The 60,948-nt window shown below is 39.2% G+C and overlaps 3 protein-coding genes across 3 annotated transcripts in view; 1 reads left to right on the top strand and 2 right to left on the bottom strand.

The window, feature by feature from the left end:
- The first annotated feature begins 810 nt into the window (after positions 1-810).
- On the top strand, positions 811-18,576 carry LOC133621361 (uncharacterized). Its single transcript, XM_061983395.2, has 6 exons — positions 811-1,214; positions 4,563-4,885; positions 7,869-8,978; positions 13,261-13,408; positions 13,523-13,614; positions 16,704-18,576. Exons 2-6 carry the CDS (start codon positions 4,594-4,596, stop codon positions 17,861-17,863), a joined length of 2,802 nt encoding a protein of 933 aa, XP_061839379.2. The 5' UTR covers positions 811-1,214; positions 4,563-4,593; the 3' UTR covers positions 17,864-18,576.
- A 7,818-nt stretch (positions 18,577-26,394) lies between these two features.
- On the bottom strand, positions 26,395-37,018 carry LOC133620977 (uncharacterized). Its single transcript, XM_061982703.2, has 2 exons — positions 36,495-37,018; positions 26,395-27,778 (listed from the first exon to the last, which is right to left on the bottom strand). Exons 1-2 carry the CDS (start codon positions 36,619-36,621, stop codon positions 26,700-26,702), a joined length of 1,206 nt encoding a protein of 401 aa, XP_061838687.1. The 5' UTR covers positions 36,622-37,018; the 3' UTR covers positions 26,395-26,699.
- Positions 37,019-51,116: 14,098 nt separating this feature from the next.
- LOC133621362 (uncharacterized) overlaps positions 51,117-60,948 on the bottom strand; it is a 12,759-nt gene continuing 2,927 nt past the window's right edge. Inside the window, exon 2 of the mRNA XM_061983397.2 lies at positions 51,117-53,150. Coding sequence (XP_061839381.1) covers positions 51,730-53,100 — 1,371 coding nt within the window. The 5' untranslated portion in view covers positions 53,101-53,150 and the 3' untranslated portion in view covers positions 51,117-51,729. The remainder of the gene's footprint in view (positions 53,151-60,948) is intronic.

The following is a 60,948-nucleotide window of genomic DNA, read 5'->3' as shown; positions in this document are numbered from 1 at the left end:
CGATAACAATTAGTAGCGAGTAGCGAGCTGAATGTAGATAAAAGTAGCGGAGTAAAAGTAGTGTTTCTTCTCTATAAATATACTCAAGTAAAAGTAAAAGTATGTTGCATTAAAACTACTCTTAGAAGTACAATTTATCCCAAAAGTTACTCAAGTAGATGTAACGGAGTAAATGTAGCGCGTTACTACCCACCTCTGCATATAGCTAGCCTAAATAGCATGTTAGCATCGTTTAGCTTGCAGTCATGCAGTGGCCAAATATGTCTGATTAGCACTCCACACAAGTCAATAACATCAACAAAACTCACCTTTCATGCACAACGTTAAAAGTCGGAGAAAGTTATACATGTAAACAAACTACGGTGAGTTCAAGGACCACCAAAATTAGTAGGACAAAGCGGCGCTCGCCAAATACTCGAATCAGCGAAGCATGTTTAATATAAACAGTGTGCTTTGTAACAATTAAGGTGGCTTGTGTCATGTTTGTCCTCCTACAGAAACCATATTAAAACAAAAAATTAAAAAAAATTCCCCCTCATCTTTTGCCATTTTTCATACATTTTTAAAAAAGCTCCAGAGAGCCACTAGGGCGGCGCTAAAAAGCCGCATGCGGCTCTAGAGCCGCGGGTTGCCGACCCCTGGTATATACCAACATAGTCTGTAACCTAAATACTCACCCTGAGAATTCACACTCCAGTACAGTAGGTGGCGTAATGCACCTATAACGTTAGTTGCGACCCGCCATAAAATGAAGAAGAAGAAGAAGAAGAAGAAGAAGAAGAAGAAGAAGAAAAAGTAGGACGAAAAAAAACCAAGATGGCGTTTGTCGTGGAAGGCGTCATTGTGGTCATTACAGTTAATTTATCTAAATCAGTACAAACATGTACACATATATGTCGTTTGATAGATTAAACGCCATTATTGATTTTTTGTGTACGAATACATTAGTTTGAGTGCACTTTGACGCTTCTCGTGCTAGTTTAGCCTGCTAGCTAGCTTAGTGGGTTAGCTGTTAACAAATAGACGCGGAAGTTATCAACACATTGCTAAGCAGAGATCAAGTGTGAGTGTAAAGTGTTGTGATTGTGTGAAAATGTGCGAAAGAACGAAGGCAGAGTACGAGCAGGAACTTTTTCTAACAAAAGTGAAGAAGAGACAACCTCAATTACTGGACGCTGTTTTCAAGAAACATCAAGTAGTGTTACAAACAGCAGGTATGTTTATGTTTTACCCTCACATGTTTACTAACTTTATATTTGATTATTAACACTATTCTTAAGTGTTTATTAAGTATAATCTTTTAAAACAATAACAGCACATGGATTAGTTCAAGGGGGGACTGCACTAATTTGGGAATGTTACCTACTTACCATTCACAATCATTATGAATGGACTTGAATGTGCATGTAGTGTTATATAATTGTTTCCTATTCAATAAAGAACTGTCCGAAAAAAGGATGAAAGAGTGAGAGAGAGACAGACGAGGAAAACTCCCAACTTTGATCTTCGCTCAGCAATGCATGGGGAAGGGTTGGAGATAGTGCACTTTTCTGCAGAGATAAGGAATCGTTGATGGTGATACTCCATAAAAAACAACAAGATGATAAAACATGTTTTTTTTTTTGGCCTAACAAAATGACCATAAAGAAAATTATTTGATATGATGGCAAAAATGTTATGAATGTTTTTATGTCGTTTTGTAAAGAGAATATTTTCTTATTTCTATGATAATTAAAGGGGCTGTTTGCATTTTTATTAGTTCCATTTTTCAAACCAAAAAAATATAACAAGAACACCAATGGCTAGCTTATGCCACCATTAGTGGTTTAACAAAACAGATTGATCAAAAAAGGTCTATATTTTTTTACAACTACTAATTACATTGAATAAAAGAAAATGTCACTAAATGCTGTCTTGTCTACACGTACACACAGGGAGTGTGTGCACGTACACAAAAACAATCCCAGAGAAACAACGAACAATTTTGCAGTCATTTTGTTATGATAGAATATACATTCAGTGATGGCTAATGTTAGTAGCAATCTTAATTAAAAAAATAGAACGGTTTGGCATCAGAGGGCTGGTTTTGAACTGGGTAGGAAGTTACTTAACCAACAGGAAGCAATACATGAAGCTACTGTTCGTCAACAGTTCTAAATGTGTCTTGTGGCGTACCCCAAGGATCAATACCGGGACCGAATTGTTTAATCTTTGTGTAAAAGTTACAAAGGACTTAAAGTTAGTAATATTTGCGGACGTTACGACCACATTTTGATTACAAAGTTCAAGGATGTAAATAATCGTATTCATCTCACTATGGGAATCTCATGTCACGAGTGACATGTGAAAAGCAGGAAGAGGCCGTGATATAATGCTTATAACATTTGGGAAAGTTAGCGCCCTCTCGGCAGCCGCATAAATGTGGCAAACAGACCCTTTTTGTGGTTAGCAAGAGTTGAATGAGAAGTGTGTGTGCATAGCTCGCCAGTGTTGTTTTTACAGATGTAAAAAAAAAAGAAAAAAAAAAAAAAGAAAAAAAAAAAGTACCGTATTTTTCTGACTATAATTCGCAGTTTTTTTTCATAGTTTGGCCGGGGGTGCGACTTATACTCAGGAGCGATTTATGTGTGAAATTATTAACACATTACCGTAAAATATCAAATAATATTATTTACCGTATTTTCCGCACTATAAGGCGCACCGGATTATTAGCCGCACCTTCTATGAATTACATATTTCATAATTTTGTCCACCAATAAGCCGCCCCGGACTAAAAGCCGCGCCTACGCTGCGCTAAAGTGAATGTCAAAAAAACGCTGCGCTAAAGTGAATGTCAAAAAAACAGTCAGATAGTTCAGTCAAACTTTAATAATATATTGAAAACCAGCGTTCTAACAACTCTGTCCCAAAATGTACGCAAATGTGCAATCACAAACATAGTAAAATTCAAAATGGTGTAGAACAATAGCAACATAATGTTGCTTTAACGTTAATGTCACAACACACAAAATAAACATAGCGCTCACCTTCTGAAGTTATTCTTCATTCGTAAATCCTTCGAATTCTTCGTCTTCGGTGTCCGAATTGAAAAGTTGGGCGAATACGGGATCCAAAATGGCCGGTTCCGTCTCGTAGAAGTCATCGGGAGTCAGTGTCGCTGTTGTTCTGTGAATCCTGCCTTCCGGAAAGCTCGGACCACAGTTGTGACCGAAATATCTGCCCAAGCATTTACGATCCACTGGCAAATGTTGGCGTATGTCGTCCGAGGCTGTCTGCCCGTCTTAGTGAAGGTGTGTTCGCCTTCGGAGCTGTGTGAAAAAAGCCACCCGGCCTCTTCGCGTAAACTTCCCTTAACCACTCGCTCATCTTTTCTTCATCCATCCATCCCTTCGAGTTAGCTTTTATGATGACGCCGGCTGGAAAGGTCTCTTTTGGCAAGGTCTTCCTTTTGAATATCACCATGAGTGGAAGTTAGCATGGCAAGCTAGAACCACAGTGAAGGATGACTTCATTCCCTGTGGTGCGAATATTCACCGTACGTGCTCCCGTTCCACAGTGCGGTTCACAGGAATATCAGTTGCTGTGAAATACGGTAGTAATCCGTGTGCGGATGGAGAGATTGCGTCTTTTTATGAACCGGATCGCTTATTAGGAGCCATTTTGTGGTCTTTACAGATGTAAACAGGAAATGAAACGTACGGTGATATCCGCGCGTTTTTTCTTCTTCTTCCGGGGGCGGGTGAAGCGCTTCCTTTTCTATGGGGGCGGGTGAAGCGCTTCCTGTTCTATGGGGGCGGGTGCTTTCCTTGGCGGTTGCTTGCGTAGAAGAAGAAGCGCTTCCTGTTCTACCGGGAAAAAAGATGGCGGCTGTTTACCGAAGTTGCGAGACCGAAACTTTATGAAAATGAATCGTAATAAAGCGCACCGGGTTATTAGGCGCACTGTCAGCTTTTGAGAAAAATTGTGGTTTTTAGGTGCGCCTTATAGTGCGGAAAATACGGTAGCTCATTCACGTCAGACTAGACGTATAAGATTTCATGGGATTTAGCAATTAGGAGTGACAGATTGTTTGGTAAACGTATAGCATGTTCTATATGTTATAGTTATTTAAATGACTCTTACCATAATATGTTACGTTAACATACCAGGCACGTTCTCAGTTGGTTATTTATGCGTCTTATAACGTACACTTATTCAGCCTGTTGTTCACTATTCTTTATTTATTTTAAATTGCCTTTCAAATGTCTATTCTTGGTGTTGGGTTTTATCAAATAAATTTCCCCAAAAAATGCGACTTATACTCCAGTGCGACTTATATATGTTTTTTTTCCTTCTTTATTATGCATTTTCGGCCGGTGCGACTTATACTCCGAAAAATACAGTAGTCGTTTTTCAAGGCAAAACAGTCGTCTTCTCCACAAAATATTTTATAACTTACAAGAGGACATAAGTCATACATTTTCCCACCACACTGTCCACTTGTTAGACATTTGCATTAAATGTACTTTATAATATTTGACATGTTTTAGTGAAAATGAATTTGTTTTGTTTTTGTCCTGCAGATGTCCAGCAGCTGATTAGATATCAAGAAGAATGTCTCTGTCATACGCACAGAGGAAGCGTCACTTGGAAGCAGAGGATCCACAGCCCCCCCATGCTAAAGAGGGAGAGGAGGACTCACCCCCTCACATTGAAGAAGGAGAAGAGGAGGAGCCAGAGCCATCCCACATTAAAGAGGGAGATCTCTGGATCAGCCAGGAGGGAGAGTGTCTTCTAGTGCAGGAGGAGGCTGATCTCACCAAGTTTCCACTGACTGTTGTCTCCGTGAAGACTGAAAACCATGAAGACAAACCACCTGAGTCCTCACAGCTTCACCACAGTCCAAGTAAGCACAACATCCACATATCATCTAATACAATGTTTGTAACAGATGTTCATCCAGGGTCCAACGTTCTCAGGGTGGAGATATACAGTACTTGCTTGTTAACACGACCATTTCCAGTAAAAGTATACTTTGTTAGAGGGGAACTGCATTTAAAAAACAATCCTCATGTAAAACAACAACACATACCGGTAGGTTTTTCCATTTTTTATGCATTCTAATTTTAAAATACGGCAAGTACAAGGTGGCTAACAATGAAGTTAAAGGGGAACATTATCACAATTTCAGAAGGGTTAAAACCATTAAAAATCTGTTCCCAGTGGCTTATTTTATTTTTCGAAGTTTTTTTCTAAATTTTACCCATCACGCAATATCCCTAAAAAAAACTTCAAAGTGCCTGATTTTAACCATCGTTATATACACCCGTCCATTTTCCTGTGACGTCACATAGTGATGCCAACACAAACAAACATGGTGCATAGAACAGCAAGCCATAGCGACATTAGCTCGGATTCAGACTCGGATTTCAGCGGCTTAAGCGATTCAACAGATTACGCATGTATTGAAACGGATGGTTGTAGTGTGGAGGCAGGTAGCGAAAACGAAATTGAAGAAGAAACTGAAGCTATTGAGCCATATCGGTTTGAACCGTATGCAAGCGAAACCGACGAAAACGACACGACAGCCAGCGACACGGGAGAAAGCGAGGACGAATTCGGCGATCGCCTTCTAACCAACGATTGGTATGTGTTTGTTTGGCATTAAAGGAAACTAACAACTATGAACTAGGTTTACAGCATATGAAATACATTTGGCAACAACATGCACTTTGAGAGTGCAGACAGCCCAATTTTCATCAATTAATATATTCTGTAGACATACCCTCATCCACTATCTTTTCCTGAAAGCTGAGCTGTCCAGTTTTGGAGTTGATGTCAGCAGGCCAGGGAAGCTAGGGTCAATATTCTTCTCTTGATCATCTTCGGTGGCATAAGGGACGTGTGAGCCAAGACATCCAGGGGGTTTAGCTCGCTCGTCTGCGGGAACAAACTGCTGCCATTGCTTGCCGTGCTACCGAGGTCTTTTGTCCCTGGATTGCTCACACACTCCGGCAGATTCAATGGGGGTCTGGCGTCAGATTTCTTTGACTTTATCGTTGGAAATGCATCTGCTTTGAGTGTCGCAGGATATCCACACATTCTTGCCATCTCTGTCGTAGCATAGCTTCCGTCGGTAAAGTGTGCGGAACAAACGTCCAATTTCTTGCCACTTTCGCATCTTTGGGCCACTGGTGCAACTTGAATCCGTCCCTGTTCGTGTTGTTACACCCTGCGACAACACACCGACGAGGCATGATGTCTCCGAGGTACGGAAAACAGTCGAAAAAACGGAAAATAACAGAGCTGATTTGACTCGGTGTTTGTAATGTGTTTGAGAAAATGGCGGATTGCTTCCCGATGTGTACGTCATCGCTCCGAGAGCGAATAATAGAAAGGCGTTTAATTCGCCAAAATTCACCCATTTAGAGTTCGGAAATCGGTTAAAAAAATATATGGTCTTTTTTCTGCAACATCAAGGTATATATTGACGCTTACATAGGTCTGGTAATAATGTTCCCCTTTAATACGAGTCCTCTATCGTGCCCTCTAAAAAAACATCCAAAACCCACCAACAGTACTTCATTTACATGTCATGACCTGTTGGAGCCATCTAAAAATAAATTATAAATGACGCATTTTCGTTGGTTTTGAGTCGTGACGCAATCAATGCAGGCTGTCTCCTTGATAAATCAACCTGACACAGGTGCGCGAGCTGCGCACACAAGAGACGCCAGCAGAAATGGTTTTCGATCGGTACCGCTCAGTATTGAACCTTAGTTTGAAATCAAAAGAAAGTACAAAGCGTTTAAGTGACGATGTTTTGGTTTTGTTTATTGATTTGGGTTTGTTTATTTACTTTTACATAGCATACACTCGCAACACGTATTTCATTAGTTGCTCATTCAAACACTCACCTGGACATCTTCAAGCAAAACGACAGCAAGTAAGTGATACCACAGTGTGTTAAGAATTCCATCCCGAGGCGTCATTAAGGCTTATATTTGTTTGAAAGCCGAGCCAACATGACCTAAATATTAACAAGTATTAGAGATAATGTTATTATAAGCACTAACACAGACAAACTATTTTAGCGGCGTCGTGATCACAGAGAGCTAACTAGCTTATGCTGCTATATTGACATAATGAGCTGCTGCATCGCCTCAGAGTTGGTGAAAGTTAATTTGAGATTATAAATCATGCCTCTCACCTGGATAGTAGGAGGTTGCGGACATAAACCCACAAGTTGGTCAACTTTGACCTCCAACTTAGACCTGAAGATGGTCAGAAAGACATGAAAAAAACACTTTTTTAACCCATTGTGATTATTATGATGAATTGTTGATGTAAAAGGGGAAGATATAAACATCCCATCAGTCTCTATCCCAGTGATAGCAGACATTGTACAGTAAGTGATTGTTTTATTATGTTTGTATATCTTGAATTGCACTCAGCAATACTGCTAGACGATGCTTAGTGTTTCTCTACAGCTGCATCTGTTTAGCTTCTAAACCTTGTAGATCATCCTCCTTATATTCAGGATCAAAAATAGAAGTTTTTGGATCATCATTTGTCCCAAAGTAGTCTTTGGTGTCTTTCATCAAGTCTGCCATGATTAGTAGTGTTGTTGGTGTTGAAGGGAAAGTGAACAATGTTATGCGTCTGTGAAATTAATACACCGCCTTATGCTTAAAAATACCGTAATGCGTAAATATTACATGGTATTATGAATGTTACTACATGTCATATATACTTAGTGTGTATATAAAACCGTGATGTAGGTTTTTGGATGTTTTTTTTAGAGCGCTTTATAGGCGGAATAGAGCGACTCCCATTGGCTTCATTGTTAGCTGACTCTTGTTAGCGTTTATTTATTTACTTGCCTACAGATGTCCAGCAGCTGATTGGTTGTCAAGAAAAATGTCTTCTACAGCCACAAGGTGGTAGCGTCACTTTAAAGCAGGAGGATCCACAGTCCCGCCTTATTAAAGAGGAAGAGGAGGAAGTGTGGATCAGTCAGGAGGGAGAGTGTCTTCTAGGGCAGGAGGAGGCTGATCTCACCAAGTTTCCACTGACTGTTGTCTCTGTGAAGACTGAAGACCATGAAGACAAACCACCTGAGTCCTCACAGCTTCATCACAGTCCAAGTGATGAAAACATAGAGGTGGAGCCTCCAAGCAGCAGCTCAACTCAACACATGACAACAGAAGCTGATGGAGACCACTGTGGACGATCACAAGCAGACAAGCTCTTAGCTCCACTATCAGATAGTGACGACATAACGTCAGACATTGATGTAAATATGGAATCACACATGAGAACACACACAGGAGAAAAACTCTTTAGTTGTTCAGTTTGCACAAAGGGCTTTGTTAGAAAATGGCAGTTGACACGACATATGACAATACACACAGGAGAAAGACCTTATAGGTGTTCCGTTTGTACAAAAGGCTTTGTTAGAAACTCTCATTTGTCTCGTCACATGAGAACACACACAGGAGAAAAACCTTTCAGTTGTTCAGTGTGTGGCGAAAGATTCGCTTTCAAATGTAACATGCAAATACACATGAGAACACACACAGGAGAAACCCCCGACAGTTGTTCTGTTTGTGCAAAAGTCTTTGATAGAAAAGCTCATTTGTCTCGTCACATGAGATTACACACAGGAGAAAAACCTTTCAGTTGCTCAGAATGCGGCATCAGATTCTCTTACAAATGTAATATGCAAATACATATGAGAACACACACGGGAGAAAAACCTTTCAGTTGTTCAGAATGCGGGCTCAGATTCTCTAACAAATGTAATATGCAAATACACATGAGAACTCACACGGGGGAAAAACCTTTCATTTGTTCAGTGTGTAATAAAACATTCTCTCGCAAACCTAATATGCTGTTACACATGAGAACACACACAGGAGAAAAACCTTTAAGTTGTTCAGTGTGCGGCGAAAGATTCTCGCGCAAACGTACTATGCAATTACACTTAAAAACACACAGATGAGAATAACGTTTACTTTTTGAAAGTCCTCTTTCACTAATAATCTACTGCAGGGCTACTCGAGAGTCTGAAAATAAGTTTGGGTCTGGACTACGAGTCAGCCTGGGCACAATCTGGACCCAGCCACCCAACTTTGTTATAAATATTAAAATATTGTTGAGTTTGTCGGTTAGAAATTAAATAAAAACATGGTTTAGAGTATTTAAATATGATCCACAACAATCTGTTAAAGATAACTGTTTCAATGTGTCACTTAAAATCAAAATTGGTATAGTATCACATTCACATAAAAGTGTTTAAATACTTCCACAGGAATACATCACACCCTGACCTTTGACAGTTATCCTGACCAGGGTTTCCGTGGGTCATTAAAAAGCATTAAAAGTAATTAAATGAATTTTGCAAAATTTTAGGCCTGAAATGACATTAAAAATCATTTTGTCACCATGATGTCAGGGGCATTAAAAAAAATCCTTAATTGTTATCGATAGTCAATAAATCGATTATTTGAACAATACATTAGAATTAACTTGATAACTTTGCCATAAATTCATCCATAAATTATAAGTTGTGAAGTGAAGTGAAGTGAATTATATTTATATAGCGCTTTTCTCTAGTGACTCAAAGTGCTTTACATAGTGAAACCCAATATCTAAGTTACATTTAAACCAGTGTGGGTGGCACTGGGAGCAGGTGGGTAAAAAGTGTCTTGCCCAAGGACACAACGGCAGTGACTAGGATGGCGGAAGCGGGAATCGAACCTGCAACCCTCAAGTTGCTGGCACGGCTGCTCTACCAACCGAGCTATGTCGCCCCAAGTTTCCTTTTTTTTTTTAATCATCCGCAATCTTTGTTTCGGTGAGCAGGCAGGCCGCTAGCCTACACAAAATACAAGAAGCACTGCTAAGTAAGAAACGTTAGGCGCAAACATGATCATAAAGCCAAATGTTCCTGTTTGGGAATATTTCATCTTCAAACTGAATGAGCAATATGAGCCCATCAGCACAGCCCAACTAGCAAGTCGGCAACAAAACAAGACAACAAAACAAACCGCCCAACCCAGTTTTTCCAATTGGGGAACAAACTGCACTTTAAGATGTTCAATATTTATTGAAGTACACATTTTGCTAACAGACATTAAGAGTCTATTTTATTATTGTGTTTGTTTACCTATTTTGGATAATGAAGTTACTGACTTTACAATAGTAAAAATATACTACAGTAATGAAAATACTGTATGTTTATTGTGTTTAATGGGATGACTTATTACTATTATTATGTATATAATTAGTACTTAATTCGGTCACAGTTAGTGGATACTATTCAGCTATTCAATATTATTATTGTCAATTATTATTGTCAAATGCTTACAATTTTGTCTTTATGGACAATTGCATGCTTCTGACTACATATGATAACGACCTGAATTTGTTAAAAAGCATTAAATTGGTTTTGCTAAAGCCTACAGAAACTGCAGTCACAAAGGCTTGGAATGTGGCGCTCGCCTAGTCTGGAACCTGCTTCGACTCTTTTCTGTTTTTCTTTGGTTTACTGGATATCATTTAACCATCTTACTAACATTTGTATTCTTAGTATTATGAAGATTTCTGACTCCAGGAGAATACAAAGGTGACCAACTCCTGTAACAATAAAATAGAACTTGTGTTTCGTTTTAGTTTATTTTGTTCATGTTAGTACCTTCTTTGTACAGCACGTGTGTCTCTTGCGTCAGTCAAGTACATGTTGTACATTGTAAGTAATGTAAATAATTCAATGTATATACTCTGATGATTAACTTGTGTGATGACTGTATTATGCTGATAGTATATATTTGTACCATGAATTGATTAACGTGGAACCCGACTTAAACAAGTTGAAAAACGTATTCAGGTGTTACCATTTAGTGGTCAATTGTACGGAATAGGTACTGCACTGTGCAATCTACTAATAAAAGTTTCAATCAATCAATCAATGTTGGGTTTATTTGGGTCAGGTAGATTCCAAAGCCAACCACTGGAAGGCGTGCTTAATGTCAGGTACATTGGAGAGGGTGCCAAACACTTTTACGTTTCATAAAACCAATTACAATGACAAAAAACGAATTAACAAAAGACAAATTAATGATTACTTACGCAAAACAAATCAAAAACTGAAGAAACAATTTATAATTTCAGAAAACACAAATAAAACTTTTCTGAGAGCAGAAAGTGAATGCTCCAAATCACAGACTGACAGCTAAATCAACCAATTATTTTGTCCTTGAGTCTTTACGTCGTCTGTCTATTGCCATGCATCCATCCATTTCTACTGCTTGTCCCTTTCGGGTCGCCAAATGATTGAATAAACTCAATAAAATATGCCAAGATTACACGCCTGGCCTAAATTACTAAAAACGTTGCAAACAAAAGTGGGAACTTGCTACCGGCGAACATCAATTAAATGTGACACCTGACGTATACACATACTTGCCAACCCTCCCGATTTTCCCTGGAGGCTCCCGGATTTCAGTGCCCCTCCCGAAAATCTCCCTGGGCAACCATTCTCCGGAATTCCACCCGATTAACAATTTTGGGGCCGTGCCTTAAAGGCACTGCCTTTAACGTCCTCTACAACCTGTCGTCACGTCCGCTTTTCCTCCATACAAACAGCGTGCCGGCATGGTCACATAATATATGCGGCCTTTACACCCACATAAGTGAAAGCAAGGCATACTTGATCAACAGCCATACAGGTCACACTGAGGGTGGCCGTATAAACAACTTTAACACTGTTACAAATATGCGCCACACTGTGAACCCACACCAAACAAGAATGACAAACACATTTCGGGAGAACATCCGCACCATAACACGAAATAAACACAACATAACAAATACCCAGAACACCTTGCAGCACTAACTCTTCCAGGACGCTACAATATACCCGCTACCACCAAACCCCGACCACCTCAAACCCTCCCCCACCCCTCAACCACGCCCCCGCCTCCGCCCCCCCATCTCCCGAATTCGGAGGTCTCACGGTTGGCAAGTATGCGTATACAGCACAGCTAACATACTCAGAAATGTATTCATGCACAATGATTTGGTGTCAATACACTCATTGATTATGTAACGTATATTATTATAACGTATATTATTACAATAATTGATTGTATAATTGGGTTGCAATCACGTGACCTAAAGGCACTTCCGGGTTTCAGGCGATGGTCTAAGTCCCATGAGGCTACTGTTTATTTATTATTATTAAATGCTGTCGTATTTTAAAAGGGTTAAAGGCAAATATGAAAGCGATCATAAAATAATATTTAAAATGGGATGGAGTGTTTTTACACTCTTAAGAAATTTTTTTTTTTTTTTAATTCAAACTGTTTATCATCACCGAGACGTTACTGCTACGTCACTTCCTTTGACACATGATGTCTTTACACCTGAGGGGTCCACAAATTAAGCATTAATACATGAGAGACAAAGTTGGAATTATTTGCGCGTCCCTAAGTAACGTATTTGATTGACACAACGAGTGCTCTGCTGCTGATCTGCTAACTTTGTTTGCAGTTGATTTCCTGCTACAAATTCGTCTCATCTACAATTCATGTCTGCAGTTGTTTTTTATACTGTGATGTTCATATGTTGTCTCATTATTTAGCTATAGATGCCCCTGTTGTTCAGTGGTGTTTGCTAGCGATATCAAGATTCAGTTTTGTATTTTTGATATTATTATATATTTTCTTGATGCTAACAAATATCACCAAAGACGCCATAATGTGGTCATCTGTGTCCAATAAAGCACAATAAACTAAGTTTTAGTTTTTGTAAAGAAAATGGACAATGAAAATACGGTAGATTGGACCAACAATCACAATATTTTTTTTTACTAGGACTTAACTTTATTTGCACAAGCTATATTTAGGTATAGCAACCACAGAAGAACAAACTAATGTGATCTCTTGTCCTTTCTTTACGTTTACCTCTGCTCTCAAACAATACTAATATAGGAGAGAATAAACTGGATTGCATCACAGAACGTTTCTCAAACAAATCAAATGTTCAAATAAACATTTTACTTGCTTGACCATTGTGTCAATCAAGCCGCGAGGAACAAAAACGGATGTGACGTCATATGCAACCCAGCAATTCTGGTATGTATACGTTTATATTGCTGCAATTTTTGCACAGTCATTTCACGTATTTATTACGAATTGTAATTCTTTGAATGCAAATAAAGATATGTAAAAATAAACAAAAGTCGACAGGAAGTGACACATTGCGCGTGCGCCGACTGACCGCGTCGTCTCATAACAAACCAATACCAACATTCTGGTCTTAGTCTGCGTTATTCCGACATTTCTACGTTTGTGTTTGGTTGTCTATCGTATGACAAACAGCATTTCTTTAATTCTTCGTGTCAGTATAAACTCGACTCGTCTCGGTAAGCGTTGAAGCTTCAATGCTAGCTGGGCTTGCTAGTTAGCTTAGCTTGCTAGCTGCTAACAAAGAACTGCGGCTGTTGAAGAAATATTTTGTATTTTGTGAAACTTGAAAGAAATAAAGCAGGGTACGAGGAGGAACTTTGTCCAGCAGAAGAGAAGGAGCGACAACATTTCAAGAAATATCAAGTTGTGTTACACAAAACAGGTTTGTTTACTTCTTACTCTCACATGTTTACCTACTTTATATTGGATTATTAACATGAAGAAATACTCGGAATGTCCATATTGAGTGGGCGCATTGTGAATAACTTCATGCTTAGTTGGCTATGGAAATGTAATACAACATTTATTTGCACACACAAACATTGCAGTGTAATAATAATATACAATGTTTAAAAAAACTAACTTGGGTGTTTCCCACAGAACTGCAATCTATTAATGGCGGTGGGAGCAAGCCTAGGCGGTTTTAAGATGATGTCATCTTACAATTTGCATAATTGGCACAAATGACGCATACATTTTAGAACAGTCAAGGCCATTTGTATTCGTATCCAGTCGTACCTCAACTTACGAGTACCTTAATTTACAAGTAACTTGAGATACGAGCTATCTCTCAGCTTTATGTTATGCTATAAATTGCGAGCATACCTTGATAATATTTAATATTATATTTAGGGCTGCAACAACTAATCGATTAAATCGACTATAAAAATAGTTGGCGATTAATTTAGTCATCAATTCATTGGATCTATGCTATGCGCATGCGCAGAGGCTACTTTTATTTTTTTTATAAACCTTTTTTTATAAACTGCAACATTTACAAACAGCTGAGAAACAATAATCAAAATAAGTATGGTGCCAGTATGCTGTTTTTCCCCCCAATAAAATACTGGAAAGGATAGAAATGTAGTTTGTCTCTTTTATCCGATTATTAATCGATTAATCGAAGTAATAATCGACAGATTAATCAATTAGCAAATTAGTTGTTAGTTGCAGCTCTAATTATATTATTATTAATATTTGTCACAGGGTTGTGTTGTTTGGGCAGTAAAGAGTTATTATATTATTGCACATTGCCGTTTCTGCTTCGTTTACATGACAAATAAAACTGAATGACCAAGAGTTAATATGATGTTTGTATACATGTAATGTAGTTACAAGCATATTCATACCAACATGTCATATTTACCGTATTTTGGTAATTTCCAGCATTACTGCTTCACATTAATATTACAATGTTCGCTATTTCCTTAATAACAACAACTACTGCTACTTCTAATCACGGCAGACTTGCTGAGAGACAACAAAGACTATTTTGGGAGAAATTATGATGCAGAAACTTCTATATTTGACCCTGAATATAAGGAGGATGATCTGCAAGTTTTAGAAGCTGTGTGCTAAACAGATGCAGCTTTAGTGAAACACTGACCATCATGTAGCAGTATTGTTAAGTGCTAGACAAGATATACAAACTATCGACATAATAAAACTATCACTTACTGTACAATGTCTGCTCTCACTGGGATGCCAAGACTTGTGTTTCCCAATTTGATGAGGAATTCAGCATAATCCTCACTCAAGACGGGGAAAAACAAGCGTCTTTTCATGTGTTACTTGCCATCTCCAGGTCTAAGTTGGATGTCAAAGTTGACCAACTTGTGGGTTTATGTCCACAACCTTCTACTATCCCAGTGAGAGACATGATTTATAATCAACATTTTATATACACACACACTGCAATATATATATATATACACAAGTAAGAGTACTGTTACTTTAGAGATTTATTACTCAAGTAAAAGTAAGGAGTAGTCACCCAAATATTTACTTGAGTAAAAGTAAAAAGTATGTTGTGAAAAAACTACTCAAGTACTGAGTAACTGATGAGTAACATACACACACACACACACACACACACACACACACACACACACACACACACACACACACACACACACACATATATATATATACATACACACACACACATTTATATATATATATATATATATATATATATATATAACATAGTAACAGACACGTTCATACCAATATGTAATATGTTTTATATACACACTGCAAGTATATATATAACAGACACCTTCATAACGATATGTAATGTTTTGTATATATATATATATATATATATATATATATATATAATGTAGTTAACAGACACCTTCATAACAATGTATGTTTTATATACACACTGCAAGTATACATATAATGTACACGCTCACAGTACAGAGAGCCTCGCGACTCTGCTGTAAAGTAACACAAATTAGGAGGAAAAATATGAGATTACAAAGCCAATTGTCCCGTTGTGGATAATGTCATTTTTAAATTAGATGGGCAATATGAGCCCATCAACACGGACGAACGAGCGAAAATGCCGTGATCATGTGATGGCAACAAACAAAAAGACAACATCTGACCTGATTTTTCCAAAAGGAAAAAACAATCACTTTAAGATGTTCAATATCTATTTAGGTTAAATTTTTGCTTACAGAATTGAGTCCATTTTATTTTTGGTTTCTTTTATTTATGTAAGATGACAAAAGGTATTACCTTCTAATTACAGTACAATGGTAAACAATTTACCCGTAATAAGAAATAAAAGTTGATATCCTTTTAAATGGTTACTTGCATTATTATATATTATGATTACATTACATTATAAACACTATTTTTTTTAATCGATTATTTCTTCAGTTTAAGAGGATTATGTAGACAAAAGCTCAGAGTCTGTCTGCATAAGAACAAATATTTTTTAAGAAAAGTATTGCATATTGTTTTAATGTGTGGCACCTTGAGATTAGAATATATTGATTGACAGTCTAAAATCAACATGTCTTTATTAAAATTAAATTTTTGCAGTTACACTGCAGCCCTAGTTGCAATACAAGTATACTTTCACTTTCAATTCCTCTCTTATTTAAAAGTTAAACTTTTAGGACTTTTGATTAAATTCAAACTGGTCAAAGTTGTTTACGGGAAAACTAGAAACTTGTATATTTAAAACAGTTTATATTTAAGTGTACATCTACTTGAATCAAATTTAAACAAAACAACGGTATTTATCAATTAAAAACCTTTTGAATCTAAATCAAATCTATTCGGGAGATTGGCCATGAAACCCAACCTGAATTATGAACATCTTGAAAGTCAACATGGTGACTGCTGAAATCCTGAGAGACATTATCAGAACATACGCTGGTGCAGGACAATGTGTCATGTGACTGAGCAAAGCTAGATTTTTCTAAAGCAAGTGTGTTATTTTATTTTGTCCTCCAGACGTCTGTGAAGAACATAGTCTCCCTGGGCAGCAGGAGTGGACCTCCACGATGGAGCAAGGGGAGCCGCAGCCCTTTCACCTTAACGAGGAAGAGTCACAGCCCCCTCACATTAAAGAAGAAAATGAGGAACATCGCATCAGTCAGAAGGGAGAGCTGGAGGAGTTCCCATTTACTGTTGTCATTGTGAAAAGTGAAGATGATGAGGTCCAAGGTGAAAGTGAGGTGGAGCCTTCAAGCAGCAGCTCAACTCAACACATGACAACAGAAGCTGATGGAGACCACTGTGGAGGATCACAAACAGACAAGATCTTTGCTCCTCTATCAACGTCACACCCTCCTGACACTGATGATGAAGACTCTAAAGCTGATAAGACATGTCACACTGACCACACACTCTTTACATGCTCTTACTGTGACAAAACCTTTAACGACCGTCGTAATATGAAAAAACACACCAAAATACACACTGGAGAAAAACCTTTTTCCTGTACAATCTGCAGCAAAGATTTTACACAAAGGCACCATTTGCGAAGACACATGAGAACACACACTGGAGAAAAACCTTTTTCTTGTTCAATATGTGGGAAAGGTTTTACACAAAGTCAGTGTTTGAAAAGACATACACGATTACACACTGGAGAAAACCCCTTTACCTGTTCAATCTGTGAGAAAGATTTTGTACAAAGTCATAATTTGAAAGTACACATGAGAATACACGCTGGAGAAAAAACCTTTTCGTGTTCAATCTGTGGTAAAGGTTTTGTGCAAAGTCAAAACTTGAAAGGCCACATGAGAATACACACTGGTGAAAAACCTTTTTCCTGCTCAGAATGTGGTAAAGGTTTTGGACAAAAAACGGTGCTGAAAGAACACATGAAGATACACACTGGGGAAAAACCTTTTTCTTGTTCAATCTGCGGTAAAGATTTTGTACGAAGGCGGTATTTTCAAATACACACAAGAACACACACCGGAGAAAAACTACTCTCCTGTTCAATCTGTGGTAAAGATTTTGTTCAAAGTCAACATTTGAAAGTACACATGAGAACACACACAGGTGAGAAAGTGTTGAGTTGCAGTGTGTGTGGTGAAAGATTCTCTTATAAGTACCAGTGTAAGAAACACAAGTGTGCTGGTGAGAACAGCAGCAGCAAATGAAGCTGTAGGATTTTCATTCAATTGTCAAGACTTGATTAACTTTGAATTTCTAACATCATCACATATAACGTGTGTTACAGTGTTGTGTGTGTAACACTATCTTGCTTCTATGTTTCTACCATTTATAAATGAGATATTTTAGATTGGTGCTTCTTTGCAGTCAAGTACATGCATTAATATACTACATTGTGTACTTGTATTTAAAAACAAAACAATTTGACTGAAAAAGTGAGACTAAACAATAAAATACATATGTTATATACAATAAACATTGTATGTGCATATGGATATTCATAATTCACTTTTATACTTATTCATAGTTGTGTGTTTATATAGTTTTGTAATAATGAACTGGTAGATGTTTTCATTTATAATTGTAATTGATTCCATAGATAAACTCCTTTATATGATATGCATATTGGTTTTACATGTGTTCATACCTTTGCTTTTGTGTACACATACATCCTCCTTAGTTCATATTTACTGGTTCACATCTGAAACATCTTCTGGACCACAAGCATATTATTATTAATTCTATACATCATTTGAGCAGTTGTGTTTTATACAAGATCATTTACTTTTAATATGTGTGACTTTACGAATCATTTAAGTCTTGATAATCCAATCTATTACCTTTATTACTCTTTGTGATTATTTTATATGTATGTCCCCAGACCTTTATACAACATGCAATGCGTGCTTCAACTAAATAATGCTGTGGAATAAATGTAGTTATTTGTTGAGTATGTATTTTGTTCTATTTAATATGGCAGTCATTTTTGATATTGTTATTTATATGATTTTTTTAAATACAATTATAAAGGAAATATATTTATATAGCACTTTTCCACAATTTTCTCAAAGCCACATTAGTTGAACCTGGTTCATGTTAATGAGCCAGTCAATAGATTATGTTTGCTCGTCAATGTCACAACCCTCCAGTCTTTTGATCAAATGTGATGTACTAACATTTAACAAGGCTGAGCAAATTGGTTTAAATTTAAAGAAAAAAAAATCAACAGAAGTGTCTAATCATATTTAGATTTGTTTAAAGTCCCTTGTGACATTATTCCTCTCTCCTACAGCGTCCATTGCAATGCATTATGTAAATGAGACAATGACGTCTTCTATGAACTTTTAGGACAGCCAATAGCTGCTTTCCTTACTGAGGAGTTGGCAACTCTGATCTTACTATATATATATGCTGTGTAAAATTGTGAATGTGTTTTAAAGTCAACTGGTCCTAAAGATACCTTGCATGCCAGCATGGAGGAAGACCACTTTGACAGGGTCATTCAGGTCCACCTCAATGTATGTATGATGTCACCATGGAGACGTGGTGGACGTACTCCTGGTGTTATCAATGCTCTTGTGTTGCTGCAGGGTTTTTTTCTTGCTCACTAAGGCTCTGGAGGCCTGTGGAGCCGTCAAAGAGTCCATCATTACTATTGGCAGCATTGTGGACGAGGGTTTCCTAAATTATTATTACAATACATAATTATTGAAATATAGGGGCAGATATGAGCAGCAGTACTAATAAGGAGAGATTTAATGCCAAAGAATGTTCAGTCGTCTGCAGCTGACATTTTAAAATCAGACGACTTTGACCGGCCTGAATAGTCAACTAGTTTGAATGAAGAATTTTTTTTTTTCCTGACCATGTTTAAAGGGTTAGTAGCATGAAAGAAGAAAACAAATGGTGGCCACCTTACTAAATTATGACAAGTTAAAGATCCATTTTTTCACTATACATCGTAAAAAAGCGCAATTAAAATTTAGGATAAACAGACGAGATTTTAGGAAAACATACTAAAAACTAGTGAGCTTAATTAGCTACATGGATAGATAATTTTACTCTGTAAGACATCATAACTTTGTATATCTAGTAATTAGCAGGACTGTTAATATAAAAATAGTATTCTATTCTGAGAACAAGCACTATTCAACTTGTAATACTTAAACATCCTTAAGGTATTGCAGAATATTTAGAGGTTTTCAATGTGGGGGAAAACCAAAATATTTTAGTTAGTTATTTTAGTTAGTATAGTTATTTTCTCACTTTTAACATTTTTAAACTACAATACAAAAATAAAATGATTCATGCTTAAGTCAAGATTAGTTAGACTAAAAATAGGTAAACAGCTTTTTAAAACAAAAAAAAATATTTAGAGAAAACGTTTTAAATCTTGGCAAGTGACAAATAATTTGTACATGTGTCAACTGATCATGATTATACTTGATTTTTTAAATTATATTAAACTGTTAACAATGCAGAGCAATGGCAGACTGACTGACAATCTTATTTGTTTTAGTAGCAAAGCTATGCTGTGTTTGTTAATTCACACAGCATTACTAACAATCGTGCAGAGAGATTTGGTAACAATACAGTTATTACATGAGAAATTAAGTATTAGGTCTGTGAAAATAACCTCTCAATTAGTTTCTCTCCTTGAGGACAAAGACAGAAGAAAAATGGAAAGAAGTTGCATACTGCCCACGCGAAGCGTTTAACAATTTAAAAGGTGCTAATAATGGTATGTCAACACAAACAAACAAATTATTATGATAATGTTGATGTGTCTTTAAATACGTGCCTGGGTCCTTGACCCAGGAGAGCGATCAAATGGTCAAGGTCCACAAATTTGATTCAACAAGTTGCTACCTCGTTGGCAAGGCCTTTTTCAAGTTGTAGAAGCAACATTACATTGCCTAAAATTACAGTGGACATCTGACAAGGTTAGAAATATTTTAAACTCACTGTATTATTCCAACAATGTGCGTGAACTTAACAACAAGTTGAAGTCTGAAGATCGACAACAAACCTGTGATATCTACGACAACGCCAACGCCCAGGTTAAAATAGTCGTAGAGCCACGTAAGTCCTTTTTTGACAAAATACGACATGAAATTAGAAGTGATCTTATTTTTGTAGAGTACAGGGACTAACGTTTATTGATAATTGGCCCTCTTTCCAGGGCAAACCAGGCTTGCTGAAGAGGGATGGCCTCCATCCCAACCGAGAAGGTGCCATCACGCTTACTAGAAACAGATTACTGGTTGAGTCACACTTGACTAACTACCCGAGAGCAAGCTCGGACACAGGAAATTACAGTGTCTGTTAGTCCGGGTGAGGAGTCAGTTAAGATAGAACTAACCAGCGCCAGGCTTAAAAATTCCTGCATCCATAGCATTTTCTCGTAGAATAATACATGACTCACATAATGATTTTTCTGTAGTGACTGTGCCAGGGGTGAGCATGCATTCTACTGAAGTGGCAAATTACGACGCGTTAAATCTCTCGCAGCACCAAGCAAATAATCTGAAGATCCCCATCATATCAATTCCTAGATGTGATCGAAATTATTTAAGACGCACTACACAAAAAAAAACCTAACGTTATTAATATCAGTACTATGTATATAATTAACAAAGATGCCTCAATACAGCCCACTATCATTCATACTGTCAGGCAACAGTACAAGAGGCGTATTGAAGACAGGTTTAATAACACCACAAACCCCTGGCTGCTATGGGAGGGCATCAAGGCCATCACAGACTATAAGAGGAAGCCACCATCTTTATCTGCTAACAGTCCCACCTTAGCGGAGGAACTAAACATTTTTCATGCCCGTTTTGACAGGGAGAACACCCCCTTTCCCCTTTACTGACCCTGCTCCAGTCCTGAGCACACCCACGAGGTGAGATGCATTTTCCGTAGCATCAACAACAGGAAGACACCTGGACCAGATGGAGCGCTGGGACGGGTGCTCAAAGACTTTCAAAACCGCTACAATAGTCCCCCTACCAAAACGGTCAGAATCAGAATCAGAATACCTTTATTGTCATTGCAAGGAAACAACGAAATTGAACAGCATTCCAGCTCAGTGCTTTTAAAACAACCTAAAATACTCTAAGACAACAAACAATAAACATTGCACAGCAGATCTCTATCAGAGTTAAGCATGTTTATAAAATGGTGAGTGTTCAGGTTAGTGCAGAGTTTAGGGCAGGGGTCTCAAACTCTATTTACCTGGGGGCCACTGGATGCAGAAACTGGGTGAGGCTGGGCCGCAAGAAAAGATTTCTTAAAAAAATCTAACATGCACTTTTTAATGAATTCACCTTCTTTGAATGGCTATCCCGTCTAGCAACATACTTGCCAACCCTCACAATTTTTCCGGGAGACTCCCGAATTTCAGTGCCCCTCTCAACAATCTCCCGGGGCAACCATTCTCCCGAATTTGCCCGGGCTTTCACTCGGACGACATTATTAAGGGCGTGCCGTGAAAACACTGCCTTTAAAGTCCTCTGTAACCTGTATGTTACTCTAATAAAGCACTGTACAAGTACTAAGTAAAACAGTGAATGATATGTCTGGGCTAGATCAGAAGAAACTAAACTCGGCTCTAGGAATGGAGAGTAATAAAGACTGAACAAAGGTTTTAAATTTAAGTGGCACCAAATTATATTAAAGAATAATAGGAAAAATAAACAAACAAACATTTATTTCCAAATCTGTGTTATATGTGTTTTATGTTGCACGATTACACCAAGAAAAATTCCTAGTTTGTGAACCCGTTCTCAAACAATGGCAATAAAACGATTCTGATTCTGATCAGACATGTAAATTCGAATGGCCATTCACATATTCATCAATTCACAGAACGTTCAGTATTTACAATATCAGTATACTTGGTTCAGTCCTTGTTTTATACAAACGATGGTATAAGCGCAACACGAATTCATAGTTCATTAAACGGGCCCCGCAAAGTCCACGTTGTGGTGGCAGTGTCCAGAGGGGTTTTAGTGAAGGGACGGGGGGAAAGTGAATGTTCAGGAGGACCGCAATGAACTCGTTGCGTTTTGGTAAAAAGAAGGAAAAACAGGGCAGCTGCTGAGGAGCCTCCTACCAGCCCGGTGCTCGGTTGGGTGGATTCAGTTCAGTTCAGGTGGTTCGGTTCCAGGCATAAAGCTTCAGACTCTAGTTCAGGGCTCTAAGCTCGCCATCCAACCTGGCCTGTATAAAAGGGCAGGACCAGTCAAGTTTCCAGTGCGCACACAAAAGAAAATACATTCAAATACTAAAAATACTAAATAATGCTAATGTATTCAAATAGCAAAGTATATTCCTTAATATTGTACAATAAATTCATAAATCCAATTAAAATAAATAATATAATAATTGTTATATCAAAATATTAATTTCTCTAATGGTATCAAAATGGGGGCAGCACGGTGAAATAGGGGTTTGTACATCTGCCTCACAATACGAAGGTCCCGAGTAGTCTTGGGTTCAATCCCGGGCTCTGGATCTTTCTGTGTGGAGTTTGCATGTCCTCCCCGTGACTGCGTGGGTTCCCTCCGGGTACTCCGGCTTCCTCCCACTTCCAAAGACATGCACCTGGGGATAAGTTGATTGGCAACACTAAAATTGGCCCTAGTATGTGGATGTGAGTGTGAATGTTGTCTGTCTATCTGTGTTGGCCCTGCGATGAGGTGGCGACTTGTCCAGGGTGTACCCCGCCTTCCGCCCGATTGTAGCGGAGATAGGCTCCAGCGCTCCCCGCGACCCCAAAGGGAATAAGCGGTAGAAAATGGATGGGTATCAAAATGTAAACACTGCATCCACAAATAGAGTGCTAGCAGACGCAGTGGTTGACTGGACTGCTTCATAAAGTGCCTTGGATGCATAGCACTGATCAATCATCAAAGCAAGTAAAACAAACCAAGAACAATCAGACAATTGTTTGACAGTGATAACATTTCATTCATTTGGGTTAACTATATTCAGAGAAAGCGGGCATATAAGTAGATGCTAACAGCTCCATTCAAAACGAATGCAGCGGCTAGGCTACGTAAAGCTACACAAATGCAATTCACCAATTCCGCAGATAAATCACACTCAAAGACTCCCGCGGGACGACCCACGGCTCCGGTAGTCGGCTCCTACAGTTCGACATTATTACATTTCAGTTTAGAAGGCTTAGTTAATAATTAAAGCGTAAAACCGAGTCACATACCTGCAGCAACATCACACAGCGTGTCCCTCTTGCTCTCACCGGTAGCAGCCCACTTCCGGGTTTTATACTAGTCTGATAGCCGCGTTAGGTCACGTGACCACGTGACGTAATGACGCACGCAAGGACAGCTTAGGCGACGAAAATGTGTCTATTTTAATTTTCAATTTTCAATTCTAACTTTCTATTCTTATTTTTTTACCTTTTTTATACTTTGTAGCACTTTGAGATTTTAACAAATATAAAGTGCGTTACAAATGTAATTAATTATTATTATTATTATTATTAAATAGAAATATTTCCTGTTTAACTTTACAGAATAAAAATAAACATATTTTTTAAACAGGAGTGTGCTTTATTTATGAAGATCGACTCTCAGTGAGGTTATCGTCTTTATGCTATGTTGTGTAATTTGTCATTAAATAGAAGCATCACACACACACATCATTAAAGTGGAATAGATGACACGCCACTTCTAGTTTTAATTTGCAATATATATAAATATATCTATATATACATATATATGTACTGTATGTTTACATATATATGTATATATATATGTGTGTGTGTATATGTATGTATGTATATATGTGTATGTATACATATATATGTGTTTATATAAATATACATATATAGGTGTGTATATATATATGTAAATACATATTTATATATACAGTATGTAAAATATAAATATATACAGTACAGGCCAAAAGTTTGGACACACCTTCTCATTCAATGCATTTTCTTTATTTTCACGACTATTTACATCAAAACTATGAATGAACACATGTGGAGTTACGTACTTAACAAAAAAAGGTGAAATAACTGAAAACATGTTTTATATTCTAGTTTCTTCAAAATAGTCACCCATTGCTCTGATTAGTGCTTTGCACACTCTTGGCATTCTCTTGATGAGCTTCAAGAGGTAGACACCTGAATGGTTTTCACTTTACAGGTGTGCATGATATTTGCTTCACAGGTGTGCCTTATCAGGGTTGATTAGTGGAATTTATTGCTTTATCAATGGGGTTGGGACCATCAGTTGTGTTGTGAATTAGAAGGTGTGTCCACACTTTTGACTTTTGGTACTATATATATATACATACATATAACATCTGGACACGGAACATTTTCTTTACATTCATATTGCACTAAAACAATTGTCGTTGTGTTGCTGCGGCTTCAATTATTGTTCACTACAATTGTTGTATTGATTCATCGTGGTTCATCACTAACGGAGGTTAGGAGCAATTTATCGATAGTTGCAGTGTCGCCATTTGGGGATATTTTTGAGATTGTGAGCCATGTATTATGTATCACAATGGAAGGAAAGGAACCTTCATCCCTGCCAAATGCCTGGAGAGACAGGTTATCAAACACATTAAAGCTGCCATACCCCCATCACACGATCCATATCAGTTTGCTTACAGGGAAAACCGGTCAACAGAGGACGCTATCGCCATCGTGCTCCAAATGCTACTGGAACATCCAGAGCATAAAAACATGTATGCGCGGCTCCTCTTTGTGGACTACTGTTTGGCTTTTAACACCATCTGGCCATACAGACTCCGCCCCACACGCCAGCCACTGGGACTTAACATCAACCTGTGCAACTGGATCGTAAACCTTTAAAAACCTTTAAAATCGCACACTTCCTCCACCCATGCCATCAACAAAGGGGCGCCTCAGAGGTGTGTGCTGAGCCCCCTGCTCTACACACTGTTCACCCATGAATGCTCTGGCTCTGCCTCCTCCAACTTCATTGTCAAGTTCGCAGACGACACCAGGGTCCTCGGACTCATCACCAAAGAAGTCGAGTGACCCATATCTTGCTTTGTTGTCATATAGAGCTATCCCATTCGATAATGGCTAGAGCCCCACCTGGTTGCTTATGGTCTGTAGGTTTCGAGCGGCAGTTCCCCAACGCCCTGCCCTGCAACACCTAAAAGTACCAGAAGTTTCTGCTGTTGTACAGAAGGACATGAAAGGAAAGGTAAAAGACACAACAATTTTAACAGGAGACATCGTGTTAGAGATTTACGTCAGCTCACACCAGAACAGACTGTGTAAATCACCAATACCAAAGCACAAGGGACTATAGTGCAAACTCATGCAGTAATTGTGTTCTTGCTTAAAAGTATGCACTACTATAAAACACAGTGAAGAGGGAGACACTTACAACCGCACACACACAGAGTAAACACAGCTTGTGAAGGTGGCGGACATCTCAAAAAGACTTACACCCAAGTAAAAATATTTTTGTCGACTAAATGCTGGTAAAATGTTGTGCATTGCATTTGAAACAGGACATTGACAAAAAAGTAATGCTGTCACAGCACAATGAACCTCTGCACACATCCCAAAGAGCTATTACTTACCTGTCTCAATAGTTTTTTGAAGATTTCATTGAGTTGAAATGTAAATAAAAGAAGAGATGAAGACAGAGGTGGGTTAGTTTATATTTATTTTTAAACAGGGACAATTTTGAAAACTCATGTACACAATGTAGTGAATTTATGGCGGATAAAAGCTCTAATGAAAAAGATATGTAATCTATAAATTGTAAAAGAATATTAACAAGATTGTGCTGCTGCTGTTCTCACCAGCACATTTGTGTTTCCTACACTTATAAGAGAATCTTTCACCACACACACACTGCAACACAACATTTTGTCACTTGTGTGTCTTCTTGTGTCTATTCAAATCGCCATTTTGTATAAAACATTTACCACAGACTGAGCAGATAAAAGGTTTTAGACCTGTGTGTGTACTACCAGTGCTGATCGGTCATAAAAGCTTTTGTTGCAGCTTGAACAAGATTATGTTTTTTCTCCAGTGTGCGTTCTCATGTGTACTTTCAAATTTTGATTTAGGCCAAATCCTTTACCACAGACTGAACAGATAAAAGGTTTTTCACCAGTGTGTATTCTCATGTGTTTTTTCAAATCTGTACTTTGTATACAACCTTTACCACATATTGAACATGAAAAAGGTGTTTCTCCTGTGTGTACTCTTGTGTGTACTTTTAAATGATGCTTGTGAGAAAATCTTTTACCACACACTGGACACATAAATGTTTTTTCTCCAGTGTGTGATCTCATATGTACATTTAAATATTTATTTTGTAAGAAACTTTTACCACAGATTGAACACATAAAATGTTTCTCACCAGTGTGTATTCTCATGTGTACTTTCAAATTTTGTTTTAGGCCAAAACCTTTAGCACAGACTGAACAGATAAAAGGTTTTTCCCCAGTGTGTATTCTCATATGTATTTTCAAATCACTATTTTGTATAAAACCTTTAGCACAAACTGAACAGATAAAAGGTTTTTCTCCAGTGTGTATTCTCATGTGTCTTTTCAGATCACTATAGTGACTAAAAGTTTTGTCACAGTGAGAACATGTCATGGGTGTGTTGTCAGTGTGACATGTCTTATCAGCTTTAGAGTCTTCATCATCAGTGTCAGGAGAGTGTGACGTTGTGTCGTCACTATCTGATAGTGGAGCTAAGATCTTGTCTGCTTGTGATCCTCCACAGTGGTCTCCATCAGCTTCTGTTGTCATGTGTTGAGTTGAGCTGCTGCTTGGAGGGTCCACCTCTCTCTTCTCTTCACTTTCACCTTTGACCTCATCATCTTCACTCTTCACAATCACACCAATCACTGCCATCTTGGTGACATCAACCTCCTCCAGTTTTTCAAGATACTCTCTCTCCTGACTGATGCTGTGTTCCTCGTCTTCCTCTTTAAAGTGCGGTGGCCGAGACTCCTCCTCCTCTTTAATGTCGGGGGGCTGTAGCTCCTGCGCTTCCTCTTTAAAGTGGGGGGGATGTGTCTTATCTTGTTCCATCCTGGAGGGCCACTCCTGCTGCTCAGGGAGATGTTCTTCACAGATGTCTGCAGGACACAAGAAGACCAACACATGCTTTAGAAAAATGCAGCTTTGCTCAGTCACATGAGACATTGTTCAGTACCAGCATATGTCTTTGAGGATCTTGTCAGTCCCCACCAGGGCCTCCTTAATGCACAAGCTTACTTGGGCTGAGGCCCAGGGGCCCCTGATTGTGCTGACGAATTGCACTGATTAGTGTTCATGGCTGTCAATCACAGACAGCTCTGCTTTGCGTAGCGATTGTGTACTCTCGCTCTCTCAGCTGCTTAGTTTTTTCCTACTGCTCCAATCGGGGCGCAAACCCAGGTCGCCGGTGTGAGAGGCGAGTGTGATGACTAATGAGCTAAAAACTCTCCCAGGTCGTTAGCACTATTCCTGAAGTTGACTGACCTCTGTTACACTTACACAGACGTGCATGCACCTGTCACAAAGGAGATGTATTCATGAAATAAATAATTTTCAAAACCCCCTCGGCCCCAGGCCCAGCCCTAGAATAAAGCGGCCACGCTGACATTCAAGATGTCATAACCATATCGTACATCAGGGAATAACAGAAGCAATTAAACTAGTCATGAAAAAACACAAAATAAACAACAGTAAAACCTTACAAAGCTCACACACCCAAGAAAAAATTAAAACAGGATTTTTAAAATAAAATGCAAGTATAATTGAATCGCCAATATCAGTGCAAAAAAGAAAAAAAATCAGGCGTTTAATAAAATATGAAAAAACTGAGAAATATGTGCAATATAAACAGAAGTAAGATGCATTTTTGCATAGTGGTGACCTAAGGCACATATGGTGAATATGAATATATACATTGATTGCACACATGGAATATTGCACATCAATGGTTTTGATTAGTTGCATAATCTATTAAAAGTCACTGCATACAACAGTTCTGGGTGTTTATTGCTTTGGGTGAAAAACTATTCTTGACTCGGTTTGACTTAGCCTTAATGCATCTGTAGCGTCTCCCCGAGGACAGCAGGTCAAACGGCTCAGAGCCGAGGTGGGAGTTGTCATTGCTGTTGCTTTGGCTTTGCTGAGGCAGCGGTAAGTGTAGAAGTCCATCAGGGAGGGAAGAGGGCATCCAATGATCTTCTGAGCTGCCTTTACAAGTCTACAGCCTCTCCCTGGCTGCCATGGTGCAGCTGCCGTATCAGACTGTGATGCAATAGATCAGCACTCAGTGGATGAAGGTCAGCAGCAGGTTGGAATTGAGGTTGTGCTTCCTGAACACTCAGGTGTAGACGCTGCTGAGGCTTCTTGATTATGTGAGTGACGTTCTCTAACCAGGAAATGTCAGTGGGGATGAAGACACCAAGAAACCTGAAGGTGTGGACTCTGTCGTCGATGTAGAGAGGGAATTCCTTTGCTTCCTGGAGTTGAATATAATCCCGCAGGTTTTCTTACTGTTTAGAACATTTGTGGATTTATTATTTTTTCTCTTTAAGTCTCCCATCATTGGCGTGCGTTCAGAATGTGATGACCTACTCTGGCATGTAAAACATGGCACCTGTCTGGAAAAAAATCTAAATCATTAAATGCAAATAAATGATTGCAATATAATACTTAACTTTTTTAAAGCTACTACTCTCGATGGAGGTCAGCAAGGAGCACACATCAAGTTGGCCTCCACTTCTCTTATAATGCAAACCATACATATTTTAAGGGATAAAAAGTAACCATTTAATAATTCTGTTTTTAAGCCCGATACAATTAATAGTTTTCACAGTTATTGGGCCACGCATTCTTTTTCATTCATTCTTGTGAAGAAGCAAAACAATGTGACCAATTTTGAATGATTTACTATGTTCCTACAAACCTCCACTCTGGGTGCAAGCCACTGCGAGGTGAGCCTTTGCCATTTCCTTTGGCTGTGGGTCTATGTGTGTCAAGTCTCCACAGATGAGGTAAGCTTCCCGCATACTAGAAAAACTACAATTAATTTGAAGTAAAACTATTCCAATAAACTATACTACGAAAATCATTCAGACCTCTTAAAATGTTTCACTTTTTATTTCATTGCAGTCATTTGCTAGAATCAAAAATGTTTTGATACGGCTCTCAAACTTTGATGTTGTGATCCGCTGGCCGGATCATATTCTGTTTGGGTTTTTCGAGTCACTTGGGCTTTTCTGTTAGTTTTGGACTCCTTTAGTTCCTGTTTGTGCACCTCTGAGTTGGTTTCCATAGCTACTTATTATTTTCACCTGCCGCTTGTGTTCCGGACACGCACCTGTTTCCAATCACTGACATTATTTAAACCTGCCTTTTCCAGTCCGTCGGTCTGGCTTCTGGCTTCTTTATTTGCGTCACGCGACTGTTACGTGAGTTTTTGCTTGTCTCCTAGCCCCTGCTAGTGATCTTAGTCTGTGCTAAGTTGTAGCCTTAGATTTCGGTGCGCTCGGCACCTTATCCAGTCGGTTTGTTTTCTGTTTTGTACCTGTTTTGTATTGTTTTACTATTAAATCAAGTCTTTACCTGCAAGTCCTGTCCGGATTCGTCCTTTGCATCCTGGGAGAGCATACCCCACATCATCATGCGACCCGATCATAACACTTGATCTTCTATGTAGTCTTTTTGAAGCCTGCATTGTGGATGCTGCAGTATGTATGCAGAGTATATACAAATTTACACACCACCCTGTACACGAACTTAGGCTGAACAACTGCTCAGACATGTCACGACTGTGTTACAACTTTCAAACCTCGATCTTCTATGCAGTCCTTTTCAACCCTTGGATGCACAACCTACCAATATCTACACTCTTCAACAAGTGGGGTCAAAAATGTCCCAAATTAAAATCAATGCATTTTGCAATAAACTTTGTTGTTAGTCTTTAAAATGAAGAGTTGTAATATTTTCATATTCCATGTATTCCTCATAAAACATGTTTGAGACATGAGTCCATTTGCATTTTCATTTATTTCCTTATTAATTTTAGGAAATTGCAGTTTTTGTAGCACAACCCACTCTTCCACAAGCGGGGGTCAGAAAATATCTCAAGCCGTTCTTATGGAATCTTCTATGAACCTTTGATTCTTAGCAACTCTGACTGTCCCACTTACACATCTGATGTCATCTCTTACATATGATGCAACTTTAGACTGTCAATACTGTCCCACTTACACGTCTCTTGTCAGCAGTCTCACCACCCATGAAGGGGAAATATCTGATCCACTAAAGACTGTAGGATGACAGAAAGCTAATGAGGTTATAGCAAATACTGTAAAATCTGGAACTATATGCATACTTATGGCTGACTAGAGATGTAAAAACCATGGCAGGTACATTTTACAGGTTGGTAATGTTTAACTTATTAACATTTTGTGATGTAACTTTCAATATTTGTGTGAGAAGGTGCATTGCTATCCTCCTTCAAAACCGCACTAAAAGAACACCTCCAGGCAGCTACAACCCTAGACTAACACCCTCCCCCCACCACATCCCACCTCCCCGGATTGTAAATAATCAAATGTAAATAATCAAATGTATATACTTGTTCTTATGCTTTCTGAGCTCACTATGTTCACTGCTCGCTGTACATATCCTACGAAGTCAGACCGACACTGTTTCAATGTCCATTTCTCAGATGATATAATTGTTGATGACTGAAGTGCTGATATCAACCAAACCTAACCCCCCTGACACAACCCCCTCCACATCCCACTCCCCGGATTATAAATAATGTAAATAATTAAATGTATATACTCTGATGATTAACTTGTGTGATGACTGTATTATGCTGATAGTATATATTTGTACCATGAATTGATTAACGTGGACACCGACTTAAACAAGTTTAAAAACTTATTCGGGTGCTACCATTTAGTGGTTAATTGTACGGAATATGCACTGTACTGTGCAATCTACTAATAAAAGTTTCAATCAGTCAAATGGGTAGTAAACTCTGACCGTTAGAAGGTAACATGGTACATTCATTTCATCTGCTGCTTCTGCCAGCATGGCCAACAAACACAACTAGTCACCGGACTATCCTGCCAAGTCACCAGACTATGCTGCCAACATGGCCAACAAACACAACTAGTCACCGGACTATCCTGCCAAGTCACCGGACTATGCTGCCAACATGGCCATCAAACACAACTAGTCACCGGACTATCCTGCCAGTTTGATGGCCAGTTACATCAGATGTGAAAGATGACATCAGATGTGTAAGTGGGACAGTATTGACCACCAAAGTTGCATCAGATATGAGAGATGACATCAAACGTGTAAGAGGGACAGTATTGACGGTCAAAGTTGCATCAGATGTGTAAGTGGGACAGTCGGAGTTGCTAAGAATTAAAAGTTCATAGGAGATTCCATTGAAACTGCTTGAGGTCATTTTTACCCTACTTGTGGAAGAGTGGGGTAGTGATGCAAAAACTGCATTTTTGTACTGTATTTTCTGGACTATAAGGCGCACTTAAAATCCTTTTTTTCTCAAAACTCGATAGTGCGCCTAATGTAAGGAATACGTTTGGTTGAGCTTACCCACCTCGATGGCAGTCAAACATAAGAGATAAGTGTAGGCTGCACTGTGATGGCAATATAGCCACGTAAATATGACCGCCCACAAAACAGCGCATCCTGAAGCGACTGTCAGAAAGCGGCTTGAAGATGATCTGTAAAACATAATCTATGCAACATTTTGAGTGTTTTCATTTTTAGAAAAAAATAATGATATGACTCCTTTAATTCGCCCTATAATCCGGTGTGCCTAATATATGAAAAAAGATCAAAAATAGTCCATTCATCGGCAGTGCGTCTTATAATCGGGTGCGTTATGGTCCAGAAAATACGGTAATTAATAGGAAAATAAAATTAAAATGCAAATCGCTCATGTCACAAACATGTTTTATGAGGAATACCTGGAATATGACTTTATCATAACTTTGCATTTTAAAGATTTGGAAGAATAACACGTGGGGTCATGTTGCACGATGATTTTAAGAGAATTACATACTACGTAATTGAGAAATGTTAGTTAACTGTGAACCATGATTGCAGGAACTTAAAACAATAAAGCTGGATGGATGAAGTGTAGATACCCCAAAACATTGAATGTTTTGTTTCTTTAGATATTACCTAGCTTTGGGGTGCATTCACAATGACCGAAGGCCTGACAGATTTTCCCTCAGTGGCCTCCTCTTTTTGTGGGCTGCAAGAATAGAATACTTTTTGTTACAATTTGATTCATTACATACATGGGGCTGTACTGAAGCCAGAGTACTTCACTTACTGTTCGTGTGGAGTGGTATCTGCCATTGATTTAGTTTGCTTGTAAGGTTTTAGGTGATCCACACTACATGTTGGTTTAAGTATGGCCCTTGCTGAATTGAATAAGGAGACAGTTTTACCTTTTATTTCCCCAATTTTGTAAGGCCCACTGAAGTCTGACTCAATTCATCCTGTAAGAATACAATGATCACCTCATCAAATTGTACATGTTTTATGTTTAAACAGTAGAAATACAAAATGTTAACTAATATTAAAGTCACGATAAAGGAATTCAAAGGACCACGTACCTCATTGACAAATTCTCAGCCTCGATCTGACCATATATTGGGCAGCCATGTCTATAAATAAATGAGCACACTTTGAGAAATAGTCCATTGCTGTCAGAATTTATTGGTACCCATCAGGAGTTTTGGGCAAGGGTCCTGTCAGATTGATACCTAACAGTTCCCAGACAGCAGACACCTGCCATAAAATGATTTAGCTACTAATTTGTTATAAGCGGTTTGATTAAGGCAGAAATTGACCTTTATATTTTGAAGAGGCAATTCAGCTGCCAAAGGCTTGCATTGGCATTGACACTGGTCACGTTCTGTAACCTTTAAGACAAAATAATGTACTGTATAGCATTAAGTCTATCTCCTGTAGTTTTATTAATATTCATAACTTCAAAACACATACCCATTTGTCAATATCCACACACATGCCAAACCAGTAAAATCTTGAGCAAATGGCATGCTGTGTTTTGACTCTTCCTGAATGTCCACCGATTGGCGTAGAGTGGAACTCGAGAAAGAGCTTCCAGGCCTCCTCTCTTTCCTTGATAGCCCATCTACAGACAACAGTCATAAATAAAATAATATATTGTAAAATGGCTGGAAAATTAAATACTTACCCTTGATTGTAAAGCTTTTATAAGATCTCCTCAGACTTCTGAGGCTTGGCAAAATCCTTTGGATATTTGCTGTCAAAGATGTAATTAAAAACCTGCTCCCACGGGTTGCTCCAAGGTTTACGCGGTTCACAGGTGGGTGTGGTTAAGGGAAGGTGAAGTTTCAAATAAATGCTGGAGAGCTTGGCACAAAGTACAAGGCAAGCTGGAGCTAGAAATAAGAAAGAAAGTATAGCTGAAATACATTGCGATGTAGTCATTAACATACAACCTAAATAACAGGATTGTTTTGTGACTTTCATAAAGTTACACACTCAAAAAATTGCAGTGAAAATAGTGTTTACAATGCTCATATGTTTTTTAAAACTATGCATACAGTACAAATATAGTGCTTAAATTTATAAGCTAAATTATTATAGTGTTTTTCACTTGGCCATGCAGCTATCTAACAAGTGTTTAAGTAGATAATGCCCTTAAGTAGATGTTTGACATGCACATGCATCTAACTAATGTTATATAAATAAATTTCCGAAATATTTACATTAGTGTTCTCCATGCTATATAATGTATCTAGCTAACTAACGCTACAAAAGTAGATTTGCGACATTTTCACATTAATCTCCAATAAAATTTCGACAAGCTATGCATCTAACGTAATATGAGTACATTTGACATCTTTACATGAAATAGGGAAATAATACATTCTACGTTTTATCGTTTAATAGCATATATTGTAGATTGTACTCACGTGAAAGGTTCAGTCGATGCACGTTGTAATGCAGTGCACGCTTTTGCATTCCTTGGATTCATACGCAGATACAGGGGGAGCGTATATTTCCAAAGGGGAGCACTCTTTGCCAGAACACCGGACGTGACGTCAGGTGAACACAACCTATAGGTATAATGGGTTTTACAGTGCAGCAGGTTTACCTATCCTCTGTAAGGACATGCGGGCATTGATCAAAACATCCTAAAAGATTAATTAGAGATGTATAAACCTCTGGTGTAAAGTGAGTGTCTATTTTCTCAGTATAAATGTTGGCCTATTACACCTAAGCATTAGCTCTACCCTCAACCTTATAATATCCAAAAGTTAAATATCATGGAAATAAAAAAATATATTCTCAAACCTGATTAAAAACATCCCTAACATGTTGTCATAAAATTCTACAATTTTCTTTTTTTGTGTGTGGCTGGGCCAAAAGGAACTCTTCCCAAAACATGTTTTACTAAGTGGTATTTTTATGGAGTATGTTCATCAACAATTCCTCTTTAAAGCACATTCACTTGGAGACCATCTACAACACGCTGAAGGAAAGTCAGTCACCTTTATGTTCTTTTCATAAATCAACTGTTGACTACTTTGCTTATTGAAAGATGATTGACAATAAATGATGACTTTCACTTAATGATGCATGTAGGACAGAATCAGGAAGTGAAATTAGCCATGAAACTATTAATTACAGATGTCCGATAATATCGGACTGCCGATATTATCGGCCGATAAATGCTTTAATATGTAATATCAGAAATGATCGGTATCGGTTTCAAAAAGTAAAATGTATTACTTTTTAAAACGTTGCTGTGTACACAGACGTAGGGAGAAGTACAGAGCGCCAATAAACCTTAAAGACACTGCCTTTGCGTGCTGGCCCAATCACATAATATCTACAACTTTTCACACACACAAGTGAATGCAATTCATACTTGGTCAACAGCCATACAGGTCACACTGAGGGTGGGCGTATAAACAACTTTAACACTGTTACAAATATGCGCCACACTGTGAACCCACACCAAACAAGAATGACAAACACATTTCGGGAGAACATCCGCACCGTAACACAACATAAACACAACAGAACAAATACCCAGAACCCCTTGCAGCACTAACTCTTCCAGGACGCTACAATATACACACTCCCCCCGCTATCCCTACCCCCCCCCCCCCCTTTCTCAACCCCGCCCACCTCAACCTCCTCATGCTCTCTCAGGGAGAGCATGTCCCAAATTCCAAGCTGCTGTTTTGAGGCATGTTGAAAAAAATAATGCACTTTGTGACTTCAATAATAAATATGGCAGTGCCATGTTGGCATTTTTTTCCATAACTTGAGTTGATTTATTTTGGAAAACCTTGTTACATTGTTTAATGCATCCAGCGGGGCATCACAACAAAATTAGGCATAATAATGTGTTAAATCAACGACTGAATATATCGGTATTGGCTGATATCGGAATCGGTAATTAAGAGTTGGACAATATCGGAATATCGGGTATCGGCAAAAAAGCCATTATAGGACATCTCTACTATTAATTATATTGATTACATTGTCAAATATGTTTGGTGACTCTGTGAGTTTTGTGTAAACATGTTGATACACATTGTTACAAACTGAGAGGAACATCAACCTCTCAATAATATTGTGTGTCTGAAACTGTCTAGTTTTTATGAACAATATAAAAACAAAGCAGTGCATCGTCCTCACAAGACAATTCACCTTCCTATAGACAATCTATTTAAGAGTAGTATTAATAATCAACTATAAAGTTAGTAAACATGTGAGAGTAGGAAGTAAACAAACCTGTTCTGTGTAACACCACTTGATGATGTTTCCTGTAATAGGCGTCCAGTAGTTGATGTTGTTCCTCCTTCTCCTCTTTTGTTCGAAACAGTTCCTCCTCGTACTCTGCTATCGTTCGTTCGCACATTTTCACACAATCACAACACTTTACACTCACACTTGATCTCTGCTTAGCGATATGTTGATAACTTCTGCGTCTATTTGTTAGCAGCTAACAACAAGCTAAGCTAGCTAGCAAGCTAAGCTACCATGAGAAGCAGCAAAGTGCACTTAGACTAATGTGTCCGAATATCAATACATTATTGACGACGTTTACTCTGTTGAACAGCATATGTTTGTTCATGTACGCAGTAATTAGGAAGACAGTACTACAATAGCCACAATAACGTCTTCAGCAAACGCCATCTTGTTTTTACATCATCTTGTTTCGAAAGCAGTTGTCAGATCTCGCGAGAGAAACAAACAACCAGCTCTTCTTCTTCTTGTTCTGACTGGCAGTAAAGGTTTGTAGCGCCCCCTACTGTACTGTAGAATGTAGTGTGGGTTAAAGAACATAACGAGGAAATCCCCCGCTTGTTCTAACTCCTCTTGTGTCAGAGTGGGATGACGTCACAGAAGAACGACTGTGATGCGACGTGAGTTGAAATAATATCAGCACGCTCGCTCCAAAAAAAAAGTCATGTTCCTTCGTGTTTGTCTTTTAAAAGAGTGCTTTAAACGAGATTTAAAGGACTGTTGTTAGTCCGTTGTTGATGTGATGAAACCTATTTCTTGTTTGGAAGGTACATATAATTGTAACTGTTATTTCTTCGTGCTCATAATAAATATTGATAAAGTGGATGTATTCCTTTATGTAAATTATGTAAATGTAATATTGCAAAAGTGATTCAACGTAATATTTCGATATTTACACATCGCATATTTACACACGCATATTTTACTAGAATACCCTCATGAGCATTACATATATCAAAATCAAGTACCTACTGTACTGTTTACTTGTTGAAATACCCTTTTTACAGTTAAAAATCTACCCAAACGACCACTTTGCTGCTGCCAAAAAATTATTTCAAGTAATATTTTGATATTAACACATCTCATCTCTGAATATTATACTAGAATACCCTTATGGGCATTCAATATATCAAAATCAAGTACCTACTGTACTGTTTACTTGTTGAAATACCCCTAATTTCAAGTAATACTTTGATCATGACACATCTCATCTCTGCATAATTTACTATAATATTCTTATGAGCATTACATATATGAAAATCAAGTATCTACTGTACTGTTTACTTGTTGAAGTACCCTTTTTAGAGCTAAAAATCTACGACGCGGCGTGGCGCAGTGGAAGAATGGCTGTGCGCGACCCGAGGGTCCCTGGTTCAATCCCCACCTAGTACCAACCTCGTCATGTCCGTTGTGTCCTGAGCAAGACACTTCACCCTTGCTCCTGATGGGTGCTGGTTAGCGCCTTGCATGGCAGCTCCCTCCATCAGTGTGTGAATGTGTGTGTGAATGGGTAAATGTGGAAGTAGTGTCAAAGCGCTTTGAGTACCTTGAAGGTAGAAAAGCGCTATACAAGTACAACCCATTTATCATTTACCCAAACGACCACTTTGCTGCTGCCAAAAATGTATTTACCGGTAAAGTAATATTTTGAGATTAACACATCTTATCTCTGCATATATTTTACTAGAATAGCCTTACGGGCATTACATACATCAATGTCATACTGTACGTCTAAGCAGTGCCTGGGCTATTTTGAACTGCATAAGATGCTGCATGTTGTATGTTCTTTTTAGTTGTCTAAACACTTGGTTTCTGTTAACTCCATGAAGGCACTTCTCTGTCCACCATGGAACCAGCCTTTTTTTGACTTTGTTCCTGCTCCTGGGTATTGACCCAACTGCTGCCCCATAAACTGCTTCTGTCATTTGTTTATTCACATCGTTGACATCACCCTCAATATTTACCCAAGTCACTGTTTCTTCTAAAATTGCCTTCAATTTTCCCCAGTCTGCTGTACTAAATACCCACTTTGGAACTCTTTCACTTGGTCTCACATCCGCTCTTTCACCGACTGCACACAATAATAATGATAAAAATGATAATAATGATCACTGCCTACTGTCGTGTCTGTCACTACTCACCGGTTACTTTCTGCTGCTAATGTATTCGACACCAATGTAATATCCAAAACTGATTCATTTCCTGTTGACACATTTATTATTGTTCCTGTACCATCATTCAAACATACCAATCCCCTTTCATCCATCAATTCTTCAATTACCCTTCCATTCAAATCTGTGTGTGGGCCACCCACAATGTACTGTGTGCATTAAAATCTGCACACCAGATCACCATATATTTATTTTGTCCTGGAATATTCAATAATTCTTCCAATGCCAATCTTCTACATGGATTGTAATAATCTATAATCAATGCTTTCTCCCCTTTTCCCTTATCTCCACAGCTACCCATTCTTGCTCCACCCCTTTGCTGACAACTCTATGTGGAATCTCTTGTTTTATGAATGTAGCACATCCACGTCCAACTCCGGTGGTTCTATCCTACTTCACCCCTGTGTACCTGTTAATGACAAAGTATACACTATATTGCCGAAAGTATTTGGCCACCTGCCTTGACTCACATATGAACTTGAAATGCCATCCCATTCCTAACCCATAGGGTTCAATATAATGTGGGTCCACCTTTTGCAGCGATTACAGCTTCAACTCTTCTGGGAAGGCTGTCCACAAGGTTGCGGAGTGTGTTTATAGGAATTTTCGACTATTCTTCCAAAAGCGCATTGGTGAGGTCACACACTGATGTTGGTCGAGAAGGCCTGGCTCTCAGTCTCCGTTCTAGTTCATCCCAAAGGTATTCTATCGGGTTCAGGTAAGGACTCTGTACAGGCCAGTCAAGTTCATCCACACCAGACTCTGTCGTTCATGTCTTTATGGACCTTGCTTTGTGCACTGGTGCACAGTCATGTTGGAAGAGGAAGGGGTCCAAACTGTTCCCACAAGGTTGGGAGCATGGCATTGTCCAAAATGTTTTGGTATCCTGGAGCATTCAAAGTTCCTTTCACTGGAACTAAGGGGCCCAGCCCAACTCCTGAAAAAAAAACCCACACCATAATTCCTCCTCCACCAAATTTCACACTCGGCACAATAAAGTCCGAAATGTACCGTTCTCCTGGCAAACTCCAAACCCAGACTCGTCCATCAGATTGCCAGATGGAAAATCCACGACTGTATTTGTTGCACAGGAGGCATCCTCTGACAGTTTCACGCTGGAAATCACTGAGCTCCTGAGAGCGGCCCATTCTTTCACAAATGTTGGTATAATTAGTCTCCATGCCTAAGTGCTTGATTTTATTCACCTGTGGCCAGGCCAAGTGATTAGCACACCTGATTCTGATCATTTGGATGGGTGGCCAAATACTTTCGGCAATACAGCTTTAACCATGTTTCCTGAGCACATTTCACATCAGGCATGACCATACTTGCCAACCTTGAGATCTCCGATTTCGGGAGGTGGGGGGTGGGGGCGGGGGCGTGGTCGGGTGTGGGTTGTGGTTTATATATATATATATATATATATATATATATATATATATATATATATATAAGAAATACTTGACTTCCAGTGAATTCTAGCTATACATATATATATATATATATATATATATATATATATATATATATATATATATATATATATATATATATATATATATATATAAATAAATAAAATAAATACTTGAATTTCAGTGTTAATTTATTTACACATATACACACACATAACACTCCTCTACTCATTGTTGAGTTAAGGGTTGAATTGTCCATCCTTGTTCTATTCTCTGTCACTATTTCAGAACACACACATTATACAAATATACATTATAAAATCAATAAGAAAACGGGAGCTCTAATTTGGGAGTCTGAATTAGGATCAGAAATTCCTACATAAACATTGCGTACTCACGTCGCCATTTTGTATTGATTACTGCAGCTGTGCACTGGATTCATTCACAAATACAAACTACAACTCACAAACACTTTAGAGTTAGGCTCCACCATCAGAATGTGTACTTAAACTTATAAAGATCACATGGATATTATTCAGTGAGTTGATTCACCAAAACTAACCTGTTATACAGGAGGAAAAAGCACACAGGACGTTTCAATTGTTCACAGACTGGTTGCTCTCATCAGAATGACAAGACACTTCCGGTCTGCAGGTGATAGCATTCAATTGGGAAGAAATGCCCTACTGCCCCCTACTGACCAATGTGAATACTGATAAATGTGAATACTGACAGCTCCAAAAACGAATTCAAACCACAAAATAAAATAAATAAATCAACACAAAAATGTGACACATTATGGGTGGGTCACATATGCATGTACAGTAGATGGCAGTATTGTCCTGTTTAAAAGTGTCACAACATTGCTGTTTACGGCAGACGAACTGCTTTACTGTAGACAAAAACTTGACTGCTGTTGTTGTGTGTTGTTACCGCGCTGGGAGGACGTTAATGAAACTGCCTAACAATAAACCCACATAAGAAACCAAGAACTCGCCCTCCATCATTCTACAGTTATAACGTGATTGGGCAGGCATGCTGTTTATATTGTGGGAAAGCAGACGTGAGAACAGGCTGTCAACACGCCACTCAGGTCCGCATGGAGCTGGAGGGGGCGTGGCCTCCAGCTCCGCCTGAATTTCGGGAGATTTTCGCGAGAAAATTTGTCCCGGGAGGTTTTCGGGAGAGGCGCTGAATTTCGGGAGTCTCCCGGAAAATCCGGGAGGGTTGGCAAGTATGGGCATGACAGCCATTTCTTTTAAAAATTATTGAGCTTTTAACCATTCACTATTAAACTTCTGGCGTTCCACTGTAGGAGAAGCACCATAATAAGTGTTAACCACCCCATGTTGCTTCCTGGCTAGACTACCGGGTCAGCCCTCATATCTTCCCATTTACACCCTACTAATCCCAGGTAGCTGCCTTAACAACCAACTCAATGCATTCACTCTTTGATGTGACTTGAGCAATACAATTAATGACTCCTGCAATAAACGTTAGCAATGCTTTTTTATCCACATGCACTCTGTCACTCATACATTGCTGTTTTGCTCTCTTCTGCTGTTTTGTCTACTTTATTTTGCTCTCGCGACACTCTCACCGCCTCTGCATATGATTCTCTCCACCCTTACTTTTTGAATCTGGTTTTCCTTCTTCATGACTTCACATCCACCATACGCTATGGGCTCCTCCACAGTTGCAGAATTTTGGTTGCACCCACTCCACCAGTGGTTCTCAAACTTTTTTTTGTCATCCCCCACTTTGGACAAGGGCGAGTTTTCAAGCCCCACCTGCCCCCATCGCCCCAACAGAACGCTAACGCCAAGCTTAACATTTTCAAATTTATTGAACATCAAGTAACATCAAGTTGTATACATTCATACTCAATAACATAAAATAACATCAAGTTCAATAATAAATAAAATAACTGTGCAGCTGTGGTATAACTTGCTCATCCATCCATTTTCTACCGCTTATTCCCTTTGTGGTCGCGGGGGGCGCTGGAGCCTATCTCAGCTACAATCGGGCGGAAGGTGGGGTACACCCTGGACAAGTCGCCACCTCATCGCAGGGCCAACACAGATAGACAGACAACATTCACACTCACATCCACACACTAGGGCCAATTTAGTGTTGCCAATCAACCTATCCCCAGGTGCATGTCTTTGGAGGTGGGAGGAAGCCGGAGTACCTGGAGGGAACCCACGCAGTCACGGGGAGAACATACAAACTCCACGCAGAAAGATCCCGAGCCCGGGATTGAACCCAAGACTACTCAGGACCTTCGTATTGTGAGGCAGATGCACTAACCCCTCTTCCACCGTGCTGCCTGGTATAACTTGCATCAAGTTCAATAATAAATAAAATAACTTGCATCAAGTTCAATAATAAATAAAACAAAAGTGTTATAACTTGCATCAAGTTCAATAATAAATCAAAAAAAGTGTTATAACTTGCATCAAGTTCAATAATAAATCAAATAAAAGTGTTATAACTTGCATCAAGTTCAATAATAAATCAAATAACTTGCATCAAGTTCAAAATAAATAAAATAAAAGTGCCACTTTGCAATCTTTGCAAAAAAAAAGGAGGAGCTATGCATTTGGGAAGACAGGGCAAGTGACAGCACTTTGCCCTGGGAGAGCCACCTTGCTTCACTGTGAAACACATACTTGCCAACCCTCCCGGATTTTCCGGTAGACTCCCAAAATTCAGCGCTTCTCCCGAAAACCTCCCGGGACATATTTTCTCCCGAAAATCTCCCGAAATTCAGGCGTACCTGAGTGACGTGTCGACAGCATGTTTTCACGTCCGCTTTCCCACAATATAAACAGCGTGCCTGCCCAATCACGTTATAACTGTAGAATGATCGAGGGCGAGTTCTTGGTTTCTTATGTGGGTTTATTGTTAGGCAGTTTCATTAACGTCCTCCCAGCATGGCAACAACACACAACAACAGCAGTCACGTTTTCGTCTACCGTAAAGCTGTTCGTCTGCCGTAAACAGCAATGTTGTGACACTCTTAAACAGGGCAATACTGCCATCTAATGTACATGCATAGGTGACATTAACATCTAGGGCTTTTAGAGAGTGCAGTGCACAACTGCGCACACAACAAGGAGACGAAGCAGAATTCATCATCAGAGAGGGTGTTCAGCATGGTTAGAAAAATAATGACAGAATAGAACAAGGATGGACAATTCAACCCTTAACTCAACAATGAGTAGATGAGTGTTATGTGTGTGTACATGTGTAAATAAATGAACACTGAAATTCAAGTATTTCTCTTATTTATATATATATATATATATATATATATATATATATATATATATATATATATATATATATATAGCTAGAATTCACTGAAAGTCAAGTATTTCTTATATATATATATATATATATATATATATATATATATATATATATATATATATATATATATATATATATATATATATATGTGTGTGTGTGTGTGTGAAATACTTGACTTGGTGAATTCTAGCTGTAAATATACTCCTCCACCCCCACCTCCCGAAATCGGAGGTCTCAAGGTTGGCAAGTATGGTGAAACAGCACGGCTGTATGATCAGCTCCCATTTCCTCACACAGTGCAGAGAATAGTCGCGCTTTCAGTGGTCGTGTTTTGATCAAATTTACCGCGCTCACATCTGTTAAAACCTCATTGAGTTCGGGGCTGAGCTGCCTTGACGCGAGTGCTTCCCAGTGAATGACACAGTGTGTCCAATGCGCATTTGGCGCAACCCTCTTTATTAGAGCCTGCAGCTTGTTTCTTGACCCTGCCATGGTCATTGCGCCATCAGAGCAAAAGCCCACACAGTTTTCCCATTTAAGGTCGTGTTCTTTGAGGAAACTGTCCATTATCTTGAACAGCTCATCAGCAGAGGCTCTATTTTTGATGTATTTGCAAAACAGCAAATCCTCGCACAGTGACTCGCCATTCACAAAGCGGACGTATGCGATGAACAGGCAGTCTTTATTGCTGTCAGTAGCTTCGTCCACTTGTAAAGCAAAACGACTTTCTTTTCATTTGTCTCCGAGTTGTTCCTCAAGATCACTTGCAATGTCACATATACGTCTAGCAACTGTGTCGTTTGACAGTGGGACAGCTTTTCATTTTGCTGCGCTTGTCTCGTCAAGTTTGTTCCGCTTAGCCCCGCCCCCATTAGTTACTGTTGCTATGTCTGTCAAACTTTTGCTCCTACCTAGAAATGTAAAGCCTACAGGAAAAATAAGTAATTTACATTTTATAAAGCGGATTTCACAGACAGAATCACAAAGTGATTTACAGTGTGTATAGAAAATGAAAGCATAGTAAAAAAAAAAAATCTAAAAAAAAAAATTAAAGTGAAATTCCCTCCCGTTCCTCTCGCCCCACCTGTCATGTCTCTATTCCCCACCAGTGGGGCGCGCCCGACACTTTGAGAAACGCTGCACTCCACACACTTCCCATATTCATGGTTGCTTACACATCTTCTTTGCTCTTTACGTTATGTAGCTATGTGTCCAAACCTTTGACTATTGTAGCATCTTAACAGCTTTGGTACATAAACTCTGACTGGATAGCTCACAAATCCCCAAAACACCTCCTGAGGTACATTTCCCCTTCAAACTGAAATAATACAGTCTCAGTGTCCTTCTTCACTCCTTCACTTGATGTCTTCATTCTTTGCACACTTAATATTCTTCCTCCTCTCATGTTTTTCTTTAGCTCTTGCATTCCCACTCACTGGAACCATCGTGATCACTCCTTTGCTACCACCACCACCATTTTGTGCTCCTACTCTCCTTGTGCTCTCTACTTGATTCTTCCCAATCTCTTTCACACTGAGTGTCTTTTCAACTTTTTTTCATCAATACATTTCACCAACACATTTTCACCGTTTACTAAGATGTGTGCATGCTCAATCTCGCCTATCTTGCTTGCCTGTGTAGTAATTAACGTAAACGGGTTTAATTTTTTCATGTTTTCTTAAGCCTTTTCATTAAATCTTATTATGACAAGCTTTTTTTTTTCCAATGTCCTCCTCACGCTCATCTCCCACATGCTCCTCAGCTCGCATTCCTTTACATCAGGGGTGCTTATTACGTCGATCGCGAGCTACCGGTCGATCTCGAAGGGTGTGTCAGTCGATCACCAGCCAGGCATTAAAAAAATAGTCCTAAAAATGAGCGATCATAAATCTTCACTATGACGTCACTTTCGTCACTTGATTGACATTCACGGCACCCGAGGGTCTTCTGAGATGATGCTGGCTGCTGCCAGCTCATTAAAATTACCGACTGGAAGGCGAGAAACACTTTATTTCAACAGACTCTGGCGCCGCACCTGTCGTCAAAACTCCAAAGACCGACTACACAGTTGCACAATAAAAGCTCTGCTTCATCCTGCCTGCGCTACCAAAATAAGAGTCTCAGAAAGCTGGCGTGCACAAGCTAGCAAGCTACGGAGTTTGCCGACAATGTATTTCTTGTAAAGTGTATACAGAGGAGTACGGAAGCTGGACAAATAAGATGCCAAAACCAACCACTTTCATATGGTATTGGACAGAAAGGAGGACTTTTTTTCTCCTCCATTCGAAAATGCGGACATTATCAGCACCACTGTCTGATTCCAATCAATGCAAGTCATCAGAATCAGATAATACACCAACTTATATTCTTGTTTCATGAAAGAAAGGAATCTATATGTGTTAAACATGCTTGTATTATCTTTAAACACCTTTAACTTGTAACAATATTAACTATATGTGTTAAACATGCTTGTACTATCTTTAAACACCTTTAACTTGTTAACAATATTAACTATATGTGTTAAACATGCTTGTATTATATTTAAACACCTTTAAGTTGTTAACAATATTAACTATATGTATTAAACATTCTTGTATTATCATTAAACACCTTTAATTTTTTAACAATATTAACTATGTGTTAAACATGCTTGTATTATCATTAAACATCTTTAACTTGTTAACAATATTAACTATATTTATTAAACATACTTGTATTATCATTAAACACCTTTAATTTTTTTAACAATATTAACTATATGTGTTAAACATGCTTGCATTATCATTAAACACCTTTAACTTGTTAACAAAAACATATATTTCATAAATAAGTAAATATACATTATATATATGAATGAGGTAGATCCCCACGACTTGATCAATTGAAAAGTAGCTCGCCTGCAGAAAAAGTGTGAGCACCCCTGCTTTACATCTATACTTTTATGTTAAAGTTAAGTTAAAGTCCCAACGATAGTCACACACACACTAAGTGTGGTGAAATTATCCTCTGCATTTGATTCATCCCCATGTTCACCCCCTGGGAGGTGAGGGGAGCAGTGAGGAGCAGCGGTGGCCGCGCTCGGTAATCATTTGGTGATTTAACCCCCAATTCCAACCCTTGATGCTGAGTGCCAAGCAGGGAGGCAATGGGTCCCATTTTTATAGTCTTTGGTATGACCTTAACGGTCTCAGGACGGACACTCTGGCCATTTATGGTCATTTCCCATCCATTCTTCCCACATACCCATCCCCCCTTCACCATCAGAGTCCATTTCCACCACGCTGCCTACTTCTGACCCATTTGCAGAGCAGTCGTGCTCAACCGCCACTGACACAGGGATTTCCTGATGTTTGTCTCCCACACTTCTTCATGTTTTGTCATGTCCTCTTCCTGCTGAAGATTCAGCATTCTCTCCCCAACTCTCTCCACTTTGTGCAAAAACGCTATACTTGATGTTCGAAGTTAGTCTGTCTCTCCGTCTCGCCAACTTTTGGACTTCCAGGTCATCCCTTTTCCCAGAAATCACTTCTGGGTTCCAGCTTGAAGTCTCGCGCCAGATGGCCCTCTAAAATAGACCGTTATGAAGTCTTGCGATAGTTTCTAATACGACAGACCAGGGGTGTCGAACTCATTTTAGCTCAGGGGCCGGACTATTAAAATCATAGGATAGGATAGGATAGGACTTATTGTCATTGCACAAGTACAACGAAACTATGTTTTCAGCACAAACCCGTTCAAGATTAGACAAACAAACAGTGTACAGGGTTACAGAACAGGAACGCTGATGGGTCGCCACGAGGCGCCCCGTAAAAGATGAGAAAAAGGTAAAACGCTGGGGAAGAAGATGAGTAAAAAAATACAATCTAGACTGGGCTCCTAAGGGGCCCTAGTCTGGAGTGGGAAAAAACCTCCATGCCATGCACACATAAACTTGTTACATAAAATCATGACAACTCGCAACAGTGGGGGGTGGGGATTGGACCCTGGAGGTCGACTGCTGCTATGAAGCGCTGCCAGCCGTCCATCACCCCGAAGGGGAATCAAGCGGTGGTGAAGGGTGTGTGTGTGTATGCCTATTGTCTTGGGTGTGTTGATGTAGTGTCCATAGGCCTGGGACTGTTCTGCATGCAAGGAAAAGTTCGACTCCAGGTGTCGTTGAGGAGGGAGGGAGGTCAAAAGCGTCCATCATTGAGGTGTCCTCGGGGGATGTTTTCAGAACAGTCTGCTCCTGTTGTTGCAGCGTCAAGGCCATTCGAGGGAGTCAAATCGTAGATTATGGTTTTTGTATTTTTCCGCGAGCAGACATTAAAATGGCTTGTCTGTTCTATTCGTCCATGCTGGCTCTCATATCCAATTTTTCCCTTTCAACCAGCTTTTCCATGATGTGATCCATCTTGCGATTCAGTTCAGAAAACAACTGAATCACAAGATTCAGTTATTAAAACAAACAAATAAAGACAACTTCAGATTGTTTTGTTTGTCTTACTTTGGCCAAAAATAGAACAAACACATTCTGAAAATATTACAATAAAAATATAGAAAAAAATCCTGGCAGAGGTAAAGTTTAGATGCAAGCAAAGTGAATGAATGTGTGACTATCTGTCACTTAATTTATGTTTGTGCTTCCTTGTTTTGTATTCACTTCCTATCAGTGCTCTTATTTTGTTTCCATTTCCTGCTTGTCCCGCCGAGCGCTGTGATTTTTCCCTCACCTGCTGTTGATTGACAGCCGGTCCACACCTGCTGCCAATCAGCATGTTCTATTTATGCCTGTCTTGCGCGCTCCTCAGTGCTCGAGGATTGACTTATGTTTGTAGAACTTACATGCAAGATGGCTTTCTCCTCTGTTTGATGATATTAAAAACATCTTACCTGCTAATGGCTCTCCTGGTTCCTGCATCTTGGGGTCACTACAATTGCAGCCATGCGAGCTCGCAACAGAATGTTTATAACTGAATACATTTACATATGCATAAAAAATTGTTTTCTTTTGTATTTTTTTTTTTAATGAATTAACGTTGATGACAACCTTTTTCCAAAACACAATATAGAATGTGAGATATAACAGGATAATGCATACATTTATCATTTGTTTTCAAAACGGTTACAAAAAAGTTGGACCTCAAAAATTTACTGTGAGATCCCATTTTTATGACTTGATGGGGTCCCTGGGACCCCATTTTGAAAATTCCTAGCGCCAAAACTAAAATGGGACTATAGGTGCGTACAAAACAGCAGCAGGCGGTTGGGGCCTGTGGGCCGGTTCTAATACTAATCAAATATCATCCCGGGGGCCATAGATAATTAATTCGCAGACCAGATCCGGCCCACGGGCCTTGACTTTGACACCACTGTGATAGACAATGATATATATTGACACAAAGTTACATAAAATCACCAATGTTACATGTGTATGTTAAAAATGTTTCCACTTTGATTTTATATGCACTATATTAAGTTCTGAATGCATGCTTATAATTTAATTTGTTTAAATGTAATCCTAAAATGCATAATGAAATAAGTTATGTTATTCTACATGAAACATCATTTTGAGTTCAATCCTGTCATGAATAAAAGGTTACTTTACTTAAGAGACTTAATGCGAATTACTTGTATTCATATTTGCCTTTCTGTCTTTCAGGTGTTTCCGCTGCATACTGCTTAAAGCAACTCATTTCCTCTGTCAATATCATCTTTATTCCCATACCCCACCATTGTCTACAAATAAAATATTGAGTGGAATCCGGTCAAGTTTGAAGTTCTTTCTTTTATCAAGTGTGGGAAGCTACATTGCCTGACAACATTTGACAGTAATTGCTTTAATTCACAAATGCAGATTCTTGACAACAAAATCATCCTTCTTTATCTTGCACAAATAATTCTGCCATCTACTCTCATCTACATATTACATAAAGGTCTAGGGACATACATATAAAACAATCACAAAACGATAATCATAATACAAAAGAGTAATAATGATAATAAATATAATGTATCATCAAGTCACACATTTCAAAAGTAAATGATCTTGTATAAAACACAACTGCTCAAATGATATATAAAGTAAATAATAATATGCTTCCAGAAGTGGTCCAAAAGATGTTTCAGATGTGAACCAGTAAATATGAACTAAGAAGGGTTTATGTGTACTCAAAAGCAAAGGTATGAACACAAGTAAAACATACAGGTAAAAGCCAGTAAATTAGAATATTTTGAAAAACTTGATTTATTTCAGTAATTGCATTCAAAAGGTGTAACTTGTACATTATATTTATTCATTGCACACAGACTGATGCATTCAAATGTTTATTTCATTTAATTTTGATGATTTGAAGTGGCAACAAATGAAAATCCAAAATTCCGTGTGTCACAAAATTAGAATATTACTTAAGGCTAATACAAAAAAGGGATTTTTAGAAATGTTGGCCAACTGAAAAGTATGAAAATGAAAAATATGAGCATGTACAATACTCAATACTTGGTTGGAGCTCCTTTTGCCTCAATTACTGCGTTAATGCGGCGTGGCATGGAGTCGATGAGTTTCTGGCACTGCTCAGGTGTTATGAGAGCCCAGGTTGCTCTGATAGTGGCCTTCAACTCTTCTGCGTTTTTGGGTCTGGCATTCTGCATCTTCCTTTTCACAATACCCCACAGATTTTCTATGGGGCTAAGGTCAGGGGAGTTGGCGGGCCAATTTAGAACAGAAATACCATGGTCCGTAAACCAGGCACGGGTAGATTTTGCGCTGTGTGCAGGCGCCAAGTCCTGTTGGAACTTGAAATCTCCATCTCCATAGAGCAGGTCAGCAGCAGGAAGCATGAAGTGCTCTAAAACTTGCTGGTAGACGGCTGCGTTGACCCTGGATCTCAGGAAAGAGAGTGGACCGACACCAGCAGATGACATGGCACCCCAAACCATCACTGATGGTGGAAACTTTACACTAGACTTCAGGCAACGTGGATCCTATGCCTCTCCTGTCTTCCTCCAGACTCTGGGACCTCGATTTCCAAAGGAAATGCAAAATTTGCATGGTTGGGTGATGGTTTGGGGTGCCATGTCATCTGCTGGTGTCGGTCCACTCTGTTTCCTGAGATCCAGGGTCAACGCAGCCGTCTACCAGCAAGTTTTAGAGCACTTCATGCTTCCTGCTGCTGACCTGCTCTATGGAGATGGAGATTTCAAGTTCCAACAGGACTTGGCGCCTGCACACAGCGCAAAATCTACCCGTGCCTGGTTTACGGACCATGGTATTTCTGTTCTAAATTGGCCCGCCAACTCCCCTGACCTTAGCCCCATAGAAAATCTGTGGGGTATTGTGAAAAGGAAGATGCAGAATGCCAGACCCAAAAACGCAGAAGAGTTGAAGGCCACTATCAGAGCAACCTGGGCTCTCATAACACCTGAGCAGTGCCAGAAACTCATCGACTCCATGCCACGCCGCATTAACGCAGTAATTGAGGCAAAAGGAGCTCCAACCAAGTATTGAGTATTGCACATGCTCATATTTTTCATTTTCATACTTTTCAGTTGGCCAACATTTCTAAAAATCCCTTTTTTGTATTAGCCTTAAGTAATATTCTAATTTTGTGACACACGGAATTTTGGATTTTCATTTGTTGCCACTTCAAATCATAAAAATTAAATGAAATAAACATTTGAATGCATCAGTCTGTGTGCAATGAATAAATATAATGTAAAAGTTACACCTTTTGAATGCAATTACTGAAATAAATCAAGTTTTTCAAAATATTCTAATTTACTGGCTTTTACCTGTATATGTATATCATACAAAAGAGTTAATCTATGGAATCATTTACAATTAGAAACCACCCCCCCCCCCACTTAATTATTTCTAAAACCTACATAAAACACTGTTCTGAATAAGTATAGAAGTGAATTATCCATCCATCCATTTTTCTACCGCCTGTCCCGTTCGGGGTCGCGGGGGGTGCTTGAGCCTATCTCAGCTTCATTCGGGCGGAAGGAAGGGTACACCCTGGACAAGTCGCCACCTCATCACAGGGCCAACAGATAGGCAGACACACATTCACACTCACATTCACACACTAGGGCCAATATGAATATGCACTATCGGATAAAATGTTTACAGTTTTATCTCAACCTTTTCAGTCAAATTGCTGTTATTTGTTTAAATACACAATTTTGCATGTTGATGCATGTTATTGAAATTTAAAAAAAAAACCTAAACGAAAAGATCTAATCTATAAATGGTGGAAGCATATTAACAAGATTGTGTAACACACCAACAATTATGTCACACGTTTATATTGTTAGAAAGTCAAAGTTATCAAAGTCTTGGCTTCATTTGCTGCTGCTGTTCTCACCAGCACACTTGTGTTTCTTACACTGGTACTTATAAGAGAATCTTTCACCACACACACTGCAACTGAACACTTGCTCACCTGTGTGTGTTCTCATGTGTACTACAAGGTTTCTTTGTCTGCAGAAGCTTTTGTTGCAGCTTGTACAGGAATATGGTTTTTCACCAGTGTGCGTTCTCATGTGTACTTTCAAATTTTGACTTTGTACAAAACTTTTACCACAGATAGAACAGGTAAAAGGGTTTTCTCCAGTGTGTATTCTCGTATGTACTTTTAAACTTTGATTTGTTACACAACCTTTACCACAAACTGAACAGATAAAAGGTTTTTCTCCGGTGTGTTTTCTCATGTGTACTTTCAAATCTTGACTTTGTACAAAGCCTTTACTACAGATTGAACAGGTAAAAGGGTTTTCTCCTGTGTGTGTTCTCATGTGTACTTTCAAATTTTGACTTGTTACAAAACCTTTACCACAGATTGAACAGGTAAAAGGTTTTTGTCCAGTGTGCACGCTCATGTGTAATTTCAGATTTTGACTTGCTACAAAACATCTGCCGCAAATTGAACAAGAAAATGGCTTTTCTCCAGTGTGTATTCTCATGTGTACTTTTAAATTTTGACTTTGTACAAAACCTTTACCACAGACTGAACAGGTATAAGGTCTTTCTCCAGTGTGTTTTCTCATGTGTACTTTCAGATAACTGTGGGGTTTAAAAGTTTTGTCACAGTGAGAACATGTAAAACGTGTGTTGTCAGTGTGACATGTATTATCAGCTTTAGAGTCTTCATCATCAGTGTCAGGAGAGTGTGACGTTGTGTCGTCACTGTCTGATAGTGGAGCTAAGAGCTTGTCTGCTTGTGATCCTCCACAGTGGTCTCCATCAGCTTCTGTTGTCATGTGTTGAGTTGAGCTGTTGCTTGGAGACTCCACCTCTCTCTTCTCCTCCCTTTCATCCTTGACCTCATCATCTTCACTCTTCACAATTACACCAATCACTGGGAACTCCTCCAACCATTCAAGATGCTCTCCCTCCTGACTGATGCTGTGTTCCTCCTCTTCCTTTTTAATGTGCAGGGGCTGTGGTGCCTCCTCTTCCTCTTTAAAGTAGGGCGTCAGTCGGTCCTCCTCTTTCTTTGTAAGGTGCAGGGTCTCTGGCACATCTTCTTCCTCTTTAACATGGGGGGACAGGGGGTCCTCTTCTTCCTTTTTAAGGTTGGGGGTCTGCTGCACCTCGTCTTCTTCCTTAATGTGGGGGGTCAGTGGGTTCTCTTCTTTTTTGTTGGTGTCAGGGGTCTGTGGTACCTCATCCTCTTCTTTAATGTGGGAGGGCTGAGGCTTTCCCTGCTCCATCTTGAAGCTGCACTCCAGAAGCCCAGGGAGAAGATGTTCTTCACAGATGTCTGTCGGACACAAAAAACACAAACACATGTTTTAGAAACGTCCAGCTTTGGTCAGTCACATGTACTAAAAAAATAAGTTATTGTATGACCTGGCACGAAATCTCTGTGGGGGACAAACACGCCACTCTTTACAACATTATTCACAGGAAAAAAAGACCAAGCCATGGCGAAAAATACTTTTTACTAGGGAAGGGCGATATGGCCTAAAATCTATATTGCAATATATGGTAACACTTTAGTATGGGGAACATATGAACCATTAATTAGTTGCTTATTAACCTGCAAATTAGTAACATATTGGCTGTTAATTAGTCATTATTAAGTACTTAGTAATGCCTTATTCTCAGTGTTGGGACTAACGCGTTACTTTGTAACGCGTTACTGTAACGCCGTTAGTTTCGGCGGTAACTAGTAATCTAACGAGTTATTTTTTTATATTCAGTAACTCCGTTACCGTTACTACATGATGCGTTACTGCGTTATTTTACGTTACTTTTTATGTAGTATAAAGTGTGTTTTATCGGAGGGCTGCTGTGTCGTTCTGATTCTTCTTGTGTCACAAGCCGGAGAAGAGAGAGAGACATGCGCTCTGTGTGGGTGTGTCTGAGTGTGAGTTTGGGGAGCGAGGGGGGGGGGGGGGGGCGTGTCTGATCATGGCGGAGCCAGAAGTCGAGTTTGCTAACATGGAGATATTTTCACTACTTTTCTTTTGTCGAGCACAAAGAAAATAACATTTTAGTTAAATGTAAATTGTGCTTTGGATCAAAGATGCCATCTACTGCCCAAAACAGCAATTCAAATCTGCTGAAACAAGCTACATAGCAACATGCTTCGACGAAGCTAGTAAAGAGAGACAGAGACTCTGATGCCACTTCACCTCCACCACCACCACTATTCACCGCTGAACACACACTCTGTCAATCAATGTTCCCTCTAATTGTTCATGTGTGAGCAAATGCAAAAAGTCCCTGAGCATTGAGTGGAGTCCATGTGAGCAACTTTAGACGTGCACACTGTGGCTACACCAGCAGCACACCTGTCCCAAACCTCACTAAATAACAACTTACATCTCCATCCATCCATCCATTTTCTACCGCTTGTCCCTTTCGGGGTCGCTGGAGCCTATCTCAGCTGCATTCGGGCGGAAGGCAGGGTACACCCTGGACAAGTCCCCACCTCATCACAGGGCCAACACAGATAGACAGACAACATTCTCTTATTATTAGAATCAAATGACAGCAGTCATTTCCATTTCTAATATAAGTGTTTAGGCCCACTTATAATGACAATAACAAAAAATATTGTTTTTCATGAACTGTGTACTTGTATTGTTTGTCTGGGTGGAGGTCCTGCTTTGGAAATAATTTGTACCCCTTTCAGACATTGCATTTAGTTCCCATTAAAACATTCACATGTTGCACAATGAGATGTAAGCAGGGGATCATGTGTACATTCCTGCAACTTCCTGTTTGTAAAAAATATATTTTTATTAGTATTTATTTAATATACTAACAGCATTTAATGATTAATATTTATAAATTAAGATTCCTAATAAATGACACTAGAATAAGCACACATTTGATTGGTAAATCATAGTGTAACGACCTGGAATGACACTTTATGTGTGGTGTTGGAGTTGTCCGACTTTTTGTGTGGCTGTAAACGCATCACTGGCTAAGTGCCATATGTGCAAGTGTTGGCGCACGTGAGAGAGCAAGCGGCTGCTGTTGATATAACAAAGTTGCTTTTGGTCTGGTTTGTACTGCAGAAAATGACCAGTTTTGCTAGATATCTTTTTTTTTTACTAATGTTTTGGTGATGTGTTTATGGCCGACAGTAAAGAGTTTTGCTCAGTAAAGTGATGGATGGAATTCATGTCCTCAAAGCGTCTCGACAGACGTCACAATATTTGAACAATGATGACGAAAACGGTTTTCTCTGTCGTGTCCGTGTCGTGTCGAAAATTGTTATGCACTTATTTTTTTATTTGATTTTGTGCATGGCATAGATTTGCCGTGCGCAGAGGACGCTTGAGCAGTGCACAATTGCACAGGCGCGCTCCTTAGAGGGAACGTTGCTGTCAATTCTCTTATATACTCTTTCATTCTAGACTTCTAGAGTGTTTGATTATCACATCACTCTAAATGTATAGACTATAAAGTTCACAAACATAAAGAGGGATCCTAGTGGGCCAGGCCAATCTTTCCTTATCTCTAAACTAAAACTGGGGAAATGTGTAGTGTTCTGGGTTTCAGACATGATTTTGTATAAGAATTACTTGAGGAAGAAAATGCCTGGTTAGACTTTGTGTATGAAGTGTGTGCCTTTCTTGGTTTACATCTATGCTGTTATTATGCTGTTTGTTACTTATGTATGTTATGTTGCAGCTATTTAAAATAGTTTTGTCAATTTGTTCTGGCCAGAAACAAATTGGCCTTTGTAACATATCTTTGTCTTTGTGTGTTGTATGTAGACCACATGGCTTAGCAGAGTTGAGTGATGTAAATGCATGTCAAGTTGATCAACAGATTGTATTATTCTCCAGTGCAATAACAGTACTGAAATGAAGGCTAAAAGGGCATTAATTGGAGCTTTAAAAAAAAGAAAGAAAAAAGAAGTAACTAAATAGTTACTTTTCACAGTAACGCATTACTTTTTGGTGTAAGTAACTGAGTTAGTAACTGAGTTACTTTTGAAATGAAGTAACTAGTAACTGTAACTAGTTACTGCTTTTCAGTAACTAACCCAACACTGCTTATTCTACATGGCCTTATTATACAACCAGTAAGCCATTAACTAAGAGTCTTCCCTAACCCCAACCCCAACCCTAACCCTGACCCCGACCCTATGTTAATAAGCAACTAATTAATGGTTCATATGTTCCCCATACTAAAGTGTTACCCAATATATTGTTTAATACAGAATTAATAATCAAACCAGGACATCGAGATGGCACAGAGGACGATATCCACTGTGTGTCGGTTTGAGAATGTTTTCTCCTTTTTGTGTGTTAACTCAGTTTTATGTCAACATTTATGGAGCTTTGTCACCAAGGATTAGCTTATAATTATAAGCTACAACTCCACCGGACTTATTTCTCACTTTTCTGACAGAATAAGTGGAATTGTTGGATGTCCTGGTCAAAGGTACCCTTGCCTTTATTTGGTGCTGTGAGAAGACGACGCAGAAGTGGGAGGTGGGTGGGAGTGCCTGTGCGTACCGCACTGCTCTACCAGGTATATTTCTCTCCAATGCGCGCTCACTGGCGAACAAACTCAACAAACTTCAGCTACTGATGGGGATGAACAGGGACTTTTTTTTCATCCTGTGCTCTGTGTTTTACGGAGAAGTGACTGTGTGAACTGATACTGGACTCTGTGCTGCAGCTGGCAGGATTCCTACTCTTCAGAGAGACTCGAGACACGTATTTCCTGGAAATAAAAAGTGTGGCAAAATCTGATCTGATGTCACAGTGATCTAAAAGCACTTATCTCCTGGGCCGGAATATTTTTACATTTATAGCAAAACTTTTTATCCTTTCCGCGAGTTCACTTAATTAATTCTGGTTGGTGTTTACATAACACTGCAGGCCAAGGAGCATGAGCTAAAGCGAGCTATTGCCGACCAGATTCTGTGCATTAGGTATTAACTGGCCGTGAAATGACACCACACCACCCCTAGTGTTCAGTTCAAAACTTGGGGGACAAACATTTTTACAGCAACTACCTAAAACACTAGACTGTTCCTGTTGTTTAGAGGAACTTGGACCATGTAAACACATTAGCAGATCCTTGCTTTGAAATTTTAACGTTAACGATAGCGGACACTTGTAATTTACATAACACAGCTATTTTTTCAGAAATGTGTAAGTGACAAAGTAAGTACCGTATTTTTCGGACTATAAATCGCAGTTTTTTTCAGTTTGGCCGGGCTCCAGTGCGATTTATATATGTTTTTTTCCTTCTTTATTATGCATTTTTGGCAGGTGCGACTTATACTCCGAAAAATACGGTAAGTATAAAGTAAGTAACATTTATATAGCACCTTTCATAGACAAAAAGCCACAAAGTGCTTTGCAACACAGTTAAAATAGAAAATACACACATTATAAAAGGCCAATTTAAACAAACAAAAACCCAATATGAAACATTATAAAAACACAAGTTAAAGGGAAACAACAATCGTAGCAGCCCATTTTGAAGGTGTCAACAGAGTCAATGGGGTGCAATGAGGGTGGAAGATCATTCAAAAGCATGAGAGCAACAGCCCGCAAGGATCGGTCACCTCTTGTCCGAAAACGAGTTTGTGGAAACTTCAGCAGATTCTGATCCACAGACCTCAGAGTTGTGGTATAAGGCTGGATCAGATCACTGATGTAAGAGGGAGCCTGACCATACAAGTATCCGAAGGCTTGAACCAGATTTGTAAACTTGATCCTATAGGAGACTGGCAGCCAGTGAAGTTATTTTACAACAGCGGATATGTGGGTCCTCCTATTTGTGCGGTTCAGAATTCTTGCTGCAGAGTCTGGGACTAGTTGCGGTCGCGAGAGCTCCTTCTTGTTCCGACATGAAAACAGACTGTTACACAGTCTAAACGCAAGGTCACCAAACAATGAATGTAAAAGTTCCAAATCATTCTGCGACACAATTTTCCTAAGTTTAGAGATGTCCTTAGATGAAGGAAGCAGTTCCTCCTCAGCTGCTTACAATGCTGCACTAATGACATGTCTTTGTCAAAGATAACTTCCAAGTTTCTGAGACTTGGTTTAGTAGACTGGCCTAAGTGACCCAAGTGTTGTTTAATCCCCTGAATGTAATCATCAAGTGCAATAACCAGTGTTTTTGTTTTGTCTGCATTGAGCTGCAGATAATTGTGAGCCATTGTTTTATGTTCATTAAACAATTAAGCAAGGCGTTAAGCTTCTGGATCTTTTACGGCTTTAAGAAACAGTAAAGCTGGATATGATCAGCAACTTGGTAGAAAGAAACATCACTAAACCTTTGGATGAGCTTTCCCGAAGGGTTCAAACACAGCAAAAATAATACACGACCCAAGACGAAACCTTAAAGGGGAACATTATCACAATTTCAGAATTGATAAAACTGTTAAAAATCAGTTCCCAGTGGCTTATTATATTTTTCGAAGTTTTTTTCAAAATTTTACCCGTCACGCAATATCCCTAAAAAAAGCTTCAAAGTGCCTGATTTTAACCACCCGTCCATTTTCCTGTGACGTCACATAGTGAAGCCAACACAAACAAACATGGCGGAAAGAACAGCAAGCTATAGCGACATTAGCTCGGATTCAGACTCGGATTTCAGCGGCTTAAGCGATTCAACAGATTACGAATGTATTGAAACGGATGGTTGTAGTGTGGAGGCAGGTAGCGAAAACGAAATTGAAGAAGAAAGTGACGCTATTGAGCCATATCGGTTTGAACCGTATGCAAGCGAAACCGACACGACAGCCAACGACACGGGAGAAAGCGAGGACGAATTCGGCGATCGCCTTCTAACCAACGATTGGTATGTGTTTGTTTGGCATTAAAGGAAACTAACAACTATGATATAGGTTTACAGCATATGAAATATATTTGGCAACTACATGCACTTTGAGAGTGCAGACAGCCCAATTTTCATCAATTAATATATTCTGGAAACATACCCTCATGTCAGCAGGCCAGGGAAGCTAGGTGTGACGACCGGGGCGCATTGTGATGTGGGGTTCGTTCTCTCAGGAATGCAGACGGGCGTCAGACACAGCGTGCAGGTAAGAAAGTATTTATTTAATAAATAACTTATACTGGAATAAAGAAAAGGGTGCTCATAGCACATAAGGCAAAAACTAAAAGAGCTAGCATGGGAGCTAGAAGGTAAAAAAAGGAGTTTAGCGTGGAAGCTAACAGGTACAGAGTCAGAACAAAAAGTCGTCAACTGTTGCATGAAAACAAACTACGAAGCCAGAACGAATGACAGGGAGGACAGCCTTAAATAATAATGTCAGTGATGACAAACAGGTGCGTGTCGGGAACAAACGCGGCAGGTGAAAATAATAAGCAGCCATGGCAACAAACTCAGGTGTACAAAACAGGTACTCAAGGAGTCCAAAACTAACCAAAAAACACAAGTATCTTGAAAACGTAAATAAAAAATATGATCCGGGCAGCGGATCACAACACTAGGGTCGATATTCTTCTCTTGATCATCTTTGGGACGGTGTCAGCCAAGACATCCAGGGGGGTTTAGCTCGCTCGTCTGCGGGAACAAACTGCTTTGGAACATTGCTTGCCGTGCTACCGAGGTCCTTTGTCCCTGAATTGCTCACACACTCCGGCAGATTCAATGGGGGTCTGGCGGCAGATTTCTTTGACTTTATCGTTGGAAATGCATCTGCTTTGAGTGTCGCAGGATATCCACACATTCTTGCCATCTCTGTCGTAGCATAGCTTTCGTCGGTAAAGTGTGCGGAACAAACTTCCAATTTCTTGCCACTTTCGCATCTTTGGGCCACTGGTGCAACTTGAATCCGTCCCTGTTCGTGTTGTTACACCCTCCGACAACACACCGGCGAGGCATGATGTCTCCAAGGTTCGGAAAACAGTCGAAAAAAACGGAAAATAACAGAGCTGATTTGACTCGGTGTTTGAGAAAATGACGGATTGCTTCCCGATGCGACGTCACGTTGTGACGTCATCGCTCCTAGAGCGAATATTAGAAAGGCGTTTAATTCGCCGAAATTCACCCATTTAGAGTTCGGAAATTGGTTAAAAAAATCATTAATTCTTCATTTTCACCAGTATCAAATATCAGCCAAGGTCACAGTCCTAAATGAGGATCATATGCTGGAGACAGGCTCAAAGGCAGCAGGGGTACCACACGGAAGGGACAGGATTTTATCCTTAATCATCTTGATTTTGCCAGTGAAAAACCTAAAAAAGGCATTGCTGTCAGCTTGACAAAAAAACAGGGGTAACTAGAGCAGCATGACATACAGGAGAATTTATGGTTTCAAACAACACTTTGGGATTTTTCTTATTCAATGTTACTAGTCGACGGATATAGTCAGATCTGGCATTTGGCCTGTGCACTTCAAGGTTAGTGGATTTTAACTGGCATTCAATCCTTCGACATAGTCTCTTCTCTTTTAAGATATCTTCATTCAAGTCTATTAGTCCAAGGGCACACTTTTTTCTGTACAGACAAGTTGGACTTCCCAGGAGCCACCTGATCCAAAATTGTCACGCAGTGATTGTTAAAACAGTGAATGAAATCGTCTACATCAAGACAGTTCATAACTAAGAGGATCAAACATATCAGAAAATCTATCTGCAGTATTAGTTGTGATAAAACACGGCTCTGATACCTGACTCCCGAAGGCTTAGGCTCAGGACTAAAGTGCAGATCACACAAAACAAAACTATGATCACCAAACGGACATAGTTTACAGACACGTTTAAAATGTCGAAGCCAAGCGTAAAAACTAAGTCTAAAATGAGGCTCAGAAACATGTTTACCATTCCCATGAAAAAACATACATTGTGTTTAAAATCACAGTAACAAGTAAGGTGCAACAAACGTGTTACAAACAAATTAATCAATAAAATGCCATCCATCCATCCATTTTCTACCGCTTAATCCCTTCGGGGTCGTGGGGGGCGCTGGAGCCTATCTCAGCTACAATCGGGCGGAAGGCGGTGTACACCCTGGACAAGTCGCCACCTCATCGCAGGGCCAACACAGATAGACAGACAACATTCACACTCACATTCACACGCTAGGGCCAATTTTTAGTGTTG

The sequence above is a fragment of the Nerophis lumbriciformis genome, linkage group LG21, assembly GCF_033978685.3.
Source record: "Nerophis lumbriciformis linkage group LG21, RoL_Nlum_v2.1, whole genome shotgun sequence".
Taxonomy (NCBI): domain Eukaryota; kingdom Metazoa; phylum Chordata; class Actinopteri; order Syngnathiformes; family Syngnathidae; genus Nerophis; species Nerophis lumbriciformis.
This window is presented reverse-complemented; position numbering and strand designations above follow the sequence as displayed.

What these genes read in the sequence shown, in the direction of transcription:
- LOC133620977 (XM_061982703.2), bottom strand. Translation starts at nt 36,621, where the DNA reads ATGTGCGAACGAACGATAGCAGAGTACGAGGAGGAACTGTTTCGAACA. An exon ending in AGTGGTGTTACACAGAACAG is followed by an intron (nt 27,779 to 36,494) that starts GTTTGTTTACTT and finishes TGTGTCCTGCAG; the next exon opens with ACATCTGTGAAGAACATCTC.
- LOC133621361 (XM_061983395.2), top strand. Translation starts at nt 4,594, where the DNA reads ATGTCTCTGTCATACGCACAGAGGAAGCGTCACTTGGAAGCAGAGGAT. An exon ending in TATAAACTCGACTCGTCTCG is followed by an intron (nt 13,409 to 13,522) that starts GTAAGCGTTGAA and finishes GAAACTTGAAAG; the next exon opens with AAATAAAGCAGGGTACGAGG. An exon ending in AGTTGTGTTACACAAAACAG is followed by an intron (nt 13,615 to 16,703) that starts GTTTGTTTACTT and finishes TTTGTCCTCCAG; the next exon opens with ACGTCTGTGAAGAACATAGT.